Source organism: Vulpes lagopus, chromosome 8 (genome assembly GCF_018345385.1).
Source record: "Vulpes lagopus strain Blue_001 chromosome 8, ASM1834538v1, whole genome shotgun sequence".
NCBI lineage: Eukaryota > Metazoa > Chordata > Mammalia > Carnivora > Canidae > Vulpes > Vulpes lagopus.
The window spans coordinates 20,277,179-20,349,267 of record NC_054831.1 but is presented as its reverse complement, the minus strand read 5'-3'; the positions used below and the strand labels follow the sequence as shown (position 1 = coordinate 20,349,267).

The 72,089-nt window shown below is 40.0% G+C and overlaps 1 protein-coding gene and 2 pseudogenes across 2 annotated transcripts; all 3 read right to left on the bottom strand.

The window, feature by feature from the left end:
* Positions 1 to 26,739: 26,739 nt before the first annotated feature.
* On the bottom strand, positions 26,740 to 49,654 carry BNIP3L (BCL2 interacting protein 3 like). 2 transcript variants are annotated; one of them, XM_041767861.1, is made up of 6 exons: positions 49,460 to 49,654; positions 41,753 to 41,936; positions 36,981 to 37,053; positions 31,763 to 31,866; positions 31,480 to 31,629; positions 26,740 to 29,525 (listed from the first exon to the last, which is right to left on the bottom strand). In XM_041767861.1, exons 1-6 carry the CDS (start codon positions 49,557 to 49,559, stop codon positions 29,477 to 29,479), a joined length of 660 nt encoding a protein of 219 aa, XP_041623795.1. In that variant the 5' UTR covers positions 49,560 to 49,654; the 3' UTR covers positions 26,740 to 29,476. The 2 variants fall into 2 exon arrangements, with proteins under 2 accessions (XP_041623795.1, XP_041623796.1); XM_041767862.1 differs by lacking the exon at positions 49,460 to 49,654 and adding an exon at positions 42,694 to 42,806.
* An 18,913-nt stretch (positions 49,655 to 68,567) lies between these two features.
* LOC121497661 lies at positions 68,568 to 69,363 on the bottom strand (annotated as a pseudogene).
* A 968-nt stretch (positions 69,364 to 70,331) lies between these two features.
* LOC121496846 lies at positions 70,332 to 70,597 on the bottom strand (annotated as a pseudogene).
* Between the last annotated feature and the right edge of the window lie 1,492 nt (positions 70,598 to 72,089).

Here is a 72,089-nt window from a genome sequence, read left to right as displayed (position 1 = left end):
TGATAATGAAATTGTTAGTGAGAATGATAATATCCCGTTCCACCCTATGGGAGGTCCTAAAGAAGGACATGTGGGTAGATATCTGAGTGCCAATCTGGGGACCCTGTGCACCTATGACAAAGGGAAGAAAGGCATCCAATGGAGCAGTAGGTCAATCCGGCCCAGGAGGCCCATGCTGGTCAAGGCACATGAGCTCCCTCCTCCCCCAACATCTCCCCACAGATGGATGAGGGTGAAAGTGAAGGTCTCACCATCTATACAGAAAGGGACCTAGAGGGCAGCCCCGGTGGCTCAGCGGTTTAGCGCTGCCTGCAGCCCAGGGTGTGATCCTAGAGTCCCGGGATCGAGTCCCACATCAGGCTCCCTGCATGGAGCCTGCTTCTCCCTCTGCCTGTGTCTCTGCTTCCCTCTCTCCTCTCTGTGTATTCTCATGAAGAAATAAATAAAATCTTAAAAAAAAAAAAGGGACCTAGATTAACTAATCTAGGAGTTGTTCCTGGGGTTTTTCCTAGCTCTGCCGGCCTGTGGTCAGATCTGAGGTTAAACAACACAGAAGGGAAACCAGCTGGAGGGAAGTGAGCAGTTTCCCAGCTTAGATGCTGAGAGTGCTGATGGGGGCAATAACAGGAGGTTGATGGAGTTGCCACCCAGGTGTGGACCTCTGCATGCGTGTAGCTTCTTGCTTGCCTGTGCTGGGAGAGGTAGGTCAGTTTGGAGCACCAGGCAGACAGGGGTTCTCTACATCTGGAGGAGCTTGTCAAGGGAGAACCTGCTATGTGCAAGGAGTCCCAAAGGTCACAGGACGCGGCGCAGTGCTCAGTGGCTGGCCATCCTCCCTATCATGGCCTGGGAGGGACAGCATGGTTAAGAAGTTCTAGGTGCTGAGTCTAGCTTCCTCACTTGGGCAACTTGGTTTGCTGGCTTTTGTCTCCTGTGGGCAAGTGAGGACATGATGGGAAATGCCAGGTTCCTGAACAGAATAAAGCACACGATTGCCAGATATGTGTCCATCAAAACCACACAAACAGTAAGTCAAGATGCCGTGCCCATCCACTGTGCAAGCTGCCCGCAAGAACGAGATTGCCAGGAAGAGGCAGGTATTTCCAGCTGGGGCTTTCTCTCCTTACCCTCCTGCCCTCATCTGGGTAGAGGCAGAGAGAACATTGCCTGGCAGCACTCTGGGGAATCATTCCCCACATTCCATGATACTCCTCTCCAATTGTTATAATTTGGGCAAGTTGCCTCCATACCCACAAGGTTGGGCATGTGACCTGTGTCTCCTCTGGTGGGGTTGCCATAGACGTGGGGGACACCTTGGTCTGAGATCACATTTTGTAAACCTGAATGTAACCAGGGTGGATGGAGGGTGATCTCAGGATTCTGGGGAGGATCCTTCAGAGCTTATCTGACACTTTCAACCAGAGCAACACTAATACTTCTACGGTGGGCTGAACTGTGTCCACCCAAAAGAAACATTCAAGTCCTAACCTCCAATACCTGCGAATATGGTCTTTTTTGGAATTAGGGTCCTCACAGATGTGATCAAGCTAAAATGAGGTCATAGTGGATTAGGGTGGGCCTTATAAGACAAAGGAAATTTGAGCACATAGACACACGCTGGGGAGAACACCATGTGACAGTGGTGGCAGGGATTGGTGTGATGTGTCTACGAGCCAAGTGGTACCTTGGATAATCGGGAACCTCCAGCAGCCAGGAGAGAGGCAAGGAAATTCCTCCTTAGATTCTCTCTCAGAACCTCCAAAAGAAACCAAATCTGCTGACATCTGGACTTTGGACTTCCAGCTTCTAGATCCATGACAGAATAAATTTCTGTTGCTTTAAGCCACCCAGTTTGTGGCACTTTGTTACAGCGGCCCTAGAAACCTGATATAACCCTAAGGGACAGTGTTGAGTGTAGTATCACCTCCTTCCCCTTCCTTCCAAGAAACACACCCCAGAGACTTTTACAAAGTAGAATCAGCAGTATGATTCTATTTTACCAAAAGATAAAGTTTTGGCAGCTCTTTTTCATCAGATCCCTGGTCTCTTGGCTATCCTGCTAACTCTTTCCCCAGCAACTGTGCTAAAAGAAATGTTAGTGTAGGCCCATCATCATGTCTTGCCTGGATTGCTATAGTCTGTTATCTTTCTCTTTCTTAACTTCCTCCACCCGATAGCTACTTTCCCCCCAAACATACTGATTTCATCATCAGTTACCCAGGCTTTACAGAAAAATTCCAAGCTCCCTGGCTCCCTGCCATTCAAGAATTTAAAGGATGTCTGGGACACCTGGGTGGCTCAGTGGTTGAGTGTCTGCCTTTGGCTCAGGTTGTGATCCCAGGGTCCTGGGATCAAATCCCGCATCGGGGTCCTTGCAGGGAGGCTGCTTCTCCCTCTGCCTGTGTCTCCGCTTCTCTCGTGTCTCTCATGAATATATAAATAAATAAATACTATCTTAAAAAAATAAATTGAAGGATCTCATTTCAACCTCTCTCTATGTCGCCCATCATCCCCTTGCCACCTGTCCTATACTTCGGCCATTCCAAATTATTTGAGCCGAAGTATTCCACACACTTTCTCAGCTGCATATTTTTGCAAATCCAATTCTGCTTAAAATGATCTTTCTGTTAGCTGGCTCACTCAGGAGCCAATTCTAACCCCCTTCTTCGACCTGGCTGGCTATATAGAAGCTGGAAAAGGCACATTGTCTCTTTCCCAGCTTCTGTTACTGTTGAGGATAATTATGTGACACAGTGCTGGCCAATGAGCTATAAGGAGAAATCTGCTGGGAGGTTTCTGGGAGTTTTTCCTTTCCTGATAGAAGAGGAAAACATGGTAACCCCTGCCCTCCTTCTTATTTTTCTCCTTTAAGTGTGAACACAATGCCTGGGCTGCTGTAGCTAACCTGTGACTATGACTAAAAGGTCAAAAGAATTCCAGAAACTTCAGCCCTGACATTGCTGAGCTAATGAGTCATCTTGTTATAATAAACATGTATTGTATATATCATATATATTATATATTTATTATATAAAGATTTACTTATTTATACTTATTATTTAATATTTATTATTATATTTATTTATAATTGTGATACATATTTATATTTATTATTATTCAAAGATTTTTTATTTATTTATATTATTAATATATAATATTTGCTTATTATTATTTAGTGTGATCGGGGGCACCTGGGAGAGAGAGAGAGAGACAGAGAGAGTGAGAGCGTGAGTGTGAGGAGAGCCAGAAGAAGAGAGAAAATCTTGAACAGACTTTGCACTGACCATGGAGCCCGATGTAGGGCTCGATCACACAACCCTGAGATGATGACCTGACCTGACACCACAAGTCGGACGCTTAACTCACTTAACTGAGCCACACAGGTGCCCCTGTTATTATTATTTTTTAAACCACTGTTAGCTAAGCATTCTGTTACTTGCAGCCGAGGACATTGCTAATGGATACACTGGTAAGCTGTTCAACCACTAGACCTTTCTAGTCAAATTGTTGCTTGCTATGAGAAGCAGTCCCAGATGTCCTGGTCAGACTGTGACTTCCTCCTCTAAGCACCCATGATATTGGGGACTTATCTTAGTCACAGTACACATCACATTAGAATGAGTTGCTTCCTTCCTGCAGTAGGCTGTGAGCTCTGATCTGTCTTGCATGTATCTGCCCAAGGCATGCTGGCACCCCGCAGAGTGGCCTGCACAGAGTAAGCAGTCCAAAAACACAGTGCAAGTGGAGGATTTCATTCACAGGAGCTCATCACTGTATTGTTGCCACTGGCAAGGATTCTCACCTTTTGAGAGCTACAAGACAATGGCTGACCCACCTCACTAGGTCATTTCCACATTCTGTCTAGGCAGCTTGTGTTCTACAGGTTAATCCCTCTAGCAGATACTTGCTCTGCTTTCATGAAAAAGATGCTGTGAACATGTTTTAAGCCTTAAAACATTAAAGGAGCCTTAAAGCATTAAAGCAGGGCAGCCCGGCTAGCTCAGTGGTTTAGTGCCTTCAGCCCAGGGCATGATCCTGGAGACCCAGGATCGAGTCCCATGTCAGGCTCCCTGCATGGGGCCTGCTTCTCCCTCTGCCTGTATCTCTGCCTCTCTCTCCCTCTCTGTATGTCTCTGATGAATAAATAAATAAAATCTTAAAAAAAGAAAAGAAGGGGTTATCTTGTGTTTTAATGCAATACCTTAATAAGAAAGTTAATGTTTCTCTTGCATATGTCTTAAATAACAATGCAGCTAGAGGGGTGGAAGAAATACATATTTATTTGCAATGGTAGTTCTCATCCCTGGCTGCATGTTAGAATGACCTGGGTAGGAGCTTTCAAAAAATAAAAATGTTCAGGGCCACCTGGGTGGCTCAGTCAGTTAAGCATCTGATTCTTGACTTTGGCTCAGGTCATGATCTCAGGGTCATGAGATTGAGCCCCGTGTTGGGCTCATCGTGGAGTCTGCTGGAGATTCTCTCCTTCCTCTGCCCCTCCCCCGGCTCATGCTCTCTCTCTCTCTCTCTCTCTCTCAAATAAATTTTTTTTTTAAAGGCAAATGCCCAGATACTCACCCTGGAGAGCCTGATGAAATTGGTTTGCTGCTCCCTTCCCCACCCCATCTAATTTTTTTAAAGTTCCCTAGGTGATTCTAATATCCAGTCAGGGGTGAGAACCACTGATTTAAAAGGAAAGATGTGGACTAGGAAACATCTTGGAGGCCGTGGTCTCTGGGCCAAACCTTGAGCTATAGGGAAGGTTAGACAACAGGAGCTAGGGAATCTAGGATCGAGGAGCAGCAGCGGTCTAGGTGTCAGCCAGTCAACCAGACGAGTTGCAGAAGAGAGTTCTAATGGGCCATAACTGGGAGGTGAAATAGAAGTGGGAGTGTGTGGGAAAGGCCTCGAATGCCAGACCAACAAGGTTAGGCCATTCTGAAGGCAAGGATCGCCATTCGAATGGAGATTTTTATGCTAAGAAAGTAACTGTGATCAGGGTCACCTGGGTGGCTCGGTTGGTTAAGCATCTGACTCTTGATGCCAGCTCAGGTCTCCATGTCAGGGTCATGAGTTCAAGCCCCATGTTGGGCTCCATGCTGGGCATAGAGCCTATTAAAAAAAAAAAAAAACCCTACAGAAAGAACTAACCAAAAAAAAGAGAAAGTAGCGTGATCAAAGAGAAAAAATTTTTTTAAAGATTTTATTTATTCATGATAGAGAGAGAGAGAGAGAGAGAGGCAGAGACACAGGCAGAGGGAGAAGCAGGCTCCATGTCCAGAGTCCGACACAGGACTTGATCCGGGGACTCCAGGATCATGCCCTGGGCCAAAGGCAGGCGCTGAACAGCTGAGCCACCCAGGGATCCCTCAAAGAGAAATTTAAGAAGAAATTCTGCATGCAGGAGGAATACAGGCTGTGTGAATTAGTAACCAATGATACAGTCTGTTAGGATAATTAAACTCAAGCTAACACAGCCACCCGTGAGGTTGCTTGTGGACCTGAGGTGCTCCCAGATTAACCTGCCTTCCCACAACTTCCACCAGCAGTGCTTGCCCAGTTCAGGCATGCTCAGACCTAAACAATGTTTTGAAGAGAACCCCAGGTTTCTCTGGAGTCCCTTTCATCAGCCCTCAGGTTTCTTTCATCCTTTTATGCCTAATGCCTATCATAGCACATCCCAGTGCCTGGCACCTTTCAGGTTCTCAAGAAATGCTTACAGAGAAGAGGGAACCCACCACACGACTCCAGTAGGTTCAGCTGAAGGCATGCTGGGATCTCAGAAATGTGGGATAGTAGAGAAATGGAAGAGAAGGCCAGACCAGTCAGAGCTGAAAGAAATAACTAGCCATTGGGCTGGTCTCAGCTATGAGCAGAAGATTGTACAACAGAACATTCCAGGGGCTGTGGTGAAGCAGCAGGAATTGATTTAGGCCAATAGCTGAGAAGTCCAAACTTGGGAAGGTTAGGAGGGCCCCAGCACGGGCGGTGTCCACGTGGCAGAGAAGCAGAACAGGTGGAAATGGAACCGCATCTTAAGAATGGGGGTCGGGGCTCCTGTGTGCTCAGTGGTTGAGCGTCTGCCTTTGGCTCAGGTCATGATCCTGGGGTCCCGGGATCGAGTCAGGCTCCTCGCAGGGATCCTGCTTCTCCCTCTGTCTATGTCTCTGTGTGTCTCATGAATAAATAAATAAAATATTTTTTAAAAAAAGGAAATTCCAGCTACTTAGTTGCCCCGGAGGGTTCTGGCCATGGGGAACGATCCAAGAGCTCAGCAGGGCATCAGGTCCAGACCAAATCTGAGCTGCCAAACAGAACCTGGGCCCACATCCCCAGTGGAAGGACAAGGCCATCACAGCTGGTGTCAGAGCCAAGTTGTAGCTCTGAGGGCCCCTGGGGGTCTGAGCTTCACCTGGTCTGGACCCCACTGGGCGGTGGGATTAATAACAACCAGTGCTCTATCCAGCTTGGATTCTGGGGCTGCTGAGGGGCATCCCGCCTGCCTCATCTCTAGCCAATGAGAATGAGGAGGTGCTCAAGATGCCCAGTGCCAAGGTGCCCATGAGAAAAACCCAACAGCTCCTTGCTGTTCAAGACCTAGCATGGGTTCCAAACCAATGAAATGAAAACACAAATTTCATTTGGTCTCGATCCCACCAGAGGTCCCACCAGTCCCTCGTTCCTCCCAGCCTTGCCAAGCCCACACGCTGGGGCTTTCCCCAGGGTCCTCAGGCAGCAAATTGGTCGCTCCAGGAGCAGGTGCTTGGGAGCCGGAACAGGCGGTGTACTGCTGGGGGAAGAGCCCTGGCCCTTGAGTCCAAAGATCCAAGTTCCAGTCCTGATTGCATCACTAACTTACCACATGCCCTTGAGCAAAGGACACACAGGGCCTGTCATGGTGCCCACACACAGACAGATGTCTTCCAAGTCTTTTCCTGCTTTTCCACTCTGAGTCTCTGCCCATGAGTGTGCAAATACCAGGCCAGGCATGTGGTGAGTTAGGACAAGGGCAAAACGGCCACCTGGAGTCTGTTCCCCAACAGCTGCCAGTCCTGTCTCTCCCAGGCCTTCTCGATGCCGCCGCTGATCGTGCTATGCAATGAGCAGGAGGAGGAAGGGAGGACAGTTATTGGGAAATGGTGTCGACACTGGGGAGTCAAACTGCTTTTGTGAAGTAGAAGCTGCAGGGCGCTGCCCAGAACCAGCCCATTGTGCAGAGTGGCAGCTGGTAGCCCGCAGCACCCCCACCCCCACCCCCACCCCCGCACCTCCACTGAGACCATTCACCATGAGGGCTGCCCACAGCCACAAACTGATGTCATCAACACACCTTCAAGGTCAGTCGGTTCTACGGTCAGTTGATATTCTAGAATCTTCCCCCTGTGCATTAAGCCAAACCTAAACTTAAAATTTTCTTAGTTGAAAGATAGTTAACAATGTTACATGAGTTTCAGGTGTAGGTATAACGATTCCACGAGTCTATATTATGCTGTGCTCACCCAGTGTAGTAGCTACTATACCGCCTGTCACCATGTGACACTGTTATAATACCACCAGCTCTATTCCCTGCCCTACTTTTCATCCCCATGACTTATTTGTTCCATCCCCGGAGCCTTCACCCATTTTGCCCATCCTCCACCTCTCCTCCCCCTGGCAACCACCAGTTTGCTCTCTACATTTATAGGTCTGTTTCTGCTTCTTTCTGTTGTTTCAAACTTACACTTCACTTGAGACTGCATCCTTGCCTGGCTCCCAGCCCTTCCCCCTCCGTCCCATACAGGGTTTTCCTACAGCCCACCCTCTGAGTAAATCACCTTCACAAGACCATCTGTCTCAGGTCCTGCTTCTAGGGACTTGATTCAGGACACTGCTGTTTTTAATAAATAAAAGTAAAATGCCATCAATGGGTAAAACACAAATGTTAGACAAAACATGTATGAGAGTATGGGAAATAGACTCCCAGGTTCATTTTTTTTATAAAGGAAAAATAAAAGTCTGCAACAAGTCTGTTAGTAGGAGAAGGAAGCAAAGACCAGCTTCCTGGCTGTCCCTGAAGAGTAGTAGGTGGATAGTTCATTCCCTTCCCTGACATCAAAACACTGTTTTACCTATTGCTTTCTCTAAACATCACAGGGCACACGAGAGCTCCCCAAATCAAGATCGGTCCCATTTTCTTGAACAGCCACCATCTGTGACTTACTTGACTCATGCAAGTGTTCTCTCCTTTCTTGAATGGGCCTCTCTGAAAAGCTACAGGACAAGGGGCAGGAGCCCCTTCTAATGAAACTTCAATAGTGAATGTGGTGTTTTTCTTTTAGAAACCAGGCTGATGGGATGCCTGGCTGCCTTAGCGGTTGAGCATCTGCCTTCGGCTCAGGTCATGATCCCGGGTCCTGGGATCAGGTCCCGCATCAGGCTCTCCGCAGGGAGCCTGCTTCTCCCTCTGCCTATGTCTTTGCCTCTCTCTCTGTGTCTCTCATGAATAAATAAGTAAAATCTTAAAAAAAAAAAAAAGGAAAAAAAGAAATCAGGCTGATCTATTAAGAGTCCAATTCAAAAAGGCTGCAGAGGCCAAAACTAGCCAAACTCCCCCAGCCCACAGTGGCCACTCATGCTCCAACCGAGGTGACCCAGTAAGAGCTGTGTCTAAGGGAAAGCTCTCCTGGGCCCCTGAAATGTTGTCAGGCATGTCTTTCAGATGTTCTAGCATGGTTGTTAATGACACAAGCTCTGGAATCAACATGCCTAAGTTTGATTCCTTGGTGACTGTATGGCCTTACCTCAGTGTCCCCGTGTGTCTGAGTAAGGGCTCATTTGTTATTAAATGCATCAATACAGGGGATGAGCTGAGAACAGTGTTTGGCACATGTGAACTTATTATTATAGTAATAAGTAATTGCTCATTCATTTGAGGGCACTTAGGGTCTCCACCACTAATTTGCTCTATGTACTCGAGCAAAACACCTAAGCACTTTACACTCTTAAACACAAGGTTCAGTAGGATGCCCTCTGAAGTCCTTTCTGGACCTAGAATTACATGAGTCATGAAGTACTGATGTCAACCTTGAACTCATTTCCAGGTCCTGAACTCTCTGTAGCCAGGACATTTTTCTCACTTATCCGTGAGACTTGCGATGTTGAGAATTTTGTGTGTCAGCTAGACTGGACCAACAGATGTCCAGACATTTGGTTAAACGTGATTCTGGGTGTGTCTGTGCAGGTGTTTCTGGGGGAGATTATAGTGTAAATCAGGACACCAAGTACAGCAGATTGCCCTCCCCAATATGGGTAGGCCTCATCTAATTTGATGAAGGCCTGAATGGAAAAGAAAGGTGGAGGAAGGAAGAATTTACTCTCTCTGCTTTTTTTCAAGCTGGTACTTGGCCTTCTGCACTCCGGTTGGAACTTCACCACTTACAGTAAGTTTGAAATATAATAAGATATAGCATAAAATAAATTTATGTATCACCCCAGTGCCCAGAACACTGATGTATTATTCTCTTAGGACTTCCATAAGATAAAAGCACAGACTGAGTGACTTAAAGAAGAGAAATTTATTTTCTCACAGTCTGGAGGCTGGAAGTCCATGATCAAGGTGGTGGCAGGGTTGGCTTATTTTTCTTCTTTCCTTATTTGTAGATGGCTCTCTTCTCTTATGTCTGCAGATGGTCTTCCCTCTGTGTGTGTCTGTGTCTTAATCTCTTCTTATAAGGACACCAGTCAGACTGGATTAGGTTCCACCCCCCGACCTCATTTTATGTTAATTATCTCTGTAAAGGGTTTATCTCCAAATTCAGTCATTTTCTGAGGTCTGGGGATTCAAGCTTCAACCCCAACCACAGTCAGTTCATTATGAATTTTGGGAGGATGTACATCAGCTCAGAGCAACTGCTTAATATATAGTAGGCTTGCAACAAATGTGCTGGGAAAATGATAAAACTGTAGAAAAATAAGTGAAGGAAATAAACTGGAAAATCACAAAAAAAACCTCAAATGGACATTGAACACATAAAAATGTGTCCAGTCTCACTGGAATCACAGAAACACAAGTTAAGACAACACTGAAATATCATTATGCTTATCAAAATGGCCAAGATGATAAAGAACGGACAATAGCCACCCAGAGGAGTACAAGTATGGGGAGACCAGCTCTTTGTTACCATGCTAGTGAGAATGGACTTGGAACACAGCCTGGGCAAAGCAGCTTAGCATCATTTTTTTGAAGTACCTCTTTCCAGCAGGTGAGCAGACATCCTTAAAGAAGTGACCTGAAGGGTAGTCTTAGTCAAGTGAAGGAGGAGAGAGGAGCAAATAAAGCAGAGAAAACAGCAGTTTGTGTGAAGGCCTGGCAGCCAGAAAGCATGGTGCCTTCAGAGAGGTGGGAGAGAAAGGAGGGGAGGGGCCCCATCATGCTGTCCCTCTTAGACCAAGGTCAACAAGAATGTCATCTTCCTCCCCAGATCCCACTGCATCAACATTTACATTAACATTTAATGCATCACCCTGGTTTATTTTCCCAATTGCAACTTATCATTATCAAAATGGCCTTTATACAACTTATTTAAATATCTGTTAATATATTTGTTTCTTCCCCAACTCAACAAGAATAAGAGCTTGGTCTTTTTACCAATAGCAGTTTTAAGCCACTGAAGGGTTCTGAGCAGAAGGTGTGATGGTGAGATGTGCGTTTGAGAAAGATCACTTTAGCTACTGTGTGTAAAATCTTCTGAAGGGTGGAAGAAGGGAGGCACATCAGGGGGCTGCTTGATAACCTGACCAAAGATGACAGTGACCAAACCAGTTGAAGAGCAGTAGGGAGTGAGAAAGTAGGTGGACCCTGGAAAAAGATCACAGTCAGCCATCAACAGACTTGCAATACATTCGACCTTGGGGGAAGGGGCAGAGAAGGGAATATAGGTGCGATCTAGTTTTAGGCTGGAGGAGTTGAGTGGGTAATATTTTCCAAGGGAGATAAAGGAACAGGAGGAGGAGTTTGAGGGGAAGAGGTAAATCTCCATCTTAAACACATTGAGTTTGAAGTACTAGGAGATATCCCCATGGAGAAGTCCCAAGAGGCAACATATAGATATTATCTATATAAAGTCTAAAGTGGAAGCCAAAATCTATAGTTGGGATGGAACACCCATGTAGGGTGCTAAGGCGACTCAGGACTTGTATCTATGAGCCTATTTTTTTTTTAAAGTTCCATATACAAATGAGATTCTATGGTAATTGTCCTTGTCTGACTTATTTCCCTTAGCATGATGCCTTCATGGTCCATCTACATTGTCACAAATGGCAAGGTTTCATTCTTTTAAGTAGCTGGATGATACTACACTATATATATACCACATTTCCTTTATCTGTTCATCTATCTGTAGACACTTGGGCTGCTTCCCTATCTTGGCCATTGTACATAATGCAGCAATGAACATGGGGGTGTAGTTTTCTTTTCAAGTTAGTGCTTTCATTTTCTTTGAATAAATACCCAGAAATGGAATTACTGGATCATGAGGCAGTTCTGTTTTTAACTTTTTTGAGAAAACTCCATACTGTCTCTCACACTGGTGTTGCCAGTTTGCATTCCCACCAACAGTGCAGGAGGGTTCTTTTTCTTCCCGCTTATGGCATTGTTCACACACAAAAGTATAAATGCTTTCAGGAATCAAATTTACATCATCAATTATTTCTTCTAGGATTTTTGAGGTTAACCCTGGGGCTCCCACTGTTCAATAAAACACCCTTTTTCTTTGTTCTTTATGAGTCAATTCTGAGGATTAAGAAACAAACCAAAAAAACCCCAAAGAACTCACAAGGACAAGACAGGATCAGCAATATCTTAGGCAAAGAACTCTACCTTCTACACAAGCCAGGCTATGCCCCACTGAATTTTAAAAATTCAATATTATGTTTATTCTAGAGGTTTTTTTTAAGATTTTATTTATTCATTCATGAGAAACAGAGAGAGAGAGAGAGAGAGAGAGAGAGGCAGAGACACAGGTGGAGGGAGAAGCAGGCTCCATGCAGGGAGCCTGATGTGGGACTCAATCCTGGGTTCCCAGGATCACACCCTGGGCCTGAAGGCAGCGCTAAACCGCTGAGCCACCCAGGTTGCCCATGTTTATTCTAGAGTTAATTGAGGATGCAGGTATTTACAAGACACTGTGTCTTTTTTTTTTTTTTTTTTAATTCCTCCCAGGAAAAAAATCTTCCAGGCATCACTAATCAGATCTATGCAATTGGCTTGTTTCAGTTTTTGGACTGTGCAAATGCTGGATTAGATTATGTTTCTCCCTCTGCACTGGATGCTAGGATGCTCAGATCCAACTTGTTTATGCTTCCTTTAACAAAAAGTTGATCTTCCCAAAGTGTGTGCCTGGGGAATTAATATTTGTTCTACTTTTAAATTTTTCTTTTATTTCTCTTCCTCCAATTTCTCTTTTAATTTTTTATTTGTCTTTAATACAGCATAATAGATCCTTATTGAAAGGGGATAGGAAAGGAGCACCTGGGTGGCTCAATCAGGTAAGCATCCAACTCTTAACTTCAACTCAGGTCATGATCTCAAGGTCATGAGATCAACCCTGAGTCAGCTCTTCGCTGGGAGTGGAGCCTGCTTAGAATTCTCTCTCTCCCTCTGTCCCCCACCCCTCACATGCACTCGTGATCTCTCTCTCTCTCTAAGGAAGGAAGGAAGGAAGGAAGGAAGGAAGGAAGGAAGGAAGGAAGAAAGAAAGAAAGATGTAGAAGAGAAAGACAGAGGGGAGGGGGGAGGTAAGGAACAAACTCTCCCAAGACATATACTTAGCAATCACATTCATTATTTACATTACCAAATTACATTTAACTTCACATGGGGTTCCTTCATGTAGAATTCCCTGAAAACATTTACATTTTCGTTTGCTTTATTAAAAAGCAGTTTCTCATAGGCACAGCATCTCTCCAACATGTCTGCTGTGTAAGGCAAATTTCATCTGTATTTCAAAAGATTTTACCCAGGTCCAGCAACATCTGCATGTAATGGTTAGAATTTAGCTCCATGCTGAACTTTGGCCTCCTCTGTCTCTTTCCCTTTGTCTCTCCTAGCTGGCCACATGGTGAAGTGTCTGAGTGTGTCAGCTGGTTCTCCTACGCGTATGCTCTTTCCATCCTCACTACAAAGAGTCAGAGATGTGGAGTTGATGTGATTATTACCAACTCCGTGTCACAGGCAAAGTAGATAAAAGCTCCTGTCTCTATTCCTCAGGCTTTTGCCACCACACCACGTTGACTCCTCCTCTCTCAAATGATTCCAATTATATTCTCACTGCTATTTAGCAAAAGCATACAGTGTACACCTGTGCAGTAGTTTCTCACTCTTAGACATGCAAAATACACATGACTTTTAACTATGATGCACAGCTTACTAGATATACAAGATTTTCAGGTCAAAACTAAAACTATGAATCTTGGTGAGGGGTGCCTGGGTGGCTCAGTTGGTTAAGCATCTGACTTTTGATTTCAGCTCAGGCCATGGTCTTGGGTTGTGGGATAGATCCCCATGTTGGGGAATCTGGGGATCTGCTTAGGATTCTCTCTCACCCTCTCCCTGCCCCTCCCCCCATGCATGTGCATGTTCTCTTTCTCTAAAATAAATAAATCTTTAGAAAGTATTTATATATCTATATATCGGTCTCCTTAAACCCATTTATGATGGCTACTGTAACAACAAAAAATAGGGAAAGAACCCTAGAAAATAATAGGTGTTGGCAAGGATGTATAGAAATTGAAACCCTTGTGGATCATTGGTAGGAATGTAGACTGGTACAGCTCCAATGGAAACTAACATGGAGGTTCCTCAAAAAATTCAAAATGGAATTACTATATGATACAGCAATCCCACTTCTGAGTGCATACCCAAAGGAGCTGAGAACAAGTTCTCAAAGAAATTTGTATACCTATGTTCATAGGTGTATACCTCTCTCACCCTCTCCCTGCCCCTCCCCCCACACATGTGCATGTTGTATACCTATGTTCATTTTAGCACTATTCACAATATAGCCAAGAGGTAAAGCTAAGTGCCAATCAACATTTGAACCGATAAAGAAAAATGTGGTGTGTGGATAAAGAAGATGTGGTATATACACATACACACACACGATGGAATATAATTCAGCCTTAAAAAGGAAACTGGGATCCCTGGGTGGCTCAGCGGTTTAGTGCCTGCCTTTGGCCCAGGGCGCAATCCTGGAGTCCCGGGATCAAGTCCCACGTCGGGCTCCCAGCATGGAGCCTGATTCTCCCTCCTCCCGTGTCTCTGCATCTCTCTCTCTCTCTCTCTCTCTCATAAGTAAGTAAATAAATAAATAAATCTTAAAAAAAAGAAGGAAACCTTTTAAGCTAAAACATGGATGTCATAAGCTACAGCATGGATAAACCTGGAGGACATTACATTCAGGAAAACAGGCCAGTCACAAAAATACTTCCATATGATAATACGAGGTATTTAGAATAGTCAAATTCATAGAGACAATGCAATACATAGAGAAAATACAGCGGTTGCAGGGACTGGGGGTTGGGGGAAATGGAGAGACGTTGGTTAATGGGTGCAGAGTTTCAGTTTTGCAAGATGGAAGAGTTCCAGAGATCTGTTGCACAACAACGTCCATATAGTTAAGACTACCGAGCTGCACACTTAAAAGAGATAAGATGACTCAAAAGGGATCACAGATCTAAATGTAAAATGCAACCTTACAGAAGCTGAGAAAACATAAGAGACAAGCCATAGATTTGAGAAAAAAAAATTACAAAAGACGCATCTGACAAGGCCTGCTAGCCAAAATATACAAAAAACTCTTTAACCTCAACAATAAGAAAGCAAACAACTCAATTAAAATGAGCCAGACCTTAACAGACACCTCACCAAGGAAGATACACAGATGGCAAATAAGTATGTGAAAATGTAATCCACATCATATGTCATCAGAGATAGACAAATGTAAAGAACAGTGGGTACCTCTACACAATTATTAAAATGGCTAAAATCCAGAACACTGCCCATCCCAAACACTGGTAAGAATGTGGTGCCACAGAAACTCTCATTCATTGTTGGTTGGAATACAAAATAGTATAGGGACTTTGGGGGACAGTTTGGCAGTTTCATACAAAATTAAACATACTCTTACTGTATGACCCAGCAGTCACACTGCTTGGTATTTACCCAAAGGGGCTGAAAACTTATGCCCACACAAACTTGCACACTGATGTCTGTGCAATTTTGTTCATAATTGCCAAAACTCAGAAGCAACCAAGATGTCCTTCAGTAGATGAAGAGAGACTGTGGTACATTCAGACAATGGAATATTCAGTGACTTTATTATTTAAGCCTCTTTTAAAAAACTTATTTATTTTAGGGAGACAGTGTGGGAGATGGGCAAAGAGGGGGGGAGAGAGAGAGAGAGAGAGAGAGAGAGAGAGAGAAGCAGCATGGAACCCAACATGGGGCTCAATCCCACCACCCAGAGATCATGACCTGAGCCAAAATCAAGAGTCAGAGACACCCAGGTGCCCCTATTCAGCAACTTTAAAAATGGGTTCTGAAGCCATTAAGAGAGAAGGAAACTTAAATGTATGTTATTGAGTGAAAGAAACCCATCTGAAAATGCTATGTACAGTATGATTCCAACTATATCACGTTCTGGAAAAGGCAAAAGTATGGAGACAGTAGGAAGATCAGTGATTGCCAAGGTCAGGAGAGGGAGGGATGAGTAGGAGGAGCACAGGGATTTTAAGGCAGTGAACCCCTTTTGTGTGATACTGTAATGACCGTTCCATGTCAGTGTACGTTCGTCCAAACCCACAGAACATACATCAAGGGTGAGCCCTAATGTGAACTATGGACATTGGATGATGATGTCACTGTAGGTTCATCAACGGAAACAAATGGACCCCTCTGCCAGGGGATGCTGAGAGTGGGGGAGGCTGTGCATATGTAGATTGGGGGGGCATACAGGAACTCAGTATCTTCCACTCAGTTTTGCTGCGAACCTAAAACTGCTCTAAAAAATAAAGTATACTAAAAATCATTGAAAAAGTGGCTAAGATGGTAAATTTAGTTGTGTGTTTTACTACAATGAAAAAACAACACTCCTTTGGTCTCTGAGGGACTAAGCAAACATCAGTTTGAGATGTTCCAAATTTGACTTCCATGAGAAAAGATTAATAAATTTGTGTTTGCTGGGGCACCTGGCAGGCTCAGTCAGTAGAGTATGCTTAACTTGATCTCAGGGTCTTGAGTTCAAGTACTACACCAGGGGTAGAGTTTACTTTAAAAAAATAATAAATTAAGGGACACCTGGGTGGCTCCATGATTGAGCATCTGCCTTTGGCTCAGGGTGCGATCCTGGGGTCTTGGGATCCAATCCCACTTCGGGCTCCCTGCGGGGAGCCTGCTTCTCTCTTTGCCTATGTCTCTGCCTTTCTCTGTGTGTCGCTCATGAATAAATAAATTTAAAAAAAATTTAAAAATAAAACTAAATAAATTTGTGTTTGCAAATGTAGTTAATATCAATAAACCCACATCCTGTAGTAAAAAAAAAAAAAAAATCCCGATCAATTATATGCTAAATCAAAAAGCTGAAAAGGACTTTATTCAGTAGCATTATCAGTTTGTCTAGGACATTAAGCTCTGAAATGTTAATTTGTCCTGTGCATCTCCCTGCCCTTACCTTCTTGAATCTCGAAGTGTCTTTCTCTGCCCTCCCCCCTCTCCCCTCTTGACCCTCCCATCTCTAATCGTACTCATCACACTGAGCTCAGTTCCATGAACCTCCTTGCAGACACAGGGAGATCACTTCACATGGGGGCTTGCGGATCTCAGAAGTACACTCAAACAGCTTAGTTTAAGCAGAGGCAGAATCAGGAGGGGGTCAGCTGCGCATTGCTGGGGCTTCGGTCGGTGGGATTACTGAGATATCACTGTAAGTGTAAAGAGGACGAATTCCTAGTTCCCTTGGCATTCTGCTTCCATAGTGGTGCTGAAATATGTCTGCTGATACTCCTCTCCAATTCTCCTTATAAGGATCGATTTATACCTTTATAAGTTCTTTTCCTATAATTTTGGTAGAGTCTCAGGAGGGAGATGAGATGAATATTTGTAATCACAACTCCTAAAGCTCTGATCCTCTTTGATACTGTGTGTTTGTGTGCGTGTGGGCACACATTTCAGGATAAGAACAGAATTTGGCAGGCATCAAGTTGCTCTGGAAGCCACTGTGGAACCTCTTGTGTTCCAAAGGTAGAGGCCCACCTCAGCACTTCAAGAGGATAATCCATGAGGTGGTGGAGGCCAGCCTTTGTTGGGAAGAGGGAAGTGGCCCAACTTGAGAAGAGAGGATTCCCTGAGCCTGGAGGAGGGAGGGCTATGAGTTTGGGGAAAAGCAGGCACCTGAACCCCACTTGTGGGCTAAATTTTGTTCATTTCAGGAAAGCAAGAAGGAATTTGCTTTAAATAACTTAATATAATTTGGACACTAACATATGAGGGAAAAAAATCTTTTCTCAACAGATGCACAAAAGGTATCCAATGAAGGTCAAAGCCACTGGTGGCAAAGTTTTTCTGTTTTTTAAAAATAGACATGCATGTGTATTAAGTTGACATAAATAGCACCGTGTCATAAAGTTGTTTTGAGCACCTGAACTCCCCTCTTCCTCACCCTCATCTGTATCAGGTCCTCTATCTCCACACATCCCATTACTCATTTTTCCCCAAAGTCAAGCAATGCCATACACACCCCATGCACTGTGCTCAGAAAAATTGCCCCCAGCAGGCACTATCCATTGGCTTTATTTTTGGAGCAATCAGGGGCTTGGAGACTGAGGTATCAGCAAGAAATCTTGAAGAGGCATCTTCTGTGTCATAAAACTTACTATGTCAAAAAGGAAATGGAACAAAACTCTTGGCCCCTTTTCATTCCTCACCTGTATCTCCAAATTCTCTTTCTACTACATCCTTTCCATAAAAATTTAAATATGTTCACGTCTGTTCCACCTTAAAAACAAAACAAAACAAAAGAAAACAAAACAAAACAAGGGGCACCTGGGTGGCTCAGTGGTTAAGCATCTGCCTTCAGCTCAGGGCGTGATCCTGGAGTTCCAGGATCGAGTCCCACATTGGGCTCCCTATGAGGAGTCTGCTTCTCCCTCTGCCTATGTCTCTGCCTCACTCATGAATAAATAAATAAAATCTTAAAAACAAAAAACAGTAACGGTCATCCTTCTTTCTTCCTTTTCTTCCTCAGCAAAGCACTCTACTCTAGCTCCCATCCCTAGCAATCTTTGAGTCTGTGGTTTCCATCAATGAAAAACCTGGCAATTGCTGTGCAGCCCCCCATTTAAACTCATCCTGAAGCTCTTGGCATGTTGGCTCTATAAAAACACTCTTCTCCCCAGTCCCATGGCCTAGTTTTCCTTCCAGTTTCTTACTCTGTGTCTCTAACCTCCTTTTAGCTCTCTTCTATCCAAATCTGTTGGTGCTGCAGGCCCCTGGGGCTCCTCCAAGACTTCCTTCTTCTCTTTCACTCTTTCCCCTAAACCACATCATCCATGCTATACTTTCATTGACCACCTTTTGCTGATTAAAACCAAAACTGCATCTGTAGCCAGCTCCCTCCCCAGGGTTCCAGACTCATCTACCCCGTACACTTGTACTGTGTTCCCTGATGAGCCCTCTATCCCTCGGGACGCCGGGTCTGGCTGTCCTTCGGGAAACAGAGCCAATCGTCCAGTAGCAGACAGGAAGTAACCTTTTTCACCCTAGGGTGGCCTGTCCCATCATTCATCCCATCCTATTAATTTTACTTCCTGGATATGTCTCCAATCCATTTTTTGCCCCATCTCCACAACCATAAACGTAGTTTTAAGCCAATACAATCTCTTCATCCTCACCAGTCATTCCATATCCATTCTTGTTCCTCTCAAGTTCATTCTCTAAGGTTAAATAGTGGTCTTTTAATAATGCAAATTTACGCCTGTTGCTCTGCTGTTTGAAATCCTTCAATGACCTCCCCATGCTCTTGGGAATTCATCACCATGAACTGGGCCTCTGGGACCAGATTGTTTGTTGTCTGTGTCTCCCACTGCTCAGTCAGTCTCATCACTGACCCTCTCCCAGTTCCTCACACATGTTCTTCTTACCTGAATAACATATGCTGCTCCCTCTGCTTAGAATGTTCTTCTCTGCCTTTTCCCCCAGTGGCTGCAGCTCAGTGTCCAGGGTGTGGTCTAAGGCTGCCTCCTCTGCTCCCTCACATTTGTTCACATCCCCCTGCCACAGGCTGTCACGTGCTCCACACTTCTTCTCAACACTGACCATTACAATTTGTGTACTTCCTTCTCTCTGTTTGCTTTTACTGTTAGATGGAAACCTCCATTATCTGTTCTGTTCAATCGTAGATGACATTCATCTTGTCTCGTGGTGACCCTGCACTTGCACTCCTTTCCATGTCGGAAAAATCGACCACTCTACAAATCTTGGTGGAAGAGAGGAGCGTAAGAGACCATCCCCAGCTCGACTCACTTTCCCAGCCCCTCCTGGGGATGGGACACAATCTCCCAGTCGACATATCCTTAAAGGATTTTGGCTCAGGGACTGGGAACATAGGAGGAATGAGGAAATTTACTTCTTTCAGGTAGAAGCAGTGGTGTGGTGGCTCCTGGGACATAAGCAGTTTTGGTGGTGGCAGCAGCCATGGCTACCCAATGAGGTCCTGGGAATAGAATTAAAAAGCACTTCCCTTTGTGTTTAGCAGTTGCTATCAGTTCTGTGGGGTGGCTTTCCAGTCCTCTCAATGATTCTGTCACTTGTAATCAACTTTTTAATAGACACTATAGCACCCGAGTGAGACTGTACCAGAAACTACTAGTCTGTGTTGACTAATACGACAGCTATAAATCTGGTGTCCTGGAAGAGTCCCTGGCACACGGCATGTATAAAGTGAATGTTTGCTGGCTTAAAGAATGCATGAAACAAAAGGGTCCTGGTACACCTGGGGGGCTCAGTGGTTGAGTGTCTGCCTTTGGCTCAGATCCTCTTCCCGAGTCCTAGGATGGAGTCCCACACTGGGCTCCCCATAGGGAGCCTGCGTCTCTCTCCATGATGTCTCTGCATCTCTCTCTGTGCCTCTCATGAATAAATAAATAAAGTCTTTAAAAAAAATTTTTTTAAAGGGTCCTGTGTGCCTTTGTGGACTGAGGCACCCTTATTCTTACAGAGAACAATTTTTAAAATGGCTATTCTCCTTACATTTAAATGGCAAAAATCACAAATATTAAGCCAGTTTGGAAAATGCTGTATTGGCTGATATTGAAAATTCCTTAAAGATTGCACCCGCCGCATTACCATTCGGTTTCTTTCCCCACTAGAAAAAAGTCCCAGACGCCAAAGAATTGAATTGGCCCAGCAACCAGGGAGCGTGCATTATGTGAAGGACAGTTCACTTGGAGGAAAGTGTCACCTAGCTATGGGCTGAAACCCAAAGGGATTCAGGAGATGTTCTATGAGAAAGAATGCAGGGCAGAGACCTGGTTCATTTACTGAACCTAGATTTTCTTTTCTGTAAAACCCAAAGAGCAATCACCTCAAATAGATTGTTATGGGGTTTAAAGAATGTTAAGATCTCCGAAGTCCATGTCTGGCCCATGCTTACCACTCCCTCCATGTTTCCATATTTCCTCCCTCCCTCTACTCCTCCCTTGTCTGCTTCTCTCTCTTCACCCAAAACAGTGATCTGTTTATTAAATTATATGGCAAGCGCAGCAATGTTTAAGAAACCAGAGATACTGACAGTTTGTCATGAGATTCTCACCCTGAATTACATCCCCCCAAACATGGATTCTTTGGCAGGAATATGGGAGCATTTCTAAAAGCACAGATGATATGAAGATTAACTTTCAGAAATGGTTAAAATGTTCATGAATTTCCTTTTTCGGATGTATTCATGATGCTGAACCTGGTGATGCCCAAATGGATAGCTTGAAGCTCAAAAATCTGCCTCTACCCAAGGATCATAAGTGTTGCCAAATGTAATAAAATGTGCCATGCTGACAACGCTGCCCAGTGCTTGATCCCATTCTGCTTATTTCCCACATCTACTGGTAAAACCGTTGACAAGTATTTTCAAGAATATTAATGATTGCATAACACTTTGGTTAGAAGCTGTGATTTTTCAGGATATAAATTGATATTGCAGGATTATTTCAAGAAAACCAAGACACCCCAGATGCTTGATTAAAAAGAGACGGGGGCCCTGGAAAGTGCTTTTGCTTCAAATTGGCATCCTGACTCTGTCATCTATTAAGGTGGGATGAGGGCTAGTTATTGAACACCTCTGAGCCTTGGTTCCTTTGACAATAAAATTACCTAAAGCACTCTATTAACTGACAGCCACCACAAAGCTCAGCAAAAAGAAAATCCTCAACAGATGCAGTTTTTCTCAACAGACAGTGGAGATAAGTTGTAGGAAACTCGCCCCACCTTTCTCTGTAGGCTGAATTTTAGTTCAGACACCTCCCACGTGCAGTCATCTCATTGCAAGACAGCTAATTCAATCCCATCCCATAAACAAGGTTACATGGCAAAAATGAATCAACCTCATGTTTAACGTCATGCTGGCCAATCCCGCAGTACCCCTAATACCATTATTGAAACAAACAGCCACAAGAGTCGCTTCTGCATGTGACAATTCTAATACAGAACTCACAGGGCACCCTCCCAGCTAGGGTGAAGAGAAGATTCTGGGTTTAGCCAGAATCTTAAGTAATCATTTTGACCTGTGCCACTTCAGGAGATTACATGTGTCTGTGAGCTCTATTCTTTTCCTTAACTATTTCTTAAGCATTTTCCTTTTTTGTTTCAAAAATAAAACTTCAAAAATCTGGTGCCATTGTATGCAACACTTCTTAAAAGTGCAATCCCTCCTGACTCCTGGGTTATTTCAAAATACTCTATTCTTGCTATTCCACCTAAGGTAAATTAACTAAAGCTAGCCCAAAACCAGGTTGGTTTTTGGTTTGTAGTTTTTTGTGTGTCAAAAATAAAATTCAGTCATTTTCAGTATTTTTAGCATGCATCATATGACAACCATTGTGTCATTTCTGGGATGGTGGGGAAATGATATGCCGCTAGTCTAGAGGACCTCGCAGCCCATGAGGAAAACAGACAAGAGGAAAAGAATCCTAATTCAGGGCAAATGGGGGTAAATGCCAGATGTTCTGGGGGATTTCTGGAGAGGCACCTAACCCGGCTGGGTGTGGAGGTGTGTGTGATGGTTGTTAAGAAGGTTTCCCAGAGGAAGTGAACTGTGAGCTGAGCCGTGAAATATGGAGGATGAGGGATTGGGGAAGGGAGATTCCTGGCTCAGGAAAGAGCACTTACAAAGGCCACGGGCTAGCAGAGCACGAAGGTACGTTCACAAGTGGGGGAAGTGGTGGGGGGCAACTGTGAAGTGAGGCCAGAGATGATCAGGGCCAAAGGATGAAGACTAGGCAGCAAATTTAGGAACTTTATCCTTAGGACAATAGGGAGGCCTTAAATAGTTTTAAGTGATAGTGATATGATCAGATTTTATTATTTTATTTATTTGAGAGAGAACACCCGCGCAGGTGATGGGGGGCAGGGGTAGGGAGAGGGAGGGAGAATCCCAAGCAGACTCCCCACTGAGTGCGAACTCTGAGATCATGACCTGAGCCAAAACCAAGAGTCAGATGCTCACCGACTGTGCCACCCGGTGCCTCTTGATTTGAATTTTAGAACAGTTACTATGGCTGCTTAGAATTAGAGCCACAGAGACCAGCTGGGAAGCTCCTGTAGTGACCCACAAAGCCTTGGGGCAGTGGCATGGATTAAGGCAGCAGAAGGTGGGAAGCAGCAGCTGGAGCTGAGATATTTTGAAGGTGGAATTACCAGGCATGGTGACTGGATGCATGGGTGGAGAACAGGCAAGTTTCTGATTTGGGCAACTGAAGGAATACTTGTGCTATTGACAAAAAAATGACAAGAAGAGGGGTGCATGAAAGGAAGAAGAAGAGATGGGGATGACAAGTTCAGGACGTGCTAAATTTGAAATAGCCATGTCTAACGGGCAGTTGGATAGAAGGGTCTGGAGCTCAACACAGACCTGGCTTGATTACAGCTGTAGGCATCACCATCATTTACCCATGGGTCAGTGACACACACACCAAGGCTGAGTCACAATCACTTTGGGAGCACTTAAAAAAAAAGCCACTTTTGTTTCACAAAACATATCCACAATTTTTCTATACTCAGGCTGGGAGTGGGAGTGGAGTACAGGTAAAACTCACTGAGGTTGGGGAAATAAAGCTTTGAGTTTTTGTTTCTTGAGCATTTCAAAAAATGATACAAACTGCAGAGGAGGGGTATCTTTTACTAAGCGGTAACCAAATAATTTTAATATGATTTGTACTGTTTCCCTCAGCCCAAGTTTTCAACACCATCCCACTTAAGCAAACTTCAAATTTGCATTTCAAAGTGTAAGAATTGATCAGCAGCTTCACCAGCCGTTAGCACTTCTTCAAAACCCCTTGAAATACACCCAAACTCTTTTCAGTTATTTATAAGATTTTCTTTTTACTTATTCATTTGAGACAGAGAGAGAGGGAGACAGAGGGAGGGAGGGAGAGAGAGAGAGAGAGAGAGAGAGCAAGAGAGTGCATAAGCAGGGGAGCGGCAGAGCTGGAGAGGGAGAAGCAGATTTCCCACTGGGCAGGGGGCCTGACCAGGGCTCGATCCCAGGACCCTGAGATCATGACCTGAGCCAAAAGCAGATGCTTAACCATCTGAGCCACCCAGGCACCCTCTTTTTTTTTTTTTAAGATTTTTTTTTTTTTATCATGTATTCATTTGAGACAGAGAGATACAGAGAGAGAGCATGAGCAGGGGAGAGGCAGAGGGAGAAGCAGTCATTTATAAAACTTGCTATTGTCTATTAACTTCTGATGAGCTCTGTCTTCTCAGCAGCAGAAATTAAAACTTTGTCAAAACTTTTCACCTTCACCTGAATTGATTAACTGGCTCATTTCATGACCTTGGTATTTGTATTTCTACCATTCCAAAGTAGGAAATAATAATAAATGAAGCAGAGGACATGTTCATCTTTACAAACTGCTCTTCATTCTAAACAAGGATTTCACTAAATTTTATTATTAGTCTACAAAAGTGGTTAATACTTTGAACTTCTGGCCCTCATGGAGCAGAAGTACAAAAATCATTTCAGGGCTAAAACACCTAAAAGTTAAAATGTCACAAATGGGACTTAAAAGTTTATTGAGGATTATTCATTTGGATTTGTAATGTTAGCTTACCTAAACTTAGAATTTATAGCTTTTTCCCTGAATTCTGGTTATCTTGGTCTGTTTAACAAAAGGCATAAAGGAGACATTTAGAATAAACACACACATTTTTGTTCTACTACCAAATATAAGGTATTATTTCTAAGATTCCAGAATGTCTATTCCAGAATATCCTAATTCAGCCATTCTCAATCCTGCTTTTTAGATTGTGGTTTACTAGTAGCAATGACAGAATTAAAGGTCCCAAGAGGAACGCCCGGGTGGTTCAGTGGTTGAACGTCTGCCTTTGGCTCAGGTCGTGATCCTGGGGTCCTGGAATCGAGTCCCACATCAGGCTCCTGGCAGTGAGCATGCTTCTCCCTCTGTTTGTGTCTCTGCCCCTCTCTCTCTCTCATGAATGGATAAATAAAATCTTAAAAAAAAAAAAAGGTCCCAAGAGATCACTTAGTCCAATCTGAGGCAGCTGAAGCTCAAAAGCTTCAAGTCAACTAGGCTGAAAAGTGGGAACCTAGTCTGGGTTGACTGGACTGACGCTTTGGCTTATACTGAAGAATAATGGCAGGAGCAATTACAAGGCTTCAAGAATCTCAGCTTTGGTTCCACTCCCCTTTCAGATCAAGAGATACTGATGGAGAACAATCCAATCCCATCTTCCTTCAGCATCTACACCATCTTTGTATTCAAAGACCTCATCTTTACAGACAGAACAGTCTATCAGACTTGGATTTCCTCAACTTCTCACTCCTTCGCTCCTAATTGGCCTCTCTTGACCCTTCCTTGCCTACCTCTCCACTTCCTATCATGAACATTTGAGTTTGCATAATGGCTCCAAAAGTCCTTCTCTCCCTTTTCAAGGTCAATCTCCCCTCAGAGTGCTTAACATATATCCCCTCAGGGTCTTACTCCAGTATTTTTCTGCTCCCTTGTGCCTTTAGTATTTCCCTTTGTGCTCTTCTGTTAGCCTACAGATCTACTCTCTCTATACCTGACTCAAGCAAACATCCTACCACCATGTCTCCTCTGAGAACTCTTCCCTTCCTTTTCTTCATCTCCAGATGTACTGAGAAAAGCCAGTACCTTCTTACTTGTCTTTCACTGACCCAATACAATCTTACCTGAGATCCCTCATTTGCTCCTACAGAAAATGCTCCATGATTCAACAACCAAAATCAAAAGGTTGTTTTCAATTCACTTTCAATCCACCTCCTTAACCACTAAATCTGACAGGATTGGTCACCTCTTTTCCTTTTGGGCAGGGCGGGGGTGGGGGGTGGGGGTGGGGTTCTTCCTATCAAACTATTTACATCACTCACCTGTTTAAGTTTCTCTTCTGCTCAATCTTCAAAAGCTGGACTTCACTGCTTTCTCCTTTCCTCTTGGTCAAATCTTCAAATTGTACATAATACACATGCAAGTGTGTCTCCATGTATTTCCATTCCAGACCTTTCTCCTGAGTTCTAGTGCTATATAAATAGTGTCTACTTGTTAGGTTCCAACTGGGTTCAGTGTATTCAAAGTTGAAGTCATTTTTCTCTCCCCCCACCACTCCATTTCTCCTTTCCTCCATTTCTCAGTTAATAGCATCAAAAGATACCTAGAGGAAAAAAAAAGTGGGGGCAGGTGGGGGGGATACACATGCCTTCTTCCTCTCTAAATCATCTTACCACTTACTTGGGTTTTTTCCTCAGATATTCATATCCACCCTGGCCCCCCTTTCCCAGCCCTGGGCTTAACCCTAGGGCAGGCCCTATTCCTTGCCTAGACCATCAACCGATCTTGCTTCAGGTACTCCTCTCCTCCCTCTTTCAGGACCATCCAAAACTTCAGTCCTCACTTTCCTGCATTTAAACCCTCAAAGGCATCTTGCTAACTGTATGATACATGATCAGCTTCCAGAGGAGCATATAAATCTCACCTTGGTTCAACACTAAACTATACCTTCAATTTCCTCTCTACCCTCCTATTTTCCAGCCACAATGATCTTCCTGTTCTTTCCAGAATATATTTTTCATGTGCCGGTTTCTGCCATTTCCTTACAGGCACACTCTTGATTCCCTTTTGCACTTGTTGGACACTTACTCATCTTTCAATATATCACCTCTTCTGTGAAAAATATCCTGATGCCATCTGGCAGAACAAAAGTTCTAAATAATTTGGTCCCATCATATTTCACACACGCTTCTCCGATAAATGATTAATATTGTGTAGTGACGGTTTCTCTGCAAGCAGGGAACTTGGGAGTCAGGAATAGGATTCACTGCCATGTACTTGGCACACTGATAGGCCCTCATGTATTTGAGGAACTTAGTAATGGAAAACTTCTGTGTGGGCAGGTGAGACCTCATCTCTAAACTCCCACGCAACGCACGTGACATAAAAAGATATGCTGACAGAAAGTTTTGTGAGAGCTTTAATGGCACAAAATGTTTATAGCTACAAGTTATACATGTCTTGTAAACTGTATATAATGATACAAAGTGCTAACTAAATAGATGAAGAATGCATAATCACTTTGGCTCAGTTAATTCCAATAATTTCAACAACTGGTTCACTTAGAAATGCATCCGACTGGCTAAGTCTTCAATTTTCACTTTTTAGAATAGTAAATACTTTTACTGCAAAATAACTTGTTGCACTTTTCAATGTGCAAGTTTGTGCAGTTTTGCTCATGATTTTATTTACAGATATTTTTAGCCAGTTTTCATCAATCAAGAAAAATGAAGCCTGCCTTTTCATCCCCCAAATTGTAAACAGGTGTAAAGCTTTAAAACATTAATCTTAAAATGTCAACTATTAATTGTTGAAGTCTCCTTTCCAATCATGCAATCTGTTTCTGTTCAACACAAATCTGGGTAGGAGCATAAACATGTATTCCATATGTTAGGGCTATCAATAAATACTGCATGATTTCATCTTAGGAGAAGTTTTACTGTGATCATGTACTCATGTTTTAAGTAATAGTCCAAAATTTCACAGATATTTTAAGAAAAAGGGAAGAACTAAATTTATTCCCAATGTTGAAAAAAATCATAAATATACCCAAGTTCAACCATACTTCTGATAGAATTGCTACTGTAGTTCAAAAGAGGGCAATGTGTTGCCAGTAAAAAAGTTGCTCTTATTTTTAAGGTTAATTTAACTTTTCCCTCCCAGGATACCAACTGTAATACTAGTTGCATATTTAGCAGTTTAACAGTTTAGTTCTTTCAACTTTATCAGCCTTTCCAATTTTACTCAGGCTTTTCAAAATCAGCGGGCCATCAGATTCACTTTCTTTCCAAAGAAATCCAAATATGAACACTTGAAATAAATAGATTACAGAAGGCAAATCAAGTGTTACCAGGTTTGAGAATAAGATAGAAACAAGATATAATAAAAAGATATCTAAAATCATTTAGACATCAAGTGCTAGAAAGAAAACATAAAATAATTCAGAAAACTATTTTGGATATATCATCTTTCTTAAAGATAACCAGCTATATTCTTGAAAAAAGATAGTCAGAAATTAACTTTTTTTTGTTTAACCTGTAGATTATTTTTCACTATAACATGTCCATTTTACAAAACTTGATGTGAAAGACAACAGAGTTAGTTTCTGCAAACTGGCAAAGCTGGTTGCCAGTGTTCTTATCCAAGGCATATCTGATGTGCTTTATTTAATGAATAGATGGCCAGTTTTAAAATTAACAATGGTTCTCTAGTCAATAGTAATGTCTATATCATAAACAGTAATTATTTATATATAAAACATATAATAGTATCCCCTTCAGAGCCATGCTAGGTGTTCCAAAATCCATCAAATCTACTTAGAATAACTGATAATCCTGCTGTTTTCTAACAGTTTGGTCCTAAAGCTTCACATTTTAGAAATGAACAAACAAAACAGAAACAGTCTATTATTGAAGGAAGCTGCCGAGCACTCTGGAACTGCAGGAGTCGAACACGACTGATCAGACGGCCCCGGAGAACATGACCGGTGCCCGCACGGTTGCGGGCACCACCTTGGGAAGCTTGTGCAGGTAAACATTAGAAAGGGAGCAATCCAAAGAAAATAAATGGCATCTTTTTAGAACTTTGTCAACTGTTCCCACAACCCAAGTCTGTTTTTCAAAGTTGCATAAGGGCTTGGAATCACTCTGAAACAATTATCTTCAGAGTTTAAAGTCTTCAGAGTATAAGCGGGGCTTCCTAAAACAAGAAGCCTGTATTTATACCACAAATTGGAACTCATTCCAAAGCCCCTTCTTAAGAATTAAAACAAAAAAACAAAACTTAAAGTCATGAAAAATTCACATGCAGCTAAAGCTAATATGAACGTAAAAATACAAACACACACAAATACCCAAAGCAATTTCATGTTTCTAGGCCTGAGACGTTCCTTAGGAGAAATAAAGATTTTACACCATAGAAAAGACAGCATTACAACATACTAGAATTAAAATCTGCTGATGTAGTTTAGTTCTTATTCTACTTCATACCCATCACTTATGTAGCCTGCCTCCTATAAATTAAAAGGCGCCATTAGGAGGCTGTTTAGACAAAAAGTGGCTCCAAAGCTTGTTTAAAATAATTTTTTATTGCCCAGGATATTTTTTTTTCTTGTGTCTTATTTTGTTTGTTTGTTTTCTTTTTAAACAACTATAAATTCAAGCTTAGGGAAGCTTGCTTTGTCTTGGAAAAAAAAAAACAGTAACGAGAAAGCTGTTCTATCATTTGCTAACCTTATCTCATTTTAAGAGAGAGATGGTAGTCATCTTGCAAGAGTAAAATTTATACCATGAACGATGCAGGTCTAAGTCTGGTGGCACTAAAAGGAGACAATAGCATTGTTGACAAAATTATAATCTGCTGGTGGCATTTGCGGAAAAGAAGCCCTTGCAAATTTCTAAATAACAGTAAACTCTGTTAGGAAATTCTAAAGTGTCTTACAGGCCAAAAAGGGAATGAGGTTAGTAAAATGCCTCAACAGAGTTTGAATAAAATACTGGATTGGAGAGTTACTGGAACTTGGATATGTAAAAATAGGGTGGTAGGTTGGGTCATGCTTACAATGGTCTCAAGTTCAAATAAACTACTGTGACAATACACCACTTCACAGGTCACACGCTTTTCCGGGGCTGTTCTTTCCTTTCCTTCAGTAGGTGCTGGCAGAAGGTGTGCTCAGTCGCTTTCCAATATAGATGCTGAAAGGAAACAGAGTGCAACGTGTCTCATTGGTTTCAATGGCTGCATACCAGCTGTCCACAGGCTGAACTGTACCTAACAACTCTAAAGGTATATGCGCACAGTTCCCTAACACCCTGAAATCACTGCTGACTTACTTAAAACAAGTCACCAGCCAGCCAAACTGGTTTCATGTAATTATGTTTACTCATTAGGCAGGACTGGACAGTATAGGAGCAGTGATCAGACAAAGTAAAACACATCCCTCCAAAGAACAAAGCACAGCCAACTTCCTTTGAGATGCTCCCTTAGAGTGGGCAGAAAGTTCTACTGATATTTCACATACAAAATACAGTAACATGCCAAATTACAAAGCTGCCAGTGCTTTATAGTAGGCTCTTAACTAACCATTTAACTCTTTAGGATGAAGGCCTAATATTACTCTTCCATGCCACGCAAGTATTTTTCTTAAATAACATAAACAGAAGGAAAGGTAAAGCAAATAGGAAGCTAGTCCCACACCCAGTGTCATTAAAACCAACTTTCTCAAATCCTTTTTTTCTACATTCATCTATAACAATACTTATTCCAACATGCGAGAAGATCTGAAGACTCATGAAAGGAAAAGACACTCGAGGTACAAAAAGCAAGTCCTTGAGGGCAAATGAACTACCTGCAGTCAATACTGAAGGGGCATTTAAACTCCTCCCCCTGCCTGCCCTCACACCAACCCCATTCAATACTCACACGCTCCCTGCCTCCACAAACCCCTTCCATCCACTCTGCTGTTTGTGATCACAGCCTTCACCATCACAAAAATAGATCAAGTACCCAGAAAGACAAAAGGAGTCTATGGGAAAGTCATGTGTACGTTTCCACATTTATGACTATAAATCTCTCTCCCATATGCTGAGCTCTCTACAGGGGAAGTAAGGGGTCACATAGCTTTCGCATATTATATAGAGAAAATGACTCTTTGCACATGCTTACAGTCTTTAAAAAAAAAAAAACACCTAGTATTTAACTCCTAAAATCTTTTTTTTTTTTAACTCCTAAAATCTTATAAAAATGGGTTTCCTCAATTGTTCCATCAAGAGAAAAAAGAATTTAAAAGACATGCCAGAAAAATTCATTAGTTACAGGTAAATGTGGGGTCACCTTTAGAAGAATAAATGAAAAGGCTACAAAGAAAAAAAACAGGATCCCAAACCAACCTACCAGTTTCACTCAAAGACTATTCAATAAAACGGTGTATTTTCCCATCTGGGGGAAAAAATGTTCAAATCAACCTCAAATTTATATACTTAAAGGTTTGTTTACTTTAAAACTTAGCTAATCTTGGGATGCCTGGGTGGCTCAGCCATTGAGTGTCCACCTTCAGCTCACGGCATGATCCTGGGGTCTGGGATTGAGTCTCACATTGAGCTCCCTGTGAGAAGCCTGCTTCTCCTTCTGCCTATATCTCTGCCTCCCTCTCTGTGTCTCTAATGAATAAATAAATAAAATATTTTAAAAAGTGTATTAGAGAAAAAACTTAGTTAATCCTGATGAATCACTAAATTCTACCCCTGAAACTAATAATACACTATATGTTAACTAAATCAAATTTAAATAAAAAATAAAAAAGAGAAAAATAAATAAAAATAAAACTTAGCTAATCTTGAGTAATTACAAACAAGAATAAAACACAAAATGAAAAATCAAGCATGGGAAAGCCCACCTAAAGATGATCACTGAGAGGATTAATCTGAACAACTTATTTTCAAATAAGAAAAATCAAACTCCACTGTTAAAAATGCTTACCAGTATAACAACAGTGTATCAGCTTCAACAACTCTTTTAAGCTCTCCCTATTTGCACTAAAACATTAAAAGCAAAACAATACAAACTGTTTCATGCATATCCCCTACATGTGGAAACAGAACAGAGGAATGAAAGGAAAGAAAAACCCATCAGGAGTCCACCAGTACTTACCCTAGCCCCAAAGCCAAAACATGAGAGAGGAAGAGAGACGGAATGAACACTTTAAGGAATTCTGCGGAGAAAATACCCCCTTTCTTCATGGCCCCACTTTTCCTCATGCTTAAAGAGACGGAGCGTTTGGGATGTCTGAAGTGGAACTCCCTGGGGGAAGAAAGGCAAAGGAAGGGGTCAGAATTGCACTTGCTGAGAACTTCCTGGGACCAAGCAGGTCGACACCCTATGAGTGGGAACAGCACCCATTGTGTCCACTGAGGAGACACGTGCAAGGACTTACTTAGGTGGAATGTTTTCAGGTCTACTGGACCAGTCGGACACCCAGTCTACACTTTTCTTCAAAGCATCAACTTCTTTCTCTCCTTCTGCAGCTTCTTCTTCTGACTGCAAAGAAGAATTACAACTTTAAAAAAAAAAAAAAAAAAAAGGAAGACCAACTGTTCCTACTACTAAAGACGAATCTAGACAGAAAATGTAGGAAAACTCTAAGGTTGTGTGTCAGCAATTTTTATGTAAGAAACACGCCAGTATTCTAAAAAGGCTGACCAAAGGATTTGTGATCAGGGCGTTCACTATCTTAAAAGGAACCTGAGTGGGCTTCATTGTTGTTCTATCTAAGCAAAGGATGTGAACCTAAAAAATGTGTACTTTGGGCTGCAATGGTAACTAAAATGTGGAGAGTATTAATAACTGTTGCATCTGGGTGATGCTTACACAGAGGCTCTCTGCAACAGTCTCTTTACTTTTGTTTGCACTTAAAATTTTTCACTAAAAATAAAAAAAAAAACTCCAAAAGTACATGCTAACCAATATAAAGTGATAAGAAAACAAGTAGGAGATATGATGAGGTAATAAATAATAATAGTATTTATTAATCATTCATCAAGAGACAAGCATCATTCTAAGCACCTAACATGCATTAATTTTTACCTGCAACAACACTATAAAAATGAAAATTGTTAATATTCCATTTTACAGATGAGGAAATGAAGAGAAATTCAGTAAGTGCCTGAGGTTCAGTAAATAGTAAGAGACAGGGCCAATATTTAAACCTGGGCAAACTGTCTCAAGAGCACCCAACTCCTAAGCGTTGTTTTACTGCCTGGAAGGAGATTATATTTTTTTAGGCAAATCACTATCTAAACATTTCCCAAAGTTTATTCAAAACTACTTAAGCTAAAAATTTTTGGAATCATTTACTTTATACTGACTTAGAATTTGACATTTTTTACATCAGATAAATGACAAAGAGGTCCTTATTCTTGCTAATGATAACCTACAGTTTCAGGGTGAGAACAAGCAAAATTCCCAATAATAGCTTCTCTTTTACGAGAACCCACAGGAATGAGGTGTTTCTAAAAAATAACAGGAATATTCACTCAGCTTTAAGGAATGTGATGCTAGGACCTCAAACCCAAGGATCTCAAAGCTAAGAATTGTTTTGATCTGTTACTTTGTTTGAATAGGATTCCTTCTTTGACCAAAGGTTTCATTCTTTTCCATAGATAACTATGAAATGCAGGGCTTGATACAGCCATGTGATTCTTTTTGACAGGGCTAGTTCTCTAAGAGCTAGGTGCCCCAGGAAGGCAGTTCAGAGAGTAAAAGGGGCTCTGTATCTAGAGACTATCAAACCGAAAGTAAAATCCCTGTGGATTTTTGCTACTCTGGTAGTATCATTCTTATTTAGTTCTGTCAGACTTGGCAAATTCCACTGAATGACACAATGTAGCCTTTAGGATTAAGCTTTTTCCATTGGGTATTGAGATTACTCAGAATCATGAGTTGGCTCTTTGTGGATTACATCTGAAACCATCCTAAATAAAAAACAATAGGTTGTTAAAATTTACTTATAGATCAGTTTGTGTACACACAATATCTAACTACATTCATCACACTACATGTCACTTCTGCTTAGTTTCCAACTCTGGCCTCACATGCCTCTCCTCAAAACTGCTCAAAGACCGAGGTTTAAAATTGTGAACAAGTTAATATTTCCTATTTTCCAAGAGGATGAAAATGTAATAAGATTTTATGTTCTAATTTTTTTTTTTTTTAAGTCAATGTCACTTTCTCTCAGTTGAGTGAAGCAAAGTTATCTTTGGACTACTAGTAAAAAACAAATTCCCCAAATCAGTTTAGAATGCTTACCTTCAGAACCAAGAATCCTATGCTATCCTCATTTACTACTGCTGTGTGCTTCCCATTATTAATCTTAAATTTACCAGTTTCAGGTTTTAAATTACCTTCCAATCCTGAGAAAAATGCACTTAATATGGTAAAAATGCACTTAATCTAATTAAGTATGATTCATGCTTTTAATTAAATCAATAACCCTTTCTCTACACCTACATCTAAAGAGTCTGATCATTTTAGCCTGTTCTCTGTCCCCTACCTTCAAAGCACTTACATTTTCCTTCCCTGGTCCACATCAAGTTCTCTAGGTCTCTATGTGTGGCTATGCACAGAATAGGGTCCATGGACAGATAAACCCCAGTTTTACAAGGGGGAAACGGTCGGTCATTTTCAGTCTGTATCAGTGACAGTGATATCCAATACTGTGTTGGCCTCTTCAGTCCCAGAAACACACTGCAAAAATGACTTCAAGAGACCTCCGAAGTCTTTTTGGTGCCTTAAAATGGAGGCTCTTGAGGACTATGGTCATAAAAGTATAGTCTGAATGATCCTTTCCTAAATGTATTACGCCTTAGGCTTCCTCATACTGTAGCTCACCAGGAACATCTTAGTTCATTCTCATGACCTTGGGAGCTCTCCTGAAATCAATCCCGTGCACCAACTTATTTTAGTAGATGGCACAGGGGCTACAGGCTCAGACAGCCCTGGTTTCGATCCTGGCTCTATCATCCACTGGCCTTGTGATCTCAGATTAGTAATTAAATGAAGACAAAGCCCCACTTCTCCTATTTGTTCTTGGAGCTAATATCACCTCTTTCACTAGACTGAAAACACTGAAAGTGGGAAAAACCTTTTTTAAAAATAAATTTAGCATATAAAATATATCTAATATATATTAGTGTCTTTCCTTCCTTCTCTCGGAAAAGGCTGAAAATGTCCTATATTCCTTGTATAGACATATGTAAAAATGTTCGGTAAGAGTAAGTCCCATGACAGAGTCCTGTGGTAAATGCTTCTGTTTGGTAATCCTAAATTTGCTTCTCATTTAAGAAAAATATCCACTCTCCCAAACCCTAATGTTAATTTTTATTTTATTTATTTTTATTTATTTATTTTTATAGATTTATTTATTTATTCATGAGAGACACAGACAGAGAGGCAGAGACACAGGCAGAGGGAGAAGCCCTTTTGAAAGTTTAAATAAATCACACTATGGATTTCTCTCTTATTAAAAGTCTTACTCTAAAAAAATAAAAATAAAAAAAAAATAAAAGTCTTACTCTAAAAAACATATTTTTCTTAAAGGACTTAAGACTGCTTTTCCAAAGACTTAACTGTGTTTAAATGGACTGCTTTGTTAATATCGCTTACCAACAACGTTGATGATAACTAATGTTCTTTTAGGTACCGGTTTCTGAATTGGGACCACACTAGCAATACGACCATAATCCAACATGGAAGCCAAACATTTTACATTTTCTCTCCTGAATTTCACAAATTCTTCTGGAATTCTAGGATGGATGCAGTCAGCTCTACGATTCCATTTAAATTCAATCATCAGTTAAGGCTAATTGTTCACTGCCACTCCATGAATCAGGATAGCACTTATCAAAGTATTCCATTAGGTTGTTAGGGGGAAAAGTATGTGTGGAAAGGGAGGGAGGTCTAAGATCAAATAGGCTTGGGCAACACTTGGTTTAAACAGATTATTCCAGTGCTCACTTTGGCAGCACATATACTAAACAGATTATTCTACTACAGAGATTGTCAGAGCCTTTAATGTGCTATGTGCTGTAGCTACTGGCAGGACGGGGGGAGCAGGGTGAAGGAGCCCAGGGACTGTATTATTTCCACTTAACTTCAGAACTATCACATGGAGGAGCTTCCCATTAAGCAAATGTTCCTCAAAACACATTCAAAAGAATGCTAATTTAGATTTTTCAACTTGTGTGTACAAAGGGCAGTATGAATTGAGGACATCTTCCTAAAGGAAGACTATAACAAAGAATTACTTTCATTTCTCTTCCCTGAAATTCCTTAGTACGCTTTTGCCATGGAAACTATGTATTTTCTTCTTCACTAGTTACAGCTTATGCACATGGCAAAACGGACATACATTAGTCAGCAATTCAACAGCAGTCAGAACATCTCCATACACGTGAGCCTCCTCTATGATACAAAGCTCATCATTAAATAAATTTATATTCAATCTGTAGATTTTCTAGGTTTCAGAGAACAGTATAAGTAGAACATGGGAAAAGCAGGGAGGAACTGTGCAGCCTCATGAAACAGAAAAAATACTGGGTGGACCCAAAATATTATGCACAATATTTCTAGTGCGAAGGCAGAACAGGACATTGTATACAGCAAACCCCACAGAACAAAGTTTCTGTCCAAATGCATTTAAACACTCCTTTAACAAATACTCTGCTAGCACATGAACTCGGTAGAAAAAGGCAATGGTTCTTGTCCTCATGAATTTGCACTCTGGCACTTTTAGGTGAGCTGACACATCACTAAAGTCAAGGTCTGGCCATGAGCATTCTAAATTGTTAACTACAGGGACGCCTGGGTGGCTCAACGGTTAAGCATCTGCCTTCAGCCCAGGGCGTGATCCTGGAGACCTGGAATCAAGTCCCACGTCAGGCTCCCCGCATGGAGCCTGCTTCTCCCTCTGCCTGTGTCTCTGCCTCTCTCTCTCTCTCTCTGTGTGTGTCTCTCACGAATAAATAAATAAAATCTTTAAAATAGTTAACTACAAGTACTTACTTATCATAAATTTCAAATTATTAACCATTGTAGGCTTTTAATACTATTATCCATCCATTTTATTAACAATGTCAACTCCTAGTAAGCTACATTTATCTTCTTTAAGGAACCCTGTAAAATTTAGATGAATTTTATCTCTAGCTGTTGAAATTTGTCTCAAGACACTGTTTTGATTTCAGATGCATAGAAAGTTTTCATGCCGAGTTCTACAACTTTCCTTTTCATTCATCTTGTGAGCTTAAATAAAATATCTGTTCAGCTATTTATAAACTCAAGAAACTAGCCTGGGATACTGGAATGAAATATTATAGACAAGAATTTTCCAATTCTTTTAGAGTGATAGGGCCCTAACCTCTCAGGCGCAAAGGAGTACAATAAGGGCTGTATCATCCTAAGTAAATTCCACAATCAGAAACTGAAAACAGCTTCAAACTACTTTTTAAAGTCTTCTTATTCTTTACTTTAGTAAAACATACTTATTTAGAAGCTCACTCTTTTCCTAATTATCTAGTGTACATTAGAAAAACAAGTACAGACACACCATCTGCATGTGCGCGCACATACACACACCATCTGTGTGTGCACACACATACCTGAGAGCTATGGTCTCTGCTGGTGTGCATCTCCACATCAAACATAATCTGCCCATCTTCTTGTGGGGAAGGGCTAGAAGAGAAAGAATTTAACCATTAGTTTTAATTCTCATTTTGTCAAGTAAATTAACCTTCACTGGAAATTAGAAAATTGAAAGTTACAGTAGTATGCCTTTGAAAAAGCAGCAAATCAAAAAGTATTATCTTGACCCTAAAGAAAAAATGAAATTGAGCACTCTTATTCCCAAAATGTTCTGGAATTTTACGATGGTGATAAATTCCTTTGCAAGGATAAATTTTCTTATTTTTACTCTTTTTCCAATAAAGGTACAATGATCTTCAAATTCAGAAACCTAGTTGGTTTTTTTTTCTCAAAGTTCTTTCATCATTAAATAATTCATCATCAGCAAGTCTTAAAATGTGAAAGCAGTTTTCCTGAGAGTCCAGCTGGTTGCCAGCCTCCTGAGCTTTCTGGGTATAATCTGAAACTGGCCCCTTTATGAGGGTGCAACGAGAGGGAAAGAGGCAGACCATTCCAGGGTGGTAGGTGGCAGCTTTAAAGAGCAAGGGAACTTATAGACAAGGCTTGTCTTGGAGTGACATTAAGGTGAACAGACCACACAAGCCTGCCAAATCTTAGAAGTTTATAGAAAGGCCTTAATTGAGTTTAGTCACATATACCATTCAAAAAGTCTCAACATCACATTTCTGTCTCAAAGCTGTATTCTTGAGGCAGCTTCTGGGAGCAGGGAAAGCAAGCGGAACGTACATTCCAAGGACAAAGGAGGAGATGGGGAGCCTCTAATTGCCCAAGTCCAGCTCCAGGGTCAACCTGCGATCACATATTCTCAAACACCTTCCCCCAACACTCTTTCAAAGGGTCTTCAGGGTTAAACTGTTTTCATGATACTATTATGATTTATTTGCCTTTTTCATTCTTACTGTCATATCTGTCATTCTTATTCTATGTACAGTGAAATTTTCCAAAGGCTACATGATGTGTTTTATCACTACAGACTGAATGCAAAAGCAAATGAGAATCTAGCTGTTATTTATTAAGTTAGATAGAGAGATTTGTAAAAATGTAAAATAATGCTGCTAGTTCAAATTTTTTTTTGGTTATGAAAAGGTTATTTTTCATTTCAAAAAGTCACTTATACTGAAATGTAATGGGTTCATTACTGTTGAATGAATCGTATTTTTAAATTTTGTTTCATTTCTAGTATAGTTAAATATCAAAATAACCACATAAACAAAAGATCTTTGGGGGTCCTAGTAATTTTTAGGAATGTAATGGAGTACTGGAGACCAGAACCACTATTCTACTTATTTCAGAAATATCTACTTTGAAATATTTCAGAGTTATTATATAAGCTCATATATGGATACAAGACCTTCAATGAAAAGTATAAGATATATTCCCAGAAGTGATAACTTACAGATAAACTTTTAGATAAGAACACATGCTCCAAAATACACTTGATGTGATAGATGAATACAACATGCTAAATTCTATGTTTAATGTTATTAATGATTTCTTGTGTAATCACAGTAGGTAACTAGATTTTCCACTACACACCCCACCCTGCCAAAGTCTAAGACCAAAGGAGGGATGAAAATGCTCCAGGCTTAACTGGTTTAAAGGAGTAGATGTTATCTGTTAAAGCTATCAAGAGTACGTGTACAATGTTAACATATAGAGATGATGTAGAGACAGACTCCAAAATAAATAAGATCATCCAAAATGTGTCAGACTGATTTGGCCTAGGAGCCTCAGACTATTCTAACTGACATACAAGAGCCCCAAATCGGGATAGCAAAAGAGAGAAGCTGGTTCTGTATCATGTAAATACATTAGCATATTTAGAAAATTTTTTTCTTGAGGTAGAAATCTCAGGCGAGAGCACAGGAACCACGTGGAAGGAGGCACTCTTGTCCTCAGTTTACGGTCGTTATGCTCATGTATCACTGTTTCGTTCACAGCCAGAGATCAAGTTAAGGGCCAGCCTCACATAGCCAGGAGCAGGTCAGGGCAGCAGAATGACATGGTCAAGAACCCTACAGATGCACTGCTCTAGTTCTATATTCTTATTTATCACTGGCACCAATCTCACTCAGAGAAATACTAAACATTTCACTGGTAAACGGTTTACTACTTCTAACAATTGGGAATGCATTAGAGTTTCAACCCTGGCTCACGTTAGAATTAGCCAGGGAGCTTTTAAAATATCCTAATGCCTCTACCCCACCCCTGACAACATACTAAGAATCTCTAGGGATGTGGCCTGTGCGCTGGTATTTTTAAAAGCTCCCTGGGTGTATCTAGTGTGTAGGCTGAGAACTCTTGCAATAGGGTAAAATGCAAAACAAAACACATAGGGGATATGATGGAAATGTATCTCTGGAATAATTTTTAAATTGAAAATATGGTTGACCCTTGAACAATGCAGGGTGCCAACCCTACCCTGCACAGTCAAAAATCTGTGTACAACTTCTGACTCCCCCAAAACTTAATTACAAATAACCTACTACTTTTGACAAGAAGCCTGACAGATAACATAGTCAATTTACACATATCTTGTATGTATTCCTACAATAAACTAGGCTAGAGGAAACAAATGTAAAAAAAAAAACCCTTAAGGGAAAGAAATGACATTTACCATACGATACTGCACTTTATGGAAAAAAATCCACATGGCTGTGCAGCTCAGACCCATATCATTCAAGGGTCACTGTATATATAAGCTAGCTTTGGGATGAATATCCAACAATCCTAAAATGTTCCCACCTACAAAAAACATTTCTCAATGACTTCAGATATGGAGATGCATGCCAATCCAAATGATATGAATTTTGGAGACATTTTAAAATGTTAAGATGTGTTAGCACAGGAGAGTATTACTGAGTTGGAGTCGCAGGCCTTCTCTGAAAAATGACCAGGAACCCAGATCCTAAACATACATAAAGTGAGGGACAGGAAAATGTTCAAAAGCACATGCCACACCTCGCTTCAGGTGTTTAGAAACCTAACTTAAATGTGGTCACGGGAAGGTAAATTCATATTTGATCACAAGTATAACTACTAACCAGGAATGAAATGAGACGACCAGAAAAGCAAGCAGGTGACTTTTTCTCTGCTCAATGACAATAGCAAGTGAACAACAGGTTAAGAGGCACACTGATACCAATGCTCAAGGGTCTTGTACTTGAATGCATAGTAAGAGCCTCATAAAGAGGCCTAGAACAAGCAGAAAACTTCAGAAACCTATTACAAGTCCCAAAATATAAATGTAATATAACATAAACTTCATTCTGAAAGACAGACGAATGCTGTTGCAACTGGAATCAATGGCAAGCTGTTCAGCAAAGAGCCATCTGCTCTGCTTCTGCTCAGAACAAGAGCCATCCCAGGCTACTAAGAAGCACAGGGACAAAGGCAGGGATGAGATGGGGTGGCGGGGGTGCACAGTGTGCTAGAGCCAGCAAACCAATCCTCTGCTTCCTTGGTAACATCACTGGATTATAAGATATCCAGGAACTTCAGACATGACCGAACTTCTGTTTCTCTTTTTAAATTTATCCTGACAAATAAAATATGCTATATATGCAATTTTTACAAAGTACAAAAATATTCAGAAGAAAAATATCCATAATTCCATCTCTTAGGGATAATCACTTTTATTTTTAGTATACATTTTTAAGTGTTTCCTTAGTCTTTTTCCTTATGCATCTGCATTTTCTACATGACTAATGTCAGTTAACTCTTAATTAACCAGATCATCCTTTATCCCATAGTGCTAACAGTATGGCTGTCATCAGACTAAGAAGTGTCAGGTATACCACCATGTATTTAACACCTATCCCTCAAGAAAAAAATAAAGCTTACACTGAAAAACAAATGAGCAATTCGGTTTTATTCCACTCATACATATCACTGTATCCTTACTCTTTCACCAAAGGCAGCCCTTCATCAATGGAATTACTTTCCCCAAGTCAAAAGTAGAAAAATGAGGTCTGAAAATAAGGTTCCGCTGAAGAAACAGGATGGTCTTCCAAATTAGCCATCTTTGCAGACCTTGTGTGGTCTGCATACACCATACAAATACTGCTGTAACTTGAATCAACCACCAGTTCCTATGACTCAAACATGTTACTGAGGGTCTGCTACACACCAGTACCATGATTGTCAAGGGTACAAAAGAGATGCACCATGCCTTTTGGAGCCTCATCGTCTGGAAGGGGGGACAGATACATAAGAGATAACTGACAGAATGTGATCTGTGAAACAGGGTCACAAAGGAAAACTGGAGAAAGTTTGTTAATTCTACAAGTAAACATTTATGCCATTGACTTTTAAACTGATAAACATCAAAAAATGATACAATCTGAATAAGGAAATTGATTTAATCTAGGGAAAAACACCAGGCACTCAAATATTTGTCAATTAGCTATCTGATTTAAATATACATGCTGCAGTAAATCAAGAGTCCTTTTTTTAAAAAAAGATTTTATTTATTTATTCATAAGAGACAGAGAGAGAGAGAGAGGCAGAGACACAGGCAGAGGGAGAAGTAGGCTCCATGCAGGGAGCCCGATGTGGGACTCGATCCTGGGTCTCCAGGATCACGCCCTGGGCGGAAGGCAGACACTCAACCACTGAGCCACCCGGGCGTCCCAGGAGTCCTATTTTGTCAAATGAGAACAAAACCAGATTTTTTTTTTTTTTTTGGTGAGAATTAACCTTATAACCCATCTGTATGGATCTCACTTACCTGTCACAGTGAGAACTGGCTCTTGAACTACTCTGTCCTGATTCATGCTGTGCATCCAAAAGAATCTTCTCCATGTCTCCATTGTGGATAGAGGATGAGGAAGGTACATGTTCTAGCCCCCCATTTTTCCCATTGCCATTATCATTGCCATTGCTGCTGTTCATGGGTAGCTCCACCCAGGAACCTGTTGGACAAGTCAGATAGCTTAAGTTAACCACAGCAGAACCAAACTCTGTCATGTGCGCACAGATGCGAATGTGGTGAATTCTGATAAGAGTTCTGTCTCGCCTCAAAGCAAATCCAAGAGTATTCTGAAGAAAATAAATAAGGAGCAACAGAAGTCTAAAAATACATATAGTTTCTCTTCCTGAAGTGGCTCACGCAATCAACCAATTTAGAAGAAGCTGGAACTCTACAACGAGGATCTTAGAAATGTGCCTTTCAGCCAATTTTCTCTCTAGTTAAAGCTTAGTTTATATCACTGAAAACTTTGAGAGTGCTTTTCAAAAAATAAATGGTTACTTTATTATTACTTATCCTTAATATTTTAAACATACATCTGTTTAAAATAATATATACCTATTTTTCTCACAGTCTACTTCAATTAGTTAGTTGTATCCTCCCCAGATGAAATAAACCAATGGCTTAGAAACTTTATAAAAAAATATCTAAAGAAGTTAACAATTGTCCTAATTAGCACAACTGAACTTAAGTTCCCATAGAACTTAAATTCAATCATAAAATTTTCAACTTGTGTACAAATGTGCAGCCCAAAATTAATGCTCTTAATTTTATTTATTTATTTTTAAATGCTCTTAATTAAATCCAGGGACAACACCAAAAATTCTGAAAAAAGCTTTCTCTCTATCCCACACATTAGCTTCTTCCATTCCTTTATGCCTCACCTCGTTTCTATTCTCTCCCTTATGCACTAGCCATACCTTGTAGATTTGTCCTTTCTTCTCTCCCACGACTTCCTATTTCCTAGGTTTCATTAAGCCTTGTTGGTTTGGGGGGAGAAACTACACATCTGTACAGGAGACAGGTTTTCTCAGGCCAACAGTCAAAGAGGGTGGAGCCATAGAAAAGGGGATGTGGTCCTGGTAATTTGGATAGCTCTTGAAAATATTTCTTATTGGCTCAATGAGTTTGCTGATCACCTTAAGGTGCTTTAATTTTAATAAAAATTGATAATAGTAGCCACTAGACCAACTTCACAACAAAGACAGTGGAGGATTTTCTTCATAATTTCCATTCCTTACAACAAATTTTGTTTTAGAAAATATCACCGAGCAGTTTGGGAGGGCCATTCCTCCAAACTCTCAAGAGAAGTGTAGAGTTTTGTGACTGAACAGCCCTCCACCAGTAAATCAGAAAAACCACCCAGAGAGGCTCAAACCCTAAACACACTCTCAATGAGGTAAAGACTATTCTAGATCCAAAGTGAACTCAACATCATCCTCATATAAAGGAAAAGCTCAAAGGCAGACCTGGCTGGAAATCTGACTCCACCACCTACTCTCTGCCTGTCTGAGCTTCAGTATTCTCATTTGTTAAACAGATATAAAAATACAGACCTCTACTTCTCAGAGCTGCTCTGAGGATTAAACATAGGACATAGGTAAAGTGCCCAGTAGGTAGAAGATATTCAGCTACCCACTAGTTAAACAAGTTTATATTTGTCAAATACTTAGAACAGTGTTTGCTAAATAAAAATGAGGTTACCCTTTCCTTCTTTTCCCTCAAAGGCAGTTCCAGTGGGTGTCACAGTCCCATAACTGCCACCAAATCTCTGGGACTGTGCTGCCAAACAACACAGTTGTAGGACATCTGTGTGACCTCATTCTATACACAAAAATGGACACACACAAGACAGAACTTAAAAGGGATTAACAAATTCAACTAGCAAAGCTAAGACAGATTTTTAACACTAAAGGTAATTTAACTAAATAACTTGGAGTGTCCCTGGAGTAAATAAGAAATATGCCAAAAGCACCCCTAAATTTAGAGTTCTGCAAGCATTTTAACTGGAAAGACAGAAAAAGAAAGAGGTATATGATCAATTTCTTCATACTCATAGTGTTTTCTAGAATTTTCAAGCTCTTTTTAAACCAACAAATCCGTTCTTCTTGTACAAAGGCCCAAAGTGCAAAATAAAACAAACAAAAGACCTGAGCTGCTCTGAGTAGAAGAACTAAGGAACCAGGAGTTCCCTGATGGGTCTCTGGGGAAGCCAGTCTTCCCAAAAATATTATTCATGTTCACTTCGAGTAGCTGATCAAAGAGAAAACCCACTGTAACAGTATCAGCTTTTCCAGACCTTACTTTTTTGAAGGACTTCCAGACCAGTATCTAAATTCTACTTTCTGCATTAAAAATATGTGAGCAATCATCACCTCATGGACTTGAGAAGACATAACTTGGAAAAACTTAGTAAAAGTGATCTCTGTGACTGGCTTTACATTCAGCATAATTGAGGCCATTTCTACTTAAGGCAGACAATATTAATCTGGCACATATTAATACGGTGATTAAGAGCACAGACGGAAGGCCAACTCCCACTCTATGACTTACAGCCTAGACAGGTTACTTAACCCCTTAACAGTTTTCTTGTCTGTAACTTGGGGATAATAATTATATCTACTTCATAAGGTTGTTAGAAGGTTGAAATGAATTCAGCATGGAGAAGAATAAGGAAGGTCACTAGTACATGGTAAATGCTACATTATTACCTGCTATTATACTCTGGTTTTAAAGAAATTTTTCTTGTTGCGAAAATGTGTTTCTTGAAAATAAACCCATGTAAAGTACAAATACCTTTCCTCTCAATCTCCTATTCCTACTCTCAGAGAAATCCACTTTTAAGAGATTCATATGTAAACTTTCAGAGCTTTTTCAATTAAATATAGTTCAGTTTTTTTGCTGTTTACAAAAAGTTGAATTGTATTATACATATTTTTCTGTAAGAAGTGCTTCTTCCCTAACAACTTATAAATGTCTTTCAATGTCAATGTATGTTATCGTACTTTATTCTTTTAAATTGCTTTGCATCTCAACATCAGGATATGCCATAGTTTAACCATTATCCAAATGTCAATGGTTAACCATTACACAAACTATTTCTAATATTATGTTACTACAATCAGGTCTTCAATGGAGGATAATTTGACAATATGCATTAAGACACCTAAATGGGAGGCCTGGGTGGCTCAGTGGTTGAGCGTCTGCCTTTGGCTCAGGACGTGATCCCAGAGTCCCAGGATTCAGTCTGGCTCTGCCTATGACTCTGTCTCTCTCTCTTTGGGTCTCTCATGAATACATAAATAAAATCTTAAAAAAAAAAAAAGACACCTAAAAAGGTATAATTCCCCTAACAATTCTCTTCCAGAGAGATCATCTATGGAAATAAACATTATTGCAGAGAAAGTTATTCGCACAGATATTAAAAGTTTCATCTTTTGACTACACTGGGGGGGGGGGGGGACTTGTCTTCCTCAAGAGATGGACTACACATGCTTTTCATTACCTACTTCATTCCTGATTTACAGCTTCAGAATTTCTTAATGTTCTAACTCTATCAGTTCTCACAAAGTCCCCTTCTACTTGGAAAGGAAACAAGACATGAGGATTGTGCTGTTCAAGCAATACAGAGTAGAAAAAAATCTGAGTAAATTTCATTCCTAATAATTAGGCTTTAAAATGAGAAATGGCAGGCTCTTCTTGTTATGTTATTTTAAAAGATTTTATTTATTTATTCATGAGAAACATAGAGAGAGAGGCAAATAAGGCAGAGGGAGAAGCAGGCTCCCTACAGGGAGCCTGATGTGGGACTTGATCCCAGGACCCTGAGATCACAACCTGAGTCAAAGGCAGACACTCAACCACTGAGACACCCAGGTGCCCTCTCCCTTAAAGATTTTAATATACTTATTGATGAGAGACACAGAGAGCGAAGCAGAGATACAGGTAGAGGGAGAAGCAGGCTTCCTATGGGGAGCCTGATGGGGGACTTGATCACAGGACCCCGGGGTCATGACCTGAGCCAAAGGCAGACATTCAACCACAGGTGCCCTCTACCTGTTACATTAAAAGATGACTTACAAAGTGAAAAGTGTTTTCATGCCAGAATCTATATCTATATATATATATGTATATATATATATACACAATACATGAGACATTTTCTAGTTTAAGTCTTTAAGAATTGCTAAGAGAGTCAAAATTGCTAAGAGATTCACACTTCCACATTTTGTAATATAGCACATCGTGAAGGTTGGTCCAGTAATTGTGATTATATTCATGACTGTATGTTGTATATACTCTGTATAGTTTTATAATCACTAGTTTAATCCTCTTGCAAGAAGGGGAGTGGGAGAGCTGAGGGATAGAGGAAGAGAAAGAAGGAAGAAGAGTCTCTCATTTTTTCCTACAACTTTCCAAGGTCCCATGTGTAACTCTTCTCCTAACCAGGGTAACACATTTCATTATGTCTTATATTCTCTCCTTAAAGCCTTTATTTTATTTCAAGCACCTGATGCTCCAATCCAGACCAAGAACAGTCACTGACATTCTTCTTAAAAAAAAAAAAAAAAAAAGAAGTTGGTCATTTTGCACAAGTGGGTACTTACACCCGGTAACTTAGGTATTCAAAACAGTATCATGAAGCAATGAAGTTTCACATGCCATAGCCTTAAAAGCCTTCTCACCATACTGGGGAAGCCAAGTAATCATGGTTGAAGATGTTTTAAAAAGGAAAAAAGAAAAGAAAAAAAGTCTGTACTTCCTACATTAAATAATAAGAATTTTACTACTGCCTTGATTTTTTTATTACCTACAGGATTATATAGCATTAATGCCCTATACAAATATTCTTAAGTAACTTGATAGCTTTCTCAAGAATAAAACTAAGACTGGAAACTGGAAAAACATCATTTTAACTTTGCCGGTAGTTCAGATATTTGTCTACTGATTTGTAAGGAAAGTGAACAGTTCCCCTACAATGGTGAACTAAAAAAAAAAAAAAAATTTAAGTTAAATTAAAAACTCAGAAAAATATTTCACTATTCCAAATATTTCCATAATTTGCTGTTAAAACTCTGTTTTGACTCCTGAACTGAAGAAAAATCCCAAACCACAGATAATCTGTACAATGAGTTCATCTCCTGTGTTTCATAGTTGTGCAACTTTACCCAACAAAGAACTTCAACTTATCAGCAATTTGGGTAGTATTAGATGTCTGAATAAGTTGTTTTGCCCAGTGCCCAAAAATCACTTGAAGGAATCAGGAAAGCTTCTTGTTTTGTTTGAACCACTGTTGTATAATGAACTGGGGGGGGGGGGGGGGAACCAAACAAACAAACAGAATAAAAAACTAAAGGGGAGAAATTAAATATGGCACTGCCTAAAAGCTTTTCAGTAACTTTTCAAAGCTCACCCTACCCAAAATAAAATACTTTATATCTATCTAGATTTCCCAAAGCAACATTTTGATATCACACAGAGACTGAGTGTTCTTCCACTTTTGTTAAGAGCTAATATAAACGTAGCAGCAACTGATTGGCCAAAAACATCAAATACTTCACAGGTCTGTCAGACACAGAGATAAACATCACATACAGCTCAACAAATCCCATTTGTTGCTGTTTTTGTTAAATGGTCAAAGGAAACTAAAATTCCTTTTTTTTTTCCTGTGCAATCATGTAATCATACCAACCAAATAGCTAACTTGTAAGTACTGCAGGAAAACAGTGAGTACAAGTAAACAGTACTTTTTACTCAAGTAAAAAGAGCCAGATAGGCAGATCACCTCTGTACATTAGGTAAAATAACATACTGAGGGAATAGGAAACACACGTAACCAGGAGATTCTGAGCTACTGACGTGTCCTGAAAAGTACACTAGATCTTTTGAAAGTAAAAAAAAAAATCTCAGCTCTAGATCCTAGCCTGCTGTGAACATGGACAACACACTTTTCTCTTGTTCTCTTTACCAGTAAATAACAGAGACAAGCTACCTCTAAAGTCTCTTCCCATTCTAAAAAATTCCATGCTTCTAAAAGAGTGTGCTAAAAACGGGTGAATACTGTTTTAATTGCACATTAACAGATGAAGCAAATAACGTTTGAGGATACATAAATTAATCCTTACTGTGGGAAATAACATCTTACATTCCAGAACATAAAAAAAGACACTTGAGTTTCAAAAACTCAACATCTAAGAAAGTTATCCATCAAAAGATGGTACAGTAGCAACAAACAATGAATCTTAAACATCTTGAAATACTCAAATTCTGGGTGGCTCAGTGGTTGAGCCTCTGCCTTCAGCTCAGGGTGTGATCCCCGGGTCCTCGGGAGGGACCAAGTCCTGCATCAGGTTCCCCTGCAGGGAGCCTGCTTCTCCCTCTGCCAGTGTCTCTGTGTCTCTGATGAATAAATAAATAAAATCTTAAAAAAAAAAAACAACCTTCAAATTCTAACCCCATCTTGTGGGGACAGGAACTCTTTTCTCTAAAATAATTTTTAGGCCATGTTGGAACACCTCCTTCTTACGAAGGAGGTTGCAATGCCTCTGAATGCTATTTAAGCATCCAAATGATTTTTAAACGATTTCATCTAGCCATATGCTAACCGTCCCAACTGCCTCTTTCACGAGATCAACTGCAGAAAGGTTAGGCAAGAATCTTTGCAGACCCCTGAGCTTTCAAGACAACCGGGAAAAACCTTATGGACAAGATGTCTGAGCACCAGAATGTTATGATGAGCAACTGGAGTTGGTCGTAAGTCAAATACTGCATATTAACTTCCAAGAGCCCTGATCACTGACGGGATCAGTGTGGTTTTAATCCCGTTCCTGAATATTCATTGCCCCAGATTCCATGATTTATGCTATCTTGGATCCTTCAAGAGGCTGTTCACGAAAGGTTTTCAGGGTACACAACTCCATCCATCGTTTCAAAAACAAAGCAAAAAAAAAAAACCAAAAAAAAACCTCACTTGGGCCAACTCTCAAAAAAAAAAAAAAAAAAAGTAGCAGAGTCGCCTGACCCCCCCCCCCCCACGCGACACAAGTGACCACCAAATTACCAAATGATCTTCCCGACCCGCCTGTGGTTAACAAAGGAAGGGAACAGGAGGGCTCAGGTTCCGAGCCCGCGGGGAAGGGCGAGCGGGAGAGCTGGGGTCGGCCGGGCCTGAGCACCGCCGCACACCTGGCCTCCCGCGCGTCCCCCCGCCGCCCCTTCCCTAGGCCCGCCGCCCGCGTCCATCCCCCAGCGTCCCCGCTGCACGTCCCCATCCCTGCCCACGTCCCCTCCACCGCCCGCTCCGCCCACCCCGCTCCGCGCGCCCCAAGGCCCGCCCCCCCGGCGCTCCGATTGGCTCTGCCCAGGGGCCCACCACAGGTGGGAGCGGCTCGCCCCCCTTCCGCTCCCACCCACCTGCCCGCTCCAGCTCGAACCCAAGCAGCGCCCCCACCGAGACCCCAGGACGGAGGGGAGACGGGGCCCGAGGAAGACCGGAGCGCCTCCTCCTGACAGGTGACGGGAGCTGTCAGTCACCCGCACATCCTCAGCGCTGGCCAATGAGCTGCCTTCTGCTCCCGCCCCCCCCGCCCCCCGCGCGGAGCTGGCGGCGGCGGCGGCGGCGGCCGGAGCAGCTCCTCCTCCCCCATCCTCTTCCCCGAGCCCCCCCCGCCCCGGCCCAGCACTCACTGTTGAGCCCGGCTGGCGGGGGCAAAGGCTGTTCACCTTCCTCGCAGTTGTTGTTGTTGTTGTGCGGGGGCGGCGGCTGCTCTACTAAATGAGACGACATCGTCGCGCTGCCGGAGGAGCCGCGGCCGCAGCAGGACCGTCTCTGGTTCTCGGGCAGCAACACAACAAGCCGAGTCCCCCGCCCCCTTTTGTGCGCCTGCGCAGTCCCTCCCCCGCCTCTGACGTCAGGGCCCGCTCGGGCCACGTGATGACAACACAACAAGCGGCGGGGCGGGGAGGGGGCGTTCCCGGGCGGGCTCCGGACCCCGAGACGCGGGAGTCGCGCTGACACGCGCGCCTGGAATGAGTTCCTGCGTGTCACCTGTACAGGCCTGGTGGAGTGACCAACGCGGCTGGCACGGAGATAGAGCTTAGGGAGAAATGTGTAACGAGGAGGCGTGGAGGTAGGTGCTCCGCGTTGGCGCCCACGTCCCCTCCAGCATCTCCTCCACCACGTCCTAGCCAATCCCGGAGCGTTTCTTTTCCCACGTCCAGAAGGACTCATTTCTGTGATAGGTATCCTGGTGACACAAAGGAAGCAGAATCCCCGGCGCCTCCCTGTCCTACACCTAAAGCAAAGCTGGCGGTACATGAATGCTCTGATCGGGGAACAGTGTAAGGCAGGCCAGAATTTTTACTTGTTAAAGATTTTTTTTTTTAATGAGTTTTAAATTACACGTGTAACACGTGATCCTTGTTTAAAAAAAAAAGGTAAAAGTTGAATATATAAAAAAAAATAAAAATAAAATAAAATAAATAAATAAATAAATAAAAGGAAAGTTCCAGGAAAACATACAGTAGAGAATAACCACCTGAATTCCATCAGCCTATTTCTGGGGCTTGACATGGGAAGCCATGTTCCCCATACCTGGGTGACAGTAAACTGCTTTATATTCCCCAACACTCCACCTATTTCATATATCCATGTCTTTGTCCTTTCCTTGGTCTGAGCGGCATGCATTTCTCTCAGTCACTTGTCTTTTAACTTTGCTTCACTCTGCACAAGTTCAAAATTTTCATGCAGTCAACTCTATTATTTTCATGTAATCTGGGAAACACCCTCACACCAAGATTTCAAATCTGTTCCTTATAGATTTTTCTGATCTTCTTGTAGGCTTAATTTTTATATTTAGGCCCTAAATCCATCTGAAATTTATTTTTGATATGTTGTGAGCTAATTAACTTCAATTCTTCCCAGTTGGGTAATCAATTGACCCAACAACATTTACTAATTTTTTAAAGATTTTATTTATTTATTCATGAGAGACAGAGAGAGAGAGGCAGACACATAGGCAGAGGGAGAAGCAGGCTCCGTGCAGGGAGCCGCACGTGGGACTCGATCCCAGGTCTCCAGGATCATGCCCTGGGCCAAAGCCAGACACTCAACCGCTGAGCCACCCAGGCATCCCTTATTAATATTTTTTAAGATTTTATTTATTTATTAGAGACACAGAGAGAGAGGCAGAGACACAGGCAGAGAGAAACAGGCTCCACACAGGGAGCCCAACGTGGGTCTCCATCCCAGGTCTCCAGGATCACACCCTGGGCTGAAGGTGGCACTAAACCACTGAGCAACCGGGGCTGCCCCATTTATTAATTTTTAAGTCATCCTTTCCACACTGATTTGAAATTCTACCTTTATCACGTTCTAAATTTATTCAAAAGCGTGAGTCTATTTAAGACCTCTCTATAATAGCTCCATTAGAAAAAAGTAAGAGAAAGCTTGTCCTCCTTTGTCTTTTCAAATTTTTTCATGACTACTTTAATCATTCTTTAGATGAACTTAAAAATTGACAGTCCAAGATTGACCCTGTGTTGGTACTTACTGAAGCTATTATTCTAGTTTTGAATACATTTGAAAAATTCCATACAAAAATATGTTTTTTAAAGGATTAATTTGTCAAACAGCATTGCAAATTCTTTTAAGATTTTGGTCAGAAATGTAGTCAATTCATAGATTAATTTGGAGGATAACTGACATATTTACAAAATTGCCTTCCCACTCAAGTCTATTGTCAATCATTAAAAGAAAAAGGTAAACAGTATAGCCAGCAAAATTGAGTTTATTCAGGAATAGCAGAGGAGTTGCAAACTATGATGAACCATAGGCAAATCTGAAGAAGAAAGAAGAAAGTGATTTTTAAGAAGAAAGAAGTTGGGAGGGGTTATTTTGAACAAAAATTCATTAAGGAGAGCAAGATTTTGAGGTTGCAGCAGCTTCTCATTGGGTGAGTTGTTGCCAAGCCAGAGAAAACTCTTCCTTCTTTCTGGGGATGTAAAGTAAGCTTATTCCTTCTGAAGTATGTAAGGTAAGCTGCCAGGAGTAGTACCTGCATAACAACCCTTCCTTCATTGAGTCTCTTCTCCATTTTGAGTTAGATTTCCTTTATTTATTTTCACATTTCCCTCTTTTGATCAAGATCTTTCCTTGAAAGCATTGCTGCTCATGCATTTGGTTGATTATTTATTTACTAATTAAGCATTTTTGTCTGTGCCACTGAGCGGCAGAAAGGAGTTCTTGTCCCATGTTGCAGGGAGAGCATGAGGTGATGGAAACCATATTTGCGCAACAAAGACAGTAGAAAGAGTTTTTAGGTATTTTCCACTCTTGGGGTCATATCTTGTCTGGATTGTAAGCTTTGGAAATCATCTCAAAGTGTTGAGCAACATCATTCTATCTGGTGCATCACTTCTGTTGAGATTTGACAAGCAACAAATTTAAAAATAATTATGGGGATCCGTAGGTGGCTCAGCGGTTTGGCGCCTGCCTTTGGCCCAGGGCGCGATCCTGGAGTCCCAGGATCGAGTCCCACGTCAGGCTCCCCGCATGGAGCCTGCTTCTCCCTCCTCCTGTGTCTCTGCCTCTCTCTCTCTATGTCTATCATAAATAAATGAATAAATCTAAAAAAATAAAAATAAAAATAATTATGCAAAACAGAATTAAAAGTAATGTAACAGGGATCCCTGGGTGGCGCAGCGGTTTGGCGCCTGCCTTTGGCCCAGGGCGCGATCCTGGAGACCCGGGATCGAATCCCACATCGGGCTCCCGGTGCATGGAGCCTGCTTCTCCCTCTGCCTGTGTCTCTGCCTCTCTCTCTCTCTCTCTCTGTGTGACTACCATAAATAAATAAAAATTAAAAAAAAAAATTAAAAAAAATAAATAAATAAAAGTAATGTAACAAATCCCATATGCATAATCGTTCAAAACCATGACCCAAAACTGAAGGTAGCCAACTAAACAAGTCAAAGGAGCAGGGAGATCAGGTGCAATTTGTTGTAACCAGTGTACTTGTTCCCCAATCTTGTGTAATTGAGTTTCTACCTCTCCGGAGGCATTTAGCCAGGTGCAGCAGGTGGTGTTTGCTATTGCACAAACGCCTTCTTGTTCAGCAAGTAACCAAGGACTATGCAATTGTCCAAAACTATCTTAGCCAGAGTCAAATGATCATTGTTGGGCTGCTACTGCTTTGATGTGGAATTGGCTACCTCTCCTAATATTAGGGAGAGATTTCTGATCATCTGTTCATTGGTATTTACACCAATCCAAGGAAGAAAAACTTTCCCTATGGAGTCATGGATGCCTTTTAGAAGTTCCCGTTTAAGGCAGCCATGGAGTCTCAGTGGATGGACAAATGAGAGGCTTCTGATTTGTTAGGCATGTTAACAGGGATGGTTAAATCCCAAGAAGCTTTGGCCTCCAATTCACCAGCTATCTAGACATTCATATGCCCATAAAAATGCCATCCACTGAAGACAAAAATTAAAGCAGGGGGAGCACAGAGGACTTCAGCTGTCTGGTTATTGACAGATTCATTAGCTAGAATTTCCTAATTGAAATTTTCAAGCCAGAGGTCAGAGAAATGAGGATGACATTCTGTGAGGTACCATCCCATCCTAAAGCTGTCTTTTCCAAAAACCTTGCAAAGAAGAGTTAGCTCATTTGTATTTCCCTTGGGTACAGAGGACAGATCATATTTCACTTAGGAAAAGACATAGATTGGGAGGAAGCAAAGACTGTATGATTGGCAAAGGTGGAGGTGTCTAGTTGAGCTAGCATGATTATGATTGGGGAAAGTATGGGAACACCTGGCGGTAATACCCTGCCCCATATAGGTAACATTCAAAGGCTTGTGGTTATAATTAGTAGTGACATTTGAGACTAAGGAAAAATTGATTACAGGGAAGACCAAGGGGTCTCTGACATTGTGAATAGATTGGAGTTTCTGGTGATAGGTCCAACAGTCAGAAAGATTTGCCCCCCCCCTTTTTTTTTGCCCCTTTTGCAATAGATTGGGAAAGGTAAATAAGAGCATTGTCTTTCCAAGAAAGAAAGAAAATAAGGTGAGAAACAATAGCAAGAAAAAAATATACAGGCCTAGTCCAATCTTCTTGGGAAAGTTGTCTGCCTTGGTTGTCATTTGCTTCAAATCCTGGTCAGGTCCCTTCCAGACAGCAAGGTTGGAGGGAATCTTTCTGAAAGGGTCTTTTCTAGGTGATGAAATCTCCAAGCTGCAGATTATGATGATGTCTAATGGTTTTGTCTCCTGGGAGCACCATGGAAAGATTGTTCTACTAAGTATAATCATTCTCTAAAGATTTTATTAGACCTTTGCAAAATTGAAATATATCCCCTTTTATCAGCTGTGGATCAAAGGAAGCAGGGGTGAGGTAGGTGCATCGGGCATACTGTGATTATCTCAGAAAGGGAGCTTACCAGTTTCAAAAGGGGTGGATCTGAGATTCAGAAGAACCAGTGGCAGTGCTTTTGGCCAGGGTGTTTCAGGGGTTTCTACAAATTTTGCTAATTCAGTCTTAATGATGAATTACCAACTCAACTGGTTCTGAAAATTGGGGCTGGTAGGCACAGTGAACATGTTCTAAAACTGGCCAAACAGCACAAGTCTGTTGAAGCACCTGACCAGTAAAGTGGATTCCTTGATCACTAGGAAGTTCAAATGTGGGAAGGGGGGTGGTTTCCCAAGTAGGAATGATCCTTTCTAATAGGATCTTAGCCACTGAGGAAGTGGTGGCCTTTTTACAAGAACAGATTCTTATTGAACTCATGCAAATAATTATACTGTCATGAAAAAAAGTACTCAAGTTTCTGAATTATGGAGGGATCATTTAGGAAGAAAAAAAATAATTTCATCTTTTTTTTACAAAGATTTTACCCAATTGTTGTAAGCCATAGATCACTTAAGAGAGGAAGTTTTCTTCAACCCAGTTCAATTATATGATCCTAAAGCTATCAGAGACCTATATCCTTGGTACTTGTCAGAGTCCTTTTTATGAATTTCTCATTAGATGAAATACATTTGCAAAAGCATTAGAGTAAAACAATAACTGTCTATAAATGACAAAAGACTTAAAAATGCCCATTTTTAAAGATCTGCTAACAGTTCATTACAACAGAATTGACAAGAAAATTTGCTTATTTCTATGACATACATTTTAAAATTATAACTAATATATCAGGACACACCTGAATTTTAGGAATTTCATATAAATTTTGCAGCACCTAATCAGATACACATATACAAATATAAGGTAAAGAAGGTTTAGCATTACTTATTACTTGACAAGCTTCTCATGTAGTTTAACATACCATATAAGCCTAATAAGTTTAACATTTCCCTTTTTGTAAGGAGAGAGAACAAATATTTTGAGATATTCTAGGAACCTTCTGGAAAAACTCAAGATAGTTCAAGGTCAAAAAGATTTCACCCAGAATTTGAATTTTGGCAAGTTTGTAAAAAATATAAAATTTTTTGAACACTTGACCAAATGGATCACAGAAAATTATGAAACAAGACTTAATTATTCTTTTAACTAAAGTGACAAAAGCATTTTAAAGGCAAATACAGAAAGTTCTGTAGTTGCAAAAAGCCTTAGCTCCTTAGCACTTTTTAATAGGGAAGACTTTGTTTTTCTAAGTAATCAAAGACCTTATAAAGATAAAACACAGAATCTTTGTTTTCTAGGCAGATTACATTAAAAGTAAAGAAACTTTGTTTACAATTTCTTACTAAGAGCAAACAAATAATCTAAGAAAACTTTGTCATTTTAATAGAAAAAGTAAATTTTAATTTAGTAGCAGTATACTTTTTTTTTAAAGGATTTTATTTATTTACTCATGAGAGACACAGAGAGAGAGAGAGAAGTAGAGACATATGCAGAGAGAGAAACAGGCTCCATGCAGGGAGCCCGATGTGGGACTCGATACTGGGACTCTAGGATCACACCTTGAGCCATAGGCAGATGCCCAACCACTGAGCCACCCAGGCGTCCCTGTACCAGTATATTTTTGATATGAAAATTCTTTCTCTTTTTTCAAATTTAAGTAAACCCAGTTCAGATTTAGCTGGACCACACAAAGAATTTCTTTCTAAAGATTCCTTTTTCACAAACCTACAACTTAACAAATCTATTCAGCTTTTGTTCTATCTTATTCCTTTCTTATTCTTGTAATCATTTTACATTAGGATAAAATCACTATCTTTTTCCTCAACAAAAAGATGAATATCTATTCCTAATACTTCGTGTTACTGAAAACATCCTACTTTTCTTGCCTACCTTTCATATACAATAATTTTCTTTTTTAAAAAATATTTTATTTATTTATTCATGAGAGACAGAGAGGGAGGCAGAGAGATAGGCAGAGGGAGAAGCAGGCTCCATGCAGGGAGCCCTACGTGGGACTCAATCCTGGGTCTCCAGGATCACTCCCTAGGCTGAAGGTGGTGCTAAACCACTGGGCCACCCAGACTGCCCCAAAGTAGATACATCTGTGTTCAGTAACTAATGTTTTAATATTTGATCTTTATGGAAAATGATCTAGATATTCAATGAAATTCCATCATTTAAAGTTTCAAGTTACCAAAATGATTTGGGGAAGTTATGTTTTAAGCACATATACCATAAAACATAATTACGGCACTTTAAAAGATTCTCATCCCACTTTTATCTATCTAAATAATTTGTTCCTCAAAACTATGTCTAGATTACTCACAAAACCTAATGAGATATTTGACAAAATCAGCCATCATCTCAAGTGAATTTTCTTGCTGACAAATTCTGCAACAGAAATAACACGAACTTATCTGATTACATTTAATGCTGGTAACTCTGAAGACATGCTTGTTTTTATGAAACCAACAAACTTAAACTAGCTTTTAGTTTATCTCAGACCGTATGAACTCAAAATACATTTGGTTCAGTCTATTTAATTTATAGAAGGACTTATTTTTTAAGCCAATTAAATAGAATTGTTTACAAATTAATTTTGGCAGTATTATCCAGAGGTAGAAAAATATCACATATCTGTAACATCCATACAGAACATATAGATAGACACAGAGATCTTATAACTTTTGTTTTAAAATTTTTAGTTATGTGTCAGGTACAAAACTCGAAAGAATAGTTGGATCCAAATTATGTTTCTGGTAATGGCCTAAGTTAAGTTTACCTCTTCAGATGGCCAAAGTTTTTTACTAAATATTTTTTTATTTGTATACTATAAGGATCCTTTTAGAGTTATTTTTGGAGCCATTTTGTTTTTCAGGACCTTCTGCATTCCAATCTAAGAATGCATTCCATTGTCACTGAGATGTTTGGAATCTTCTCTTTTAAGGCATCTCCTTAAGGTGGATTTATCTAAAACAAAGTTTTCCCAGAATGGTCATTACAATTCCAAAGTATCCAGAAATTTACCCAGTTTTCAGAAAGGTAGAAGAATGTGGTCCAAGGATTACATGGAACCCATTTTGCCTTTGGATTCTCTAAAACATACCATGAGGGGCCCTGTTTTCCAACAGCTGTTTTAAAACAGCTGGGAATCACGTGTACTCCCACATTTTGAACAGGATGGGTGAGTTACCAAGAAGCTTCCAACAAATAGAAACAGAAACAGAGGAGAATAAACAAAAATAGAGACCAAGTATGCACAGTAACATTGGAGAACTGAGAACGCAAACAAAACAAAACAAGCAGAAATTTAGAAAACAAAACATACTCACCAGAAAGGGTGACACTTTAATAAAAACGGACCCCAAGTAAAATCCAAAAGCTTGACCAAGAGGAGAAAGCTTGAATTGGAGAGGAGACTTACCCAAACCAAAATCGAAGAAGGCCATGCACCTTGTGAAGAATACAAGGGGTTCAAGTGGATACTGTGCATAGTCCTGGCCGTTGGTAGTTCCTCAGAGGTTTGTCTCCTTTGGATCCAACGTGTAACACCAAGAAATGTCAATCATTAAAAGAAGAAGGTAAACAGTTTAGCTCCCCGCCCACGACCCCCCCCCCCAAAATCGACCTTATTTGGGAATAGCAGAGAACTCAGAACAAGCAAACCTTAGCTATCCCTAGGCAAGTTCAAAGAACAAAGGAATAGAGCACCCTTTAATAGAGGAAAGGAAAAAGTTTGGAGGGGTTTTTTTGAACAAAAATTCATTGGAGGAGAGCAAGAGTTCAGGATTGTGGTGATTTCACATTGGTGGAGTTGTTGCTGGGCAAGGAGAAAAAACCTTCCTTCTTCTCACTGAAGTATGTAAAGGAAGCTATGACTAGCAGCACAGAAGTGAGAACCCTTCCTGGCTTCCTGTCTCCATTTTGAATTAGCTTTTCTTTATTCATTCTCTTACTATGATACCCCTCCTTGCACTATTTTTATTAATTTTTTAAAAAGGTGCTTCTTCAAAAAAGTCTTAAATGTTTCTAAATCTGTTCTGAGTTTTGGCATACTTTATAAACACTTAATTGGAAAGTTTGCTTTTCTGTGATCTTAAGTAGATACAACTGAAATTACTTTTCCTTAAGGGTTTGGTACAATTACCCTAAGGAAGCATCTAGACCTAGTGTTTTGAGGGAGGTTAGCTTTATTTCTGTAGGATGCTGCCTTTATTTCTTATTTTGTGTTAAATGTCCTCTATTTTTTCTTGATTATATTACCTAATGGTTTATCTATTTTATTGACTTTTAAATCTCATTTCTTCTTCCTAGTTGTATTATTCTTAAATCCTTCTTTTTTAATAGCTTAATTGAGATATAATTCACATACTCTACAATTAATTCATTTAAAGTTCACAATTCAGTGTTTTTATTATATTCACAGTTGTGCAACCATCACCACAACCTCATTTTGGACTTTTGTCACTCTATACTCAGCCACCCCTCTTCATCTTTTCCTAACTTCTTGCATTTGATACTTATTTTATTCTTTTTTATTCACTTGGTTATTTAAGGCTTTTTCCTGATCACATTATGTTTTTGTATTATTTCTAGTTTGGAGATTTTTTTTTTTTAGGTTGTCTTTGAAACCTAATTTATGGCTTCTTTTGGAGAATATCTGTTAATATTTGAAAAGAAGTAATCATTTCTGTGTTCAGAATATCAGGGTTGATGTATCTATTGGAATTATCTTAATAATAATATCATTTAAGGGCACCTGGGTGGCTCAGCAGTGGAACATGCAACTGTTGATTGTGGGATTGAGTTCAAGCCCTGCATTGGGCATGGAGCTTAGTTAAATAATAATAATAATAATAATAATAATAATAATAATAATGTCATTTAAGTTTTTAAATTTTCCCCCTCTTTATGTGTCATGGATTTCAAGAGGTCATTTAATCTTTCCCACTCCTAATATGATTATATTTTTTTCTGTCTCCTTTTTTATACTTGATGCTTCAGTAGTTGATTCACAGATATTCATAACTGTCTCTTTATCAATCATGAAGTGGTCATAACTTTGTCCTCAGTTCAAATTTTTCTGATACTAACATCATAAACTTGGCTTTTGTTATTGTTGTGGTTTTTATTTAGTTGCAACATTGTAATATGCCTTGACCTACACTTTTAACTTTCCACTTTTCTGAATCACATTCTATTAGGTGTGTCACACGACAACAGCAAAATGTCTTTGCTTCAAGACCTAATCAGAACTTTTTGATACAGTAGTTTAACACATTTATATCCAATAATATAAATGTATTTGGATTTAATATTGTTATTTTATATCATGCTTTCTGTTTGATATCTCAAGATATCTTTCATTGTAGGTCTCTTTGTTTTACAATATATTTCATCCTATAACTTAGAAATTTTATTTTTGTTCAATTAGTTCCTTTTACAACTATATATTTAGATAATTTCTTTAATCTTCCATTTCTTCAGTTTCTTTTAATACCCAGAAAGGAACAATAATGAAATTAGTATAATTCTCTTCTCCTCCTTTTCCCTTTACTACCCATTTTTAAATCATATTCTCTTAGTATTTATCTTTGTAGTTTTAGATATAGTTGTATATCTAGCACTTGATTTATCAACTTAATCTAATAAATTTTGATAAGTAGAAATAAAGTAGCATACCTGCTCTATTTCTTACTTTTCTCCCTTTTCTCTACCACCACTACCATTTGTTACTCACTTTGATATTGTTAGCTTATACATCACAGTATATGTATGTGTTCAATAGCTATTACTAGTCATGCTGCATAATGAACCGCCCCAAACTCACTGGCTTACAGAAGAAACATTTATTCTCTCTCATGTACCCAAAGGATCATTAATATAGACTCAGCTCTAATGGATTTGGTTTCAAGATGAAAGCTGATCCTGCTCTGCTCCCCTTTCTGTCATCTTCCTTGGTCCATGGGTTGGCCAGGTCATGTTCCCCTCATAATGATGAAAGAAATTCAAGAATAATGAGCAGATGTGGCTCTGTACTAATCATTCTGTACACATTCCATTGGCCAAAGCAAGTCAGAGAGCCAACTGCAAAGCCACATTGCAAAGGGAATGAATTCTAGGAGGCTAAAAAAAAAACAAAAAACAAAAAACTGGAAACAATAGTATAATCTACAAAAATATGTTAGCATAATTCCCAGATTTGTTTTAGCTCAATTCTATAGTTACAGATTCACTGCTCATTATGGATCCTATTGCCACAGTTTATGCAATTATCTCTGGCTTGCTGAAGTTTCCTCCTGAGAATAGTATCCCCTAAGATAATGCATGTTCTAAAATGTTGGCCTGTTGAGTGTGAATTTTTTTCTTGAAACATTTTTTGCACAATAATTAAAATATAACAAATCACATGTTTGTAAGTACACAATTTGATAACTTCGAACTTATGTATACACTGTGAAACCATCACCACAGTCCAAGATAGTGGACGTATCCCTCATCCTCAACATTTCCCTCCTGCCCTTTTATTCTGTCCCTCCTGCCCCTCCCCTCCTTTCACTCCCAAGTAATCAACAGTTCACTATAACTTGCATCGTCCAGAGTTTTATATAAATGAAATAATACATTACATACATTTTGCCTGGTTTCTTTTTTTTTTTTAATCATTATTCTAATATTTATTTTTTTTAATTAACTTTTATTGGTGTTCAATTTACCAACATACAGAAGAACACCCAGTGCTCATCCCGTCAAGTGTCCACCTCAGTGCCCGTCACCCATTACCCTCCAACACCCGCCCTCCTCCCCTTCCACCACCCCTAGTTCGTTTCCCCGAGTTAGGAGTCTTTATGTTCTGTCTCCCTTCCTGATATTTCCCAACATTTCTTTTCCCTTCCTTTATATTCCCTTTCACTATTATTCATATTCCCCAAATGAATGAGAACATACACTGTTTGTCCTTCTCCGATTGACTTATTTCACTCAGCATAATACCCTCCAGTTCCATCCACGTTGAAGCAAATGGTGGGTATTTGTCATTTCTAATTGCTGAGTAATATTCCATTGTATACATAAACCACATCCTCTTTATCCATTCATCTTTCGATGGACACCGAGGCTCCTTCCACAGTTTGGCTATTGTGGCCATTGCTGATAGAAACATCGGGGTGCAGGTGTCCCGATGTTTCATTGCATCTGAATCTTTGGGGTAAATCCCCAACAGTGCAATTGCTGGGTCGTAGGGCAGGTCTATTTTTAACTCTTTGAGGAACCTCCACACAGTTTTCCAGAGTTTGCCTGGTTTCTTTCACTTGATATAACTACTTTGAGATTCATTTATGTAGTTGTGTATATGAATGGTTGCTTTTTATTGTTAAGTAGCATTACTTTGAATGGATATACCTAATTTGTTTCTCCATTCATGAACTGGTGGAAAATTTAGGTTGTTTTCACTTTGGGGCTATTACAAATATGGCCACTATGAGCATTTATGTACAAAGCCTTGTATGGACATATATTTCCTTTTCTCTTGGGTAAATACCTAGGAGGTAAATGAATGGATCATATGGAAGAAGTATGTTTAACAGAAACTGCTTAGAATATTTTCAAGAGTGGCTTTATATTTCTACCAGCAGTGTTTGAAAGTTGTTTCTTCAATAACCTTGTTAGCAATAGGTATTGTACTAATTTTAATTGAACTTTAGTTATTCTTAAAAGGGTGTAGTGTTGTTTCGTTATGAATTTAATTTGCATTTTTTCTAACGATAAAACTATTGAGCAGCTTTTTATATCCTTATTATCCATATATCTTATTTGATGAAATGTCTATTCAAATCATCTACCCATTTTTTAAATTGAGCTGCTTTCTTATTTTTTGAATTATGAGAGTTCTTTTATATTCACAATACAAATATTTTCTTAGGCATGTGATTTGCAAAGATTTTTTCCTCTCAGTACACATCATTGTCTTTTATTTCTCTTAACAGTGTCTTTTGAAGAACAGAAGTTTTCAGTTTTGATAAAGTGCAGTTTATCAATCTGTTCTTGTATGTATTGTGCTTTTGATGCCATATCTGACCCAATTCAAAGTCACAACGATTTTCTACTAGGTTTTCTTCTAGGATTTTGATACAATTGTACTGAAGATGTAGATTGCATTGGGTAATACTGGCATTTTAAGAATATTATCTTCCAATCCATGGACATGGGATGCCTTTCTATTTATTTAAATATCCTTTCAGGGGGATCCCTGGGTGGCTCAGCAGTTTAGCACCTGCCTTTGGCCCAGGGCGCGATCCTGGAGTCCCGGGATCGAGTCCCACATCGGGCTCCCTGCATGGGGCCTGCTTCTCCCTCTGCCTGTGTCTCTGCCTCTCTCTCTCTCTCTCTCTCTCTGTGTCTCTCATGAATAAATAAAATCTTAAAAAAAGAAATCCTTTCATTGCTTTCAGCAATGCTTTATATTTTTCAGTGTACTCATTTCTCACTTTCTTGATTAAATTTATTCCTAGTTATTTTATTTTGTGTGCAATTGCAAATTAATTATTTTGTAAATTTTGTTTTCAAGTTCATTGTTCATGTATAGAAAGACAATGAATTTATTTTAAAGATTTTATTTATTTATTCATGAGAGACACAGAGAGAGCTGAGAGGCAGAGACACAGGCAGAGGGAGAAGCAGGCTCCATGCAGGGAGTCTGACGTGGGACTCGATTCCAGGGCTCCAGGACCATGCCCTGGGCCGAAGGTAGGTGCTAAACCACTGAGCCACTGGGGCTGCCGGACAATGAATTTTTGTATGTTGGTATTTTATCCTGAAAACTTGGCTGAATTCATTTATTAGCTCTAGTAGCTTTCTTTTAATTCTTTAGGATTTCTTTAGATATGTATAAAATCATGTCATAGGACAGTACGATTAGTTTTATGTCTTCTTTTCTAATTGAATGACTTTTTCCCCCTAATTTCTTTAGTCAGAACTTCCAGTACAATGTTGAATGGCTTTGGTGGAAGTAAGCATCCTTGTTTTGTGACTGATCTTAGAGGGAAATCCTTCAGTTTTTCATCTTTGAGTATGATGTTAGCTGTGTTTTTTTTTTCATAAATGTCCTTTATCATGTTGAGGAATTTCACTTCTATTTCTGGTTTTATAAGTGTTCTTATGATAAAAGATAAATTTTGGGCAGCCCCGGTGGCTCAGCGGTTTAGCGCCGCCTTCAGCCCAGGGCATGATCCTGGAGACCCGGGATTGAGTCCTCCATTGGGCAATCTGCATAGAGTGTGTTTCTCCCTCTGCCTGTGTCTCTGCTTCTCTCTCTCTCTCTCTGTCTCTCATGAGTAAATACATAAAATATTTAAAAATAAAAAAAAAAGAATTAATTTTGTCAAATTAATTTTTGTGTCGAGTTGATAACGTGGATTTTTCCCTTCATTCTGTTAGTGTAGTGTATTATAATTATCAATTTTCTTATGTTGAACTACTCTTACTTTCCTGAGATAAATCCCACTTGGTCGTGGTGTATAATCCTGTTAATATGCTATTGAATTCAGTTTGCTAGTATTTGGTTAAGAATTTTTGGATCTACATTCATAAAGAATATCAGTCTGGAATTTTTAAAATATTTTATTTATTCATGAGAGAGAGAGAGAGGCAGAGACACAGGCAGAGGGAGAAGCAGGCTCCATGCAGAAGCCTGATGTGGGACTCAATCCCGGGACTCCAGGATCATGCCCTGGGCTGCAGGCAGGTGCTAAACCACTGAGCCACCCAGGGATCCCTGTCTGTAGGTTTTTAATGGTATCGTTGTCAGCCTTACTTTGGTGTTGGTGTAATACTTGCTTCACAGAATAAGTTAGGAAGTCTTCCTTCTATGTTTTGGAAGAATTTGAGAAGGATTATTTTTCATTCTTCCTTAAATGTTGGGAAAAATTCACCAGCGAGGCCATCTGGACCTGGGTTTTTCATGTTTAGAGGTTTATGATTACTGATTTAATCTGTATACTTGCTAGAGTATACCATAGGCCTACTTGGATTTTCTATTTCTTCTTGAGTGGGTTTTGGTAATTTGTATCTTTCTAGGAATGTGTCCATTTTGTGTAGGTTTTATAATTTGTTGGCATATAATTGTTCTTAGTATTCTCTTATTATTATTATTCTTATTTCTGTAAAGTCAGTAGTACTATCCCACTTTTATTTCTGATTTTAGTTATTTGCTTGGTTTTCCTTAGTTAGTCTAACTAAAAGTTTGTCAATTCCGTTAATCTTTTCAGAGAACCAACTTTTGGTTTCATTGGCTCTCTCTGTTGTCTTACTAGTTGTTTATATGTTTATCTCTAATCTTTAATATTTTAATATATTTATTTTAGAGGGAGAGAGAAAAAATCTCAAGCAGACTCCACGGTGAGCCCTGACCCTGATATAGGGCTCAATTTCACAACCCTGAGATCATGACCTGAGCCAAAATCAAGAGTCAGACACTTAACCGACTGAGCCACTCAGGTGCCCCATCTCTAATCTTTATTACTTATTTCCTTCTGCTAGCTTTTGGTTTAGTTTGGTCTTCTTTTTTCCAATTTCTTGAGTTGTAAAGCTAAGTTCTGGGCTTCCAGTTTCTTCTTTTTTAATGTAGGCATTTACAGTAGTAAATTTTCCTCTGAGCATTGCTTTTGCTGCTTTCCATAAATATGTTATCCTACTATTCTCTTGCCTCTGTGGTTTTTGATGAGAAGTCGACTTTTGTCTAGATTTTCTAGATTTTCCTTGTGTCTGGCTTTTGACAAATTGAATATAATGTATTGCTGTGTAGATTTCTTTTGTTTATCATTTTGGTTTAATTTATCAAATTGATTTCCAAATTTATCAAATTTGAAAAGTTTTGGCCATCATTTCTGCAAATATTCCCTAGGACTCCTATTATCTATAAGGTAGTATGTTTGATGGCATCCAATAGGCACCTTATGCTCTGTTCACTTTTCTTGTTCTTTTTTAAAAAATAGACTTTAATTTTCAGAGTTTAGGTTCACAGCAATATTAAGCAGGGACAGAGATTTTCCATATAACAACTCATGTGCTCACACATGCATGGCTTCCCCCATTATCAGCATTCCCCACTGGAGTAGTTAGTACATTTGCTACAATTGATGAACCTATATTGACGCATCATTAGCACCAAAGCCCATAGTTTACATTAGGGATGACTTTTTCTGTACATTCTATGGGTTTTGGCAAATGTGAAATGAATGTATTCATCATTATGTTATCATACAGTATTTTTACTGTCCTAAAAATCCTCCATGTTCCTCTTACTCAGCCTGCTCACCCCAACCCCTGGCAACCACTTTTTTTTCTTTTTAAGATTTATTTATTCATGCAAGACATACAGAGAGAGATAGAGACATAGGCAGAGGGAGAAGCAAGCTCCCTGCAGGGAGCCTGATGCAGGAATCAATCCTAGAACTCTGGGATCACAACCTGAACCAAAGGCAAATGCTCAACTGAGCCACACAGGTGTCCCATCACTGATTTTTTTTTTTTTTTTACTGTCTTACAGTTTTTCCTTTCCCAAAATGCCATATAATTGAAATTGTATAGTATGTAGCCTTTCATATTGACTTTTTTCACTTAGTAGTATGTGTTTAAGATTCCTCCATGTCATTTTTGGCTTTATAAATAATTTAAAAAATCACTGAATAATTTCATTTATTTCTTTTTTTTTTAAATTTGCTCCTGTTTTCTTTTTTAATAATTTTTTATTTATTTATGATAGTCAGAGAGAGAGAGAGAGAGAGAGAGAGAGAGGCAGAGACACAGGCAGAGGGAGAAGCAGGCTCCATGCACCGGGAGCCCGACGTGGGATTCGATCCCAGGTCTCCAGGATCGCGCCCTGGGCCAAAGGCAGGCACTAAACCGCTGCGCCACCCAGGGATCCCAATTTCATTCATTTCATTGCCTGGATGTACCACAGTTTATTTATCCATTGGTGAATGGATGATGGAATGGTGATGGAACCTACCAAAGGACTGCTTAGTTGCTTCCGAGTTTTGGCAGTAATGAATAAAGCTGCTATAAACATCTGTGTGGATTTTGTGTGGACATAATTTTTCAATTCTTTTGATTAAATGCCAAGGAATGCAATTGCTAGACCATATGCTACAAGTATTTAGTTTTGTAAGAAACTGCCAAACTTCCAGTACAAACTGGCTGTACTATTTTGCATTCCCACCAGCAATAAATGAGAGTTCCTGTTGCTCCACATCATTGACAGTGTTTGTCAGTGTTTAGGTTTTTGGCTATTCTAATAGGTATGCGGTGGTATCTCATTGTTTTAATTTCAATTTCCCAGATGATGTATGATAGAGAGCATCTTTTCATATGTTTATTTGACATCTGTTTATGAGGTGTCTGTTAAAGTCTCTGGCTAATTTTTTAAAAATCAGATTGTTTATTTTCTTAGTTGGGTCTTTTTTTAAAACAAAATTTATGTATTTTTTCATGAGAGGCACAGAGAGAGGCAGAGATATAGGCAGAGGGAGAAGCAGGCTCCCCGTGGGGAGCCTGATGCAGGACTCGATTCCAGAACCCTAGGATCACGACTTGAGCCAAAGGCAGATGCTCAACCACTGAACCACCCAGGTGCCCCCTCTTAGTTGGGTTTTGAAAGTTCTTTTTTATATTTTGCTGAGCTGTCCTTTATTAGATATATCTTTTGAAATATCTTTCCCCATTCTGTGGATTGTCTTTTCATTTTCTTGATTCTGTATTTCAAAGAATAGAAAATGAAGTCCAGCTTATCAATTATATCTTTCATGGATTGCACCTTTGGTATCATAGGTAAAAAGTCATTGCCAAAGGTAAGATCATTTGTATTTTTTCCTGTGTTGTTATATAGTTTTATTGTTTGTGTTTTACATTTAGGTCTGTGATCCATTTTGAGTTCATGTTTGTGGAGGATATAAAGTCTGCCTAGAATCAATTTTTTCCACGTGGATATACAGTTATCTGGCACCATTTATTGGAAAGACTATCTTTTCTCCATTGTATTGCACTTATTTACCTGTGTCTATTTCTAGGCTTTCTATTCTGTTCCACTGATCTATTATCTATTCTTTCACCATTACCACACTGTCTTGATTATGCTGGACTTTTAGTAAATCTTAAAGTGATAATCTTTCAGTTTTATTTTTTATATTTTTAAAAAAGATTTATTATTTGAGAGAGAGAGAAAGAGAGCTAGAATAAGTAGGGAGAGTGGCAGAGAAGGAGAGGATATCTAGCAGACTCCACACTGAGTGTAGAGTTTGACTCAGGGGTTGGTAAGTCATGATTCATGACCCATGAGATCATGATCTGAGATCATGACCCATGAGATCATGATCTGAGCCAAAGCCAAGAATTGGACACTGAACTGACTGAGCCACTCAGGCATCTCCCCACCACCACCACCAGTTTTGTTCTTATGTTCAATATTGTGTTGTCTATTCTGGGGTTTTTGCATCTCCATATAAACATCAAAATAATTTTGTCGATATCCACAAAATAACTTGCTGGATTTTGGTTGGGATTGCATTGAATCTATAGATCAAGTTGAGAAGCACTGTATTCTTGACAATATTGACTGTTGCCATCCATCAGCATGGACTATCTATTTATTTAGCTCTTCTTTAATTTCTTTCATCAGATTTTTGTAGTTTTTCTCATTCTAGATCTTATACGTATTTTGTTAGATGTATACTTAAGTACTTCATTATTTTGAAGTGCTAAGAAATGATATTATGTTTTTTAATTTCAAATTCCACTTGTTCATTTCTGGTATATGGAAAATGATGGACTTTTATACATAAACATTGCAATATTGCTATAACTGCCTCTTAGTTCCAGGAGTATTTTGTTGGTTATTTTGGATTTTCTACATACACAGTTATTTTATGTGAACAAAAACAATTTTATTTTTTCCTTCCCAACTTGTATATGTTTTATTTCTTTTTCTTGCTTTATTTCATCAGCTTCAACTTTCAGTACAATGTTGAAAAGAAGTGGTGAGCGGGGACATTCTTTACCTGATCTTGGAAAGCTGCAAATTTCTCACCATTAAGTATGATGTTGTAGGGTTTTGCAGATATACTTTATCAAGTTGAGGATGTTCCTCTCTTAGTTTACCAAGTTTTTATCATCAGTGGATGTTAGATCTTGTCAAATGCTTTTTTCTACATCTATTGATATGATCATTTATTTTTCTGATTTAGTGTATTAGTCTGATGGATTACATCAATTGATTTTCTTTTTTTTCACTTTTTTGTTTTTATTATGTACTACATTAATACACTGCGTTACCATCTAGAAGGGGTAGATGAGCATAACCAAGTTATTTTTCATCAATCAGGAAAATTATTCTTTAATCAATATTTTCCAAACCTTTGATGCATAGTAAGTAACAACTAACTTCAGAGATTTGCCTATCTCTTTCCATCAAACTCCGGTGATATGAATAATAGGCAGCCCTTTTTTCCTTGCCCCCATTAGTGAGCCTGTGGATGTGTGTAGTGGCTATATATGGAGGATGAACAAGCACATGGCCATGAACCCAATCCCAGGTAGAAGCTCAAACCAAATCACATGTTGGTTGCCAAAGCTTAAACCCTTCCTTTCTGGTCTCTTAAAGGAGACCGAGCCTTATTAATTGATTTTCTAATCTGAATAGCCTTACATACCTGGAATAAATACCACTTGTTTGTGGTATATAACCCTTTTTATGCATTATTGGAAAGATTTGCCGATTTTTTTAAAATTTTTATTTATTTGTGATAGAAAGAGAGAGAGAGAGAGAGAGGCAGAGACACAGGCAGAGGGAGAAGCAGGCTCCATGCACCGGGAGCCCGACGTGGGATTCGATCCTGGGTCTCCAGGATCGCGCCCTGGGCCAAAGGCAGGCGCCAAACTGCTGCGCCACCCAGGGATCCCAGATTTGCCAATTTTATTTTGAAGATTCTTGTGTCTATGTTCATAAGAGATACTGATTTGCAGTTTTCTTATGATGTTTTTGTCTGCTTTCAGTATTTGGTATTTGGTTTTAGGGTATGCTAGACTCATAGAATGATTCAGGAAGAATTCTCTCTGCCTTTAACTTCTGAAAGAGATTCTAGAGAATTGATATGATTTAAATGTTTCATGTAGTTTACCAGTGAACCCATCTTGGCCTACTACTTTCTCTCATAGTAAGTAACAACTAACTCCAGAGATTTGCCTATCTCTTTCCATCAAACTCCGGTGATATGAATAATAGGCATGTAGTTTATGTAGTTTACCAGTTTACTTTCTCTTTTGGAAGGCTATTAATTTTATTTATTTATTATTTTCCCAAGCCAAACTGTATCCAGCTTTATTAAAGATACTTTTCATAAACAATCATAGTATTTCAGGCAGGACATGGGCGGACGATCGTTAACAGTATACAGCAACTTTCAAACTCCCTTCTTCAATGGACTACCAAAATCAGAAAGCCACTATAAAACCCAGTGAAGCCTTCATGTGGTGCTCTGAACAGGGAAAGTTTAGAGTGAGGGTTGACAGTTCACATTTAGAATGTTGTTTAACAACTTTTCACAAGCTGACCCTGACTTTCAGGAAATGAAATGAAAATGGCAGAATTATCAATCTGAAGATCCACAAGCTAAAAAAAAGGAACTCTTTTGAGGGATGCCACCTCAGTGGTGACACTGTAAAGTCCAGATTGCCTGACATACTGGGAACCATTTCATGGGGTCAGATTCCAACAGGTCTCTGGGCTTTAGGGAGTCAAGTCTATGTTGAAGGCAGAGAGGAAAAAGAGGCCATTAAAAAATGAATTTTAGTTTTTCCACACCACCAAGGTGCCTCATGTGTGTCAACATCAAGGAATCCCTCCTCCTGGGAGCCAAGAGGAAGTTTCTCAAAACTAGAAGGGAAAGGTGTTTTTCCCCTTGCTATTAATTTAGCTTCGGAGATATTCTATTAGTGACATATGCCCTTCCCCCAAAACAACAAGGAAGTGTTCCGTGTGCTAACAACATAGCTTAAAAAAAAAGTAAAACAAAATTCTGCATTTTTATAAAACTTGATAAAAAGTAGTATTTCAAACTGTACAATCACCAGAGGTACAGTTATCAAAAATGCACACACTTCATTTGGCATCTCCAGCACCTTCAGCTTTCTGTTCCTGGTCTGTTTTGGCATCTCCATTTTCTGCAGGGTTATTTCCATCTTTGCCAGCATCAGCTTTCCCCTTTCTCCCTTTGGGTACCTTCTCTCCCTTCTTTGCAGAGGCTTTTTAGGCTTGGGCTCTGTCTTTGGAGGAGCAGGTTTAGCAAATAACCTTGCAGATCTTCTCTGTGGCTCATCCTTCACCTTGGCTCTATCTCCTTTAGCATCCCTTTTAGCCTTAGGCATCTCTTAGGCATGGTGGCCGCAGGGGTGGGACATAAGCACTGGACACGGAGATGCAGCGGCAGGCGGGCTTTGGCCGGTCCGGGGGTCGTTCTCACCTTTTCTTCTTCTGCCTATTAATTTTAGATTTGATTTTTTAAATAAATATTGCTTATCTCTCTCTCTCTCTTTTTTTTTTTTGAGTTGCTTATCTCTTCTTGTGTGAATTTTGGCAGGTTGTATCTTTCAAGAAATTCATCCATTTTGTCTACATTATCAAATGTGGGCAGAGAGTTGTTCATAGTATTCTTTTATCATTCTTTTAATCTCCATGGGGTCTGTATTATTGTTCTCTCTTTCATTTCTGATATTAATAATTTGTGTCCTCACCTTTTTTTCTTAGTTATCCTGTCTAGAGGCTTATTGATTTTATTGATTTCTTCAAAGAACCAGCTATTTGTTTCATTGATTTTCTCCATTAATTTCCTGTTTTGATTTCATATTTTTATTATTTATTCTATTTGGTATAGTCTGGATTTAATTTGCTCTTCTTTTTCTAGTTTCCTAGGGTAGAAGCTTAGATTATTTTTAATCTTTCTTCTTTTCTAGTATGTACATTCAATACTGTAAATATCCCTCTAAGCAGTCCTTTCACTATATCCCACAGATTTTGAGAACTTGTGTTTTCATTTTCATTTAGGTCAAATATTTTTAAATTTCTCTTGAGATTTCTTCTTTGACCCATGTGTCACTTAGAAATGTGTTGTTTATTCTTTGAGTATTTGGATATTTTCTAGCTATCTTTTCTGTTATTTTTTTTAAAGATTTTTATTTATTCATTCATGAGAGACACAGAGAGAGAGGCAGAGACACAGGCAGAGGGAGAAGCAGGCTCCACACGGGGAACCTGATGTGGGACTTGATCCCGGGACTCTGGATCATGACCTGAGCCAAAGGCAGATGCTCAACCACTGAGCCACCCAGGTGTCCCTCTTTTCTGTTATTAAATTCTAGTTTAATTCTACTATGGTCCAGAAGAAGTCATTATATGATTTCTATTCTTTGAAATTTGTTAAGGTATGTTTTATGGCTTAGAATGTGGTCTATCTTGGTGAATGTTCCATAGGAACTTGAGAAGAATGTGTAGTTTCTTGTTGGATGAAGTAATCTATAGATGTGCATTATATCCAGTTGATCAATGGTGTTGTTGATTTCTAGTATGTATTCAGTGGTTTTCTGCCAGCTAGATCTGTTCATTTCTGACACAGGTGTATTAAAGTCTCCAACTATAATAATGGATAACATCTATTTTTCCTTGCAGTTCTGTCTTTGCCTGATGTTGTTTGATGCTCTGTTGTTTGGTGCATACATGTTTAGTCATGTTATGCCTTCTTGGAAAATTGATCCCTTTAACACTACAATAATGCCCCTCTTTATCCCTAAAAACTTTCCTTTTTATGAAGTGTTCTTTGTTTGAAATTAATATTGCTTTTCCCGCTTTGTTCGGTTTAGAGTT

Bases quoted from the DNA above. Each gene is read 5' to 3' on its own strand.
- BNIP3L (XM_041767861.1), bottom strand. From the start codon at position 49,559: ATGTCGTCTCATTTAGTAGAGCAGCCGCCGCCCCCGCACAACAACAAC. The intron at 31,630-31,762 runs GTAAGTCCTTGC...TTCTTCCCCCAG, and splicing joins CCTGAAAACATTCCACCTAA to GGAGTTCCACTTCAGACATC. The intron at 29,526-31,479 runs GTAAGTACTGGT...GTTTCCTTTCAG, and splicing joins GTTTTGGCTTTGGGGCTAGG to CATCTATATTGGAAAGCGAC.